The sequence below is a fragment of the Panulirus ornatus genome, chromosome 14 (assembly GCF_036320965.1).
Source record: "Panulirus ornatus isolate Po-2019 chromosome 14, ASM3632096v1, whole genome shotgun sequence".
Lineage (NCBI taxonomy): Eukaryota > Metazoa > Arthropoda > Malacostraca > Decapoda > Palinuridae > Panulirus > Panulirus ornatus.
The window spans coordinates 64,236,899-64,308,987 of record NC_092237.1 but is presented as its reverse complement, the minus strand read 5'-3'; positions in this window follow the sequence as shown (position 1 = coordinate 64,308,987).

Here is a 72,089-nt window from a genome sequence, read left to right as displayed (position 1 = left end):
AATGTAACATCCTATAACATGATATATGAACCTCTGATAATGTACCATCCTATAACATGATATATGACCTTCTGATAGTTGATTATGAAATATATGACAACAAACTCTTGATCCCAGATTACGGGCGAGCAAGTTTTGAAAACATAAGACAAGAAATTTGCAGTATCTTTTAGACAAAACTTTTTGACGTTTACACAGTAGAGGAACTGTGGAATAATTCTAAAAACACATCACTCAAGATCGAAAATAAACATATTCCACGAATGACAAAGAGAACTTATAATATTTCAAAAAGACCATAATTGAATAGGAGAATAGAACGACTAATTGGCCAAAAAAGAAATAAGAAATTCAAATCAATGGGAACCGATGAAAATCACTAAGAATTGGTTGAAATGTAAAGAGAGTGTAAGAAGGTCATAAGACAGAGTAAACGCGACAAAGAAAAAGAATATCCTTCAAAGTTAGAATAAAGCTAAGGAATTCTTCAAATACATATGACAAAGGAAGACAGTAAAAGAAGGAATTGAGCCGTTACACACTACTGACGACTAGATAATTCTTTTAACTCCGTATACACAATTGAAACAACATCTCGAATGCCGCAACCAATGAAAGTGTTTCAAGGATCTGATGAAGAAGAGTTGAAGGTTAGAGAAATAAAGAGCTCTGAAGGACTTAGATACCTGGACCAATTAAATCCTAACAAATCCTACGGCCTAGATAACTTAGCTCCAAGATTTTTAAAGGTTAGGAGACAGTTGATATACCCCATAACAAAAATATTCAACAAATCTCTATCGGATGGCCAGGAACCAAATGACTGGAAACTAGCAAAAGTTACTCCCATGTATATAAAGGAGACAAAAAGTGTGCCTTGAACTACTGCCCAATTAGCTTTACGTCAGTGTTAGGTAAAATGATGGAAAAAATAAAACGAGATAAAATTGTCACGTTTCTAAAAGAACAAAAAATCATATCGTACAACCAACGCGGTTTCCGCTGTAAAAGATCCTGCCTGACGAATTTGCTGGAATTTTTTTCATGTTATTTATCAGATTTTCAAAAGACTTTCGATAAAGTATCTCACAAGAGACGTTTACACAAAAATCAAAGCACACGGAATCGGCGAAGAATTCTGTACATGGATCAGAGACTGGCTTACCAGAAGAAAACCATGTGTAGTATCAGACGGTGAAGCTTCAGATTGAGTCGGTCCCAGGCCCAATTCTTTTCATAATATACATCAGTGACCTAGACCTCGGTCTCATATCTAAAATCTCCAAATTTGCTGACGATACTAAACTAGGAGGTAGAGCTATAAACAGACGAGACTGCGAAATTATCCAAAGGGATCTTAACTTACTAACAGAGTGGTCACACAGATAGCAAATGAAGTTCAATGTAGACAAGTGTAACGGTTATGCATTTTGGAGACAAAAATATACGTTGCGACTACAAACTACTCGGAAACTCTCCAACTAAAATGAATGAAGAAATGGAATTTGGAGTTGTCATTAACAACAATTTCAAATACACTGAACAATTTCATGCAACAAGTAAAAAAGGTAACCAAATGTTAAGTTTCATAGCCAGGAACATAGATTTTAAGACACCAGAACAATTCTTACACTCTCTACTTCTCTAGTAAGACCACACCTTGAATATGCAGTTCAGTTTTGGTTCCCAAACTAGAAAAACGAGGAAAAATTAGAACACGTACAAAGCGCGAGACAAAATTGATCCTATCCTTTGGAAATCCGGCATACGAAGAGAGGCTAAAACGACTGAATCTCTTCTCCTTAAAAAATGTAGACTTCGCGGCGACTTAATCCAAGTGTTCAAAATTCTGAACAAATTCGATAAAGTAAACCACGAGCATCTTTTCGAAATACAAGGAAATACGGTTACCAGGAAAAATGGAATAAATCTCAAAGCCAAAAGATGTAGTACGGACGTGGGAAAAGAACCTCTTTTCCTATAGGTGTGTTAGGCACTGGAATTAGTTTCCTTCAGACGGTGTGAATGCTAAAACTATGAATACCTTCAAAAGTCGTTTAGACAAATATTTTATAAATTCAGGTATTTTCTTTTTTTTTTTATACCTCGTCGCTGTCTCCCGCGGTTGCGAGGTAGCGCAAGGAAACAGACGAAAGAAATGGCCCAACCCCCCCCATACACATGTACATACACACGTCCACACACGCAAATATACATACCTACACAGCTTTCCATGGTTTACCCCGGACGCTTCACATGCCTTGATTCAATCCACTGACAGCACGTCAACCCCTGTATACCACATCGCTCCAATTCACTCTATTCCTTGCCCTCCTTTCACCCTCCTGCATGTTCAGGCCCCGATCACACAAAATCCTTTTCACTCCATCTTTCCACCTCCAATTTGGTCTCCCTCTTCTCCTCGTTCCCTCCACCTCCGACACATATATCCTCTTGGTCAATCTTTCCTCACTCATTCTCTCCATGTGCCCAAACCATTTCAAAACACCCTCTTCTGCTCTCTCAACCACGCTCTTTTTATTTCCACACATCTCTCTTACCCTTACGTTACTTACTCGATCAAACCACCTCACACCACACATTGTCCTCAAACATCTCATTTCCAGCACATCCATCCTCCTGCGCACAACTCTATCCATAGCCCACGCCTCGCAACCATACAACATTGTTGGAACCACTATTCCTTCAAACATACCCATTTTTGCTTTCCGAGATAATGTTCTCGACTTCCACACATTTTTCAAGGCTCCCAAAATTTTCGCCCCCTCTCCCATCCTATGATTCACTTCCGCTTCCATGGTTCCATCCGCTGACAGATCCACTCCCAGATATCTAAAACACTTCACTTCCTCCAGTTTTTCTCCATTCAAACTCACCTCCCAATTGACTTGACCCTCAACCCTACTGTACCTAATAACCTTGCTCTTATTCACATTTACTCTTAACTTTCTTCTTCCACACACTTTACCAAACTCCGTCACCAGCTTCTGCAGTTTCTCACATGAATCCGCCACCAGCGCTGTATCATCAGCGAACAACAACTGACTCACTTCCCAAGCTCTCTCATCCCCAACAGACTTCATACTTGCCCCTCTTTCCAAGACTCTTGCATTTACCTCCCTAGCAACCCCATCCATAAACAAATTAAACAACCATGGAGACATCACACACCCCTGCCGCAAACCTACATTCACTGAGAACCAATCACTTTCCTCTCTTCCTACACGTACACATGCCTTACATCCTCGATAAAAACTTTTCACTGCTTCTAACAACTTGCCTCCCACACCATATATTCTTAATACCTTCCACAGAGCATCTCTATCAACTCTATCATATGCCTTCTCCAGATCCATAAATGCTACATACAAATCCATTTGCTTTTCTAAGTATTTCTCACATACATTCTTCAAAGCAAACACCTGATCCACACATCCTCTACCACTTCTGAAACCACACTGCTCTTCCCCAATCTGATGCTCTGTACCTGCCTTCACCCTCTCAATCAATACCCTCCCATATAATTTACCAGGAATACTCAACAAACTTATACCTCTGTAATTTGAGCACTCACTCTTATCCCCTTTGCCTTTGTACAATGGCACTATGCACGCATTCCGCCAATCCTCAGGCACCTCACCATGAGTCATACATACATTAAATAACCTTACCAACCAGTCAACAATACAGTCACCCCCTTTTTTAATAAATTCCACTGCAATACCATCCAAACCTGCTGCCTTGCCGGCTTTCATCTTCCGCAAAGCTTTTACTACCTCTTCTCTGTTTACCAAATCATTTTCCCTAACCCTCTCACTTTGCACACCACCTCGACCCAAACACCCTATATCTGCCACTCTGTCATCAGACACATTCAACAAACCTTCAAAATACTCATTCCATCTCCTTCTCACATCACCACTACTTGTTATCACCTCCCATTTACGCTCTTCAGGTATACTTTGAGAAAAACGTCAGAAATATATGTATAAACGACAGCAGTAACAGGGACACTAGAAGGCAAATATGCAGCAGCGAGGAGTCGGTAACAGCTTTAAAAAGTACGGGGAGGAATTAAATTTTTCTTGTCAAGTTAAATTTTACTTTTTCAGACAACCAAGTCGTGGGCCAATCAGGCCTCCTGTTGTCTGTCTTTCTTGTGTGAACTCATATTAAACTCTGTACCGTCCTGTTCTTACGGTGCTTTAACATGATGTATGACGGCAGTCGTCCCTATGACACCTTACTACCAGCTTCCATGAATTTTTAACCCTGTGCTGGTAAAACGGAAAAGCTCATTACGTTACAGCTCTTTATCCAACTGTACCATGATCCCTGGCGATGTTCTGTATTGTTCTTGGCCAAGATGCAAGGCCGAGTGACATCGTTCCACCCTGGATCGAGATGTAGTGACACTAGTTCACTCTGTAACATGATGTATATGTTTGTGGAATTAGTGTACCCTGTACTATGTTCTGAGACACGTGACACTGGTCCATTCTGTGATATTACGCATATCCCTGTGAGCTGAAGCTGAGGTGTGGCATGATTGTGGCATGCGACACTCCATAGAACTGTCCCATGAAATATTCCTTTGTGGCAATTTACCATCCTGCACAATTCTGTCTGAGCCAACGGCGTTGATCGTTCTCTAATGATAGTTTTATGCTCTATACAAAGTAATACTGTATTGTCCGTTTATTAATATATGCTATGATGTGTGACCGCTCTCTCCGGCAACATGACACGACTCTGTAGTGTTGTCCTACCCTGTCTTGTACATACGGTATAGTGGTGCTCTTCCGTCGTCCACAGTGCCCTCATGATGGCTGCCCTTATCGTAGTGTAATGTCTTGTCAAACGAAACTCCACAATCTAACAGCATAACGCAGCACCCTGTGATACAGTGCTCTCCTGAGCCATGTATTACAACACATGACCTTGTGGCACTATATTGTCATGTTCATGGTAAATAGCTTTGTATAGCCAGATCTGGTTTGTATCAAAATCCATAACTCTGTGATATGGTGCTCAATTTTACTATCACACGTAATACTGCGACACAATGAGGTACATATCATAAGAAATAACGTTACTGCAGTGTATCATCTTATACCATAACCCGCTGATGAATCAGTGAACCACAGCTTAAAGCAGCGACAAGCAGAGCACAAAATATAGCACAACAAAGAATGCCTTCTGTGTTTCGCAACTACATGCTCGGAATAGAAAGCGCACTAACTTACGACGAGATTTTGCCAAATGACAAGGCTACCACCTAGTGCTCGCCGCTGAATGATATAAGAGTTACGACGGACGAGTCGCGTGAGTTAAGTCTTGTCAAGTTGTATGTATGAAATGGAGAGGCTGTGTGTTTGTTTAATGAAAGCCATCACCCCACGTGTGGGTAAGGCAGAGAGGAAAGATAGCAACTCGTGCCAAAGGAGTGACACTTGACAGCCAATGACGTGCTAGCTCACTGTACAGCCATCACTAACCCTCCAGATAACCAGACGTGTAGTACAGGTAATATACCTTCCAGATCGGCAAGACAGAATGCTTTAATGTTTTCGTTTTATGTAGTATTGATTAGGTCAAACCAGCATGATCTCCACCTCAGCATGGGGGCAAAACTTTCCCTTAGTGAGCAGTTTTTTTTTCAAGATGATAACCTTCTGCGATGGCAAAAACGCCAGTTTTGTGCAAAAATCTCTTGCACAAAATGAAATCTGATCTGCACGGGCGAAGCTGGGATGATCTATTAAGCCATCTGAGACAATCTTACCGGACTAAAAATGCAGATCTGTTTACTCTGGTACAAACGGAACAAGCCGTAAGGCGCGACGACCTTTGGCACAGGATGGAACACGTCGTGAGGGGTGAAGACCCTTGGTATAAACGTAACACGTTGTGTGGGATGCCGTCCTTTGGAACAGATGGAACGCGTCGTAAGACGCGACAACCCATGGTACAGATGGGATGCGTTCAGTGACTACCTTTAGTGTAGACGGAAGACGTCGTGAGGGATATCGACTTTTGTTACAGACGGAGCGCTTCGTGAGGGGTGACGACCCTTGGTACAGATGGAGAACGTCGTAAGGGATGACGACTGCCCACAGACGGTCGGCCTCTCATACACAATGAGGACCGACCAAGCAAGTCTTTCTTGGCAAGGAATTTCCCAAAGAATTCTGATGTAAATTTTCCAAAGTAAAGTACTTGTCCGACTACAAGCACAGAACTTTTGAACTTTGATATCTCTTTCAAAGTTTAGAGACCTTAACAGACACTAAAACATGACAGATCTGGTCATCATTGGGCTACTAAACGTACCAGAAGAGAAAGTTTTCAAGTGAATGGACTTAAGAGAGAGAAGCCTCACGTCCCAGGCTACAGAGAATATGAGATCACATGTTTCCTTGGAAATGTTCTGATGAAGGACGTGATGGTTCCCTAGGCATGATGAATGGCTTCACATCCTGTGAAGTATTCCACTTTAGCATGAACTGATGACGGAAGTGATGGTTCTTGTGCTCTGATGAGTGGCCTCATATGAGATATCCCACATGGAGCACAGGTTAGTGCTCACCTCACAGCCGACCAAATATTTCAATAACACCGTCTCATATTAAAAACCAGCCTCACCAGCTTAGCCAGCGCTTAGTTCACATGGGTGATCAATCATGATTATATAGGAGTATTGACTGAAATAATGTCTCACAAATTCTAAAGAATTTAAGCAGATGTAACCAAAACAAATTTAATCATTCACAATTTCCTCATTGTAGTTCAGATGAAGTTATCTTTGGTGAATTAGTTAATGCAATTATCAACAGGATATACTAATGCAGGATCCTGTTCTCCACAGGAAAACAAATTTTACCTCGTGGCAAGGCAAGGCAAGCGAAGCCCCGGATTTTATTACGAAAACTCTGTAACCAGGGATTATAGTGATATTCTGCAGCGCCACAACCTCTCTCTCTCTCTCTCTCTCTCTCTCTCTCTCTCTCTCTCTCTCTCTCTCTCTCTCTCTCTCTCTCTCTCTCTCTCTCTCTCTCTCTCTCTCTATCAACTCGCTTAACATGGACTTATGCAGCATCTCGGGATGGAGAAACAGCAACCTGGTTGAATTTCGATATATCTACCGATAACCTTTCTAAAATACCAGTCTTTTATTGCAGATGAACTTCAGAACACTACAGTTCACCAACTTGCTTCAGTAACAAACGATCTGGGCTGAAACCATATTTTCCACTTGATCCAGAAATCCCACAAAATATACATAAAAGATATACTTTCCAAAAGCTGGGGTGATATACAGGTGCTGTACTTTTATTTTTTGCAAGTAATTCTTCTCTTCCTACAAGGGTTTCATTCACTCTCATTATCCCAAACGTTTGCTGCGATATTGCCATCCGCTATCTGTTGCAAAGGCAGTATTTTGGCCTCTGCGTCCGCGAGCTCTCTGCTTGTGTCTCAGCCACTAAAGAATATCTCGTGGCCACATGTTAGTGGATGTTGTTTCCTAAAGTTTCTGTGTGGGAACCAGACAACAAAGGTTGACTATTAAGATACCTCCTTCTTTCCTCAAATATTAACGTTCTGGAATTTCCTTACTACTTTCTCTATCCCTACTCCCATAACCTTCCTATCTTTAAGACCCGGGTCTACAAACGCTTGAGGAGCTCAAATTAATTTCTTAATTCTTTTTCTCATCCTCTTTGATTTTCCTTTCATCCGTGATGTCCACAACTTGGTGTATGCTTACCCATACCATGTCAGTTACTGTATTCATAAAAGGGGAAAGAGGCCGGAAACGCACACATATATCCTGACAGATAGACAGACAGACAGACAACGCATCGACACTACCTATTTCGGCTATAATCCTGCCAACAATGCCTCACACACACAGGCGGTAAATCCCTCTGACAAATTAATCCCTGATTATGGTGATTGCATTCTAGATAATCCTAAGTTGCTCACCAGTAGGCGGGGTCAGGGTGTTGAAGCATTTGTATGTTGTAGCTTTTAGTAACGATTGTGACAGCCAATAAATGTGAAAACTAGTAATGATTGTGACAGTCAGCACTCAACACGAGCGAGTATCGATTGTGACAACTGATGAAGACATTCGGTAAAGACACTGACAGTTTACTGTTGCAGTCAGACACGACAGTGATTTTGGTAACGATCTTGATAGACAGTCAAAATATCAACGTTGATTTCGACGTTCAATCATGACTGGAACAGCCGATTATTGCCACGATATTCAGTGACGACGACTGTGACAGCAGCGACAATCAGTAACGTCACTTATAGTTAGTTAACCACCGTCTGTTACCATCGACTGTAACATCTATAACATCAAATAAAATTGTCGTAACCGTCAGTAACTGGTATATCACTGAGTTATGACCACAACAGGAGAAAACTTGCATTCATACTGTCTCCCGTAGTAGAGGGTGCCGTCGAGAGTATATATATATATATATATATATATATATATATATATATATATATATATATATATATATATATATCCCTGGGTATAGGGGATTAAGAATACTTCCCACGTATTCCCTGCGTGTCGTAGAAGGCGACTAAAAGGGGAGGGAGCGGGGGGCTGGAAATCCTCCCCTCTCGTTTTTTTTTTTTTTAATTTTCCAAAAGAATGAACAGAGGGGGCCAGGTGAGGATATTCCAAAAAAGGCCCAGTCCTCTGTTCTTAACGCTACCTCGCTAACGCGGGAAATGGCAAATAGTTTAAAAGAAAAAGAAATATATATATATATATATATATATATATATATATATATATATATTTAGAAAGTTAATACAAGGAGGGGAGGATTTCTGGCCCCCCGCTCCCGTCCCCTCTAGTCGCTTTCTACGACACGCGAGGAATACGTGGGAAGTATTCTTTCACCCCTATCCCCAGGGATAATATACATATATATATACACACACACACACACACACACACACATACACACACATACGCACATACACACACACACACACACATACATATATATACATATGAAAAATGTAAGAAACAATTTAGAAAACAAACTTTTAGCTTGAAAAGAATGAAAAAATGAACGTCACATAATGGTTCAACCTCTGGCTATGGAAAAGGAAATGTACAATTTATTCACACAAACGTCAATAGCAGTTCTCATCAATTTCACCACTGAATCAATAAGCTTCAATGTCTAAGCTACATTTTTCTCCAACTTCACTATTTTCTTGTCAAAACACCATGCATGAAAACTATCACTCCAGTAACACAACTATAAACATTTACTTCCCCTTTAAAAAGTTCTGGGGAAGTCTGTCTCGATACACTCCGGCGAGGCGACGCGACGCTGACACAATGGGAAACAGAAGAAGGAGTCACGCGGGGAGTGTTCATCCTCCTCGAAGGCTCAGAGTGGGGTGCCTAAATGTGTGTGGATGTAACCAAGATGTGAAAAAAGGAGAGATAGGTAGTATGTTTGAGGAAAGGAACCTGGATGTTTTGGCTCTGAGTGAAACGAAGCTCAAGGGTAAAGGGGAAGAGTGGTTTGGAAATGTCTGGGGAGTGAAGTCAGGGGTTAGTGAGAGGACAAGAGCAAGGGAAGGAGTAGCAATACTCCTGAAACAGGAGTTGTGGGAGTATGTGATAGAATGTAAGAAAGTAAATTCTCGATTAATATGGGTAAAATTGAAAGTTGATGGAGAGAGGTGGGTGATTATTGGTGCATATGCACCTGGGCATGAGAAGAAAGATCATGAGAGGCAAGTGTTTTGGGAGCAGCTAAATAAGTGTGTTAGCGATTTTGATGCACGAGACCGGGTTATAGTGATGGGTGATTTGAATGCAAAGGTGAGTAATGTGGCAGTTGAGGGAATAATTGGTATGCATGGGGTGTTCAGTGTTGTAAATGGAAATGGTGAAGTGCTTGTAGATTTATGTGCTGAAAAAGGACTGATGATTGGGAATACCTGGTTTAAAAAGCGAGATATACATAAGTATACTTATGTAAGTAGGAGAGATGGCCAGAGAGCGTTATTGGATTACGTGTTAATTGACAGGCGTGCGAAAGAGAGACTTTTGGATGTCAATGTGCTGAGAGGTGCAACTGGAGGGATGTCTGATCATTATCTTGTGGAGGCTAAGGTGAAGATTAGTATGGGTTTTCAGAAAAGAAGAGTGAATGTTGGGGTGAAGAAGGTGGTGAGAGTAAGTGAGCTTGGGAAGGAGACATGTGTGAGGAAGTATCAGGAGAGACTGTGTACAGAATGGAAAAAGGTGAGAACAATGGAAGTAAGGGGAGTGGGGGAGGAATGGGATGTATTTAGGGAATCAGTGAAGGATTGCGCAAAAGATGCTTGTGGCATGAGAAGAGTGGGAGGTGGGCTGTTTAGAAAGGGTAGTGAGTGGTGGGATGAAGAAGTAAGAGTATTAGTGAAAGAGAAGAGAGAGGCATTTGGACGATTTTTGCAGGGAAAAATGCAATTGAGTGGGAGAAGTATAAAAGAAAGAGACAAGAGGTCAAGAGAAAGGTGCAAGAGGTGAAAAAAAGGGCAAATGAGAGTTGGGGTGAGAGACTATCAGTAAATTTTAGGGAAAATAAAAAGATGTTCTGGAAGGAGGTAAATAGGGTGCGTAAGACAAGGGAGCAAATGGGAACTTCAGTGAAGGGCGTAAATGGGGAGGTGATAACAAGTAGTGGTGATGTGAGAAGGAGATGGAATGAGTATTTTGAAGGTTTGTTGAATGTGTCTGATGACAGAGTGGCAGATATAGGGTGTTTGGGTCGAGGTGGTGTGCAAAGTGAGAGGGTTAGGGAAAATGATTTGGTAAACAGAGAAGAGGTAGTAAAAGCTTTGCGGAAGATGAAAGCCGGCAAGGCAGCAGGTTTGGATGGTATTGCAGTGGAATTTATAAAAAAAAGGGGGTGATTGTATTGTTGACTGGTTGGTAAGGTTATTTAATGTATGTATGACTCATGGTGAGGTGCCTGAGGATTGGCGGAATGCGTGCATAGTGCCATTGTACAAAGGCAAAGGGGATAAGAGTGAGTGCTCAAATTACAGAGGTATAAGTTTGTTGAGTATTCCTGGTAAATTATATGGGAGGGTATTGATTGAGAGGGTGTTTTAGTGTTTTAGATATCTGGGAGTGGATCTGGCAGCGGATGGAACCATGCAAGCGGAAGTGGATCATAGGGTGGAGGAGGGGGCGAAAATTCTGGGAGCCTTGAAGAATGTGTGGAAGTCGAGAACATTATCTCGGAAAGCAAAAATGGGTATGTTTGAAGGAATAGTGCTTCCAACAATGTTGTATGGTTGCGAGGCGTGGGCTATGGATAGAGTTGTGCGCAGGAGGATGGATGTGCTGGAAATGAGATGTTTGAGGACAATGTGTGGTGTGAGGTGGTTTGATCGAGTAAGTAACGTAAGGGTAAGAGAGATGTGTGGAAATAAAAAGAGCGTGGTTGAGAGAGCAGAAGAGGGTGTTTTGAAATGGTTTGGGCACATGGAGAGAATGAGTGAGGAAAGATTGACCAAGAGCATATATGTGTCGGAGGTGGAGGGAACGAGGAGAAGAGGGAGACCAAATTGGAGGTGGAAGGATGGAGTGAAAAAGATTTTGTGTGATCGGGGCCTGAACATGCAGGAGGGTGAAAGGAGGGCAAGGAATAGAGTGAATTGGAGCGATGTGGTATACCGGGGTTGACGTGCTGTCAGTGGATTGAATCAAGGCATGTGAAGCGTCTGGGGTAAACCATGGAAAGGTGTGTAGGTATGTATATTTGCGTGTGTGGACGTATGTATATACACGTGTATGGGGGTGGGTTGGGCCATTTCTTTCGTCTGTTTCCTTGCGCTACCTCGCAAACGCGAGAGACAGCGACAAAGCAATATATATATATATATATATATATATATATATATATATATATATATATATATATATATATATATATCAGATTGGGGAACAGCAGTGTGGTTTCAGAAGTGGTAGAGGATGTGTGGATCAGGTGTTTGCTTTGAAGAATGTATGTGAGAAATACTTAGAAAAGCAAATGGATTTGTATGTAGCATTTATGGATCTGGAGAAGGCATATGATAGAGTTGATAGAGATGCTCTGTGGAAGGTATTAAGAATATATGGTGTGGGAGGCAAGTTGTTAGAAGCAGTGAAAAGTTTTTATCGAGGATGTAAGGCATGTGTACGTGTAGGAAGAGAGGAAAGTGATTGGTTCTCAGTGAATGTAGGTTTGCGGCAGGGGTGTGTGATGTCTCCATGGTTGTTTAATTTGTTTATGGATGGGGTTGTTAGGGAGGTGAATGCAAGAGTTTTGGAAAGAGGGGCAAGTATGAAGTCTGTTGGGGATGAGAGAGCTTGGGAAGTGAGTCAGTTGTTGTTCGCTGATGATACAACGCTGGTGGCTGATTCATGTGAGAAACTGCAGAAGCTTGTGACTGAGTTTGGTAAAGTGTGTGAAAGAAGAAAGTTAAGAGTAAATGTGAATAAGAGGTACAGTATGGTTGAGGGTCAAGTCAATTGGGAGGTAAGTTTGAATGGAGAAAAACTGGAGGAAGTAAAGTGTTTTAGATATCTGGGAGTGGATCTGGCAGCGGATGGAACCATGGAAGCGGAAGTGAATCATAGGGTGGGGTAGGGGGCGAAAATCGTGGGAGCCTTGAAGAATGTGTGGAAGTCGAGAACATTATCTCGGAAAGCAAAAATGGGTATGTTTGAAGGAATAGTGGTTCCAACAATGTTGTATGGTTGCGAGGCGTGGGCTATGGGTAGAGTTGTGCGCAGGAGGGTGGATGTGCTGGAAATGAGATGTTTGAGGACAATGTGGGGAGTGAGGTGGTTTGATCGAGTAAGTAACGTAAGGGTAAGAGAGATGTGTGGAAATAAAAAGAGCGTGGTTGACAGAGCAGAAGAGGGTGTTTTGAAATGGTTTGGGCACATGGAGAGAATGAGTGAGGAAAGATTGACCAAGAGGATATATGTGCCGGAGGTGGAGGGAACGAGGAGAAGTGGGAGACCAAATTGGAGGTGGAAAGATGGAGTGAAAAAGATATTGTGTGATCGGGGCCTGAACATGCAGGAGGGTGAAAGGAGGGGAAGGAATAGAGTGAATTGGATCGATGTGGTATACCGGGGTTGGCGTGCTGTCAGTGGATTGAATCAGGGCATGTGAAGCGTCTGGGGTGAACCATGGAAAGCTGTGTAGGTATGTATATTTGCGTGTGTGGACGTGTATGTATATGCATGTGTTTGGGGTTGGGTTGGGCCATTTCTTTCGTCTCTTTCCTTGCGCTACCTCCTAAACGCGGGAGACAGCGACAAAGCAAAAAAAGAAAAAAAAAGATATATACATATATATATATATATATATATATATATATATATATATATATATATATATATATATATATATATATATATATATGTGTGTGTGTGTGTGTGTGTGTGTGTGTGTGTGTGTGTGTGGGTGGGTGTAAGTACGATAGGATAAATGCATATTGAGAAAACTACTCACATACCTCTATAAACCTTCACTATATGCCTTTATCTTTGTTTTGCTTTTCCACATATTCTACCACATTCATCTTCTACTCCCCAGGCCGCCAAATGAAAAAAATGAGGAAAAGCTGCAGGTGGGTGTGTGTTTGAGGCCGTTCCCTACCTAACCTCAGGCCAATATTTACTTTATAATCAGACGTTCCTGACGTACCCAGCTTCTCATCTTTCATACGTTCCTGTGTACTCCGCCTCTCACTTCTCGTTTGCTTCTCCCTTTCCCTATCTCACCCTAGTAAGTCTCATCTTTGATCTTCCTTGCCAACTCTCTGTTTCATAACTCAACTTTTCGTCGCATCCCTGAGGCGTTTCGCCCTTTAATGTTTCATATTCAATGCTTTACACACCTTGTCTGTCTTGACCTATTGTATTTCACTGCTTCTCTGACGCACACTCATAAACGCTTCTCTTTTTTACCCTTTCATTTACATCATATTCTTAGAATTCACTGTCATCTGTCTCACTTTTAGATATTTCATCCTCACAAGTCACACCTTACATTTCATCCTCACAAGTCACACCTTATAGTTCATCCTCACAAGTCACACCTTATATTTCATCCTCACAAGTCACACCTTATATTTCATCCTCACAAGTCACACCTTATACTTCATCCTCACAAGTCACACCTTATATTTCATCCTCACAAGTCACACCTTATATTTCATCCTCACGAGTCACACCTTAAATTTCATCCTCACAAGTCACACCTTATATTTCATCCTCACAAGTCACACCTTATATTTCATCCTCACAAGTCACACCTTATATTTCATCCTCACGAGTCACACCTTATATTTCATCCCCACAAGTCACACCTTATATTTCATCCTCACAAGTCACACCTTATATTTCATCCTCACGAGTCACACCTTATATTTCATCCTCACAAGTCACACCTTATATTTCATCCTCACAAGTCACACCTTATATTTCATCCTCACAAGTCACACCTTATATTTCATCCTCACAAGTCACACCTTATATTTCATCCTCACGAGTCACACCTTATATTTCATCCTCACAAGTCACACCTTATATTTCATCCTCACAAGTCACACCTTATATTTCATCCTCACAAGTCACACCTTAAATTTCATCCTCACGAGTCACACCTTATATTTCATCCTCACAAGTCACACCTTACATTTCATCCTGACAAGTCACACCTTATATTTCATCCTCACAAGTCACACCTTACATTTCATCCTGACAAGTCACACCTTATATTTCATCCTCACGAGTCACACCTTATATTTCATCCTCACAAGTCACACCTTATATTTCATCCTCATAAACCATACCCTATATTTCATTCTCGCAAGGCAAGCAAGTATGAATATATATATGTGTATATATTAGATGTATGTGTATGTATATGTATGTATATGTGAGTGCATGGGCATATATATATATATATATATATATATATATATATATATATATATATATATATATATATATATATATATATATATATATATATATATATATATATACATATATATATATATATTCCTTGGGGATAGGGGAGAAAGAATACTTCCCACGTATTCCCTGCGTGTCGTAGAAGGCGACTAAAAGGGAAGGGAGCGGGAGGCTGGAAATCCTCCCCTCTCGTTTTTTTTTTTTTTTTTTTCCAAAAGAAGGAACAGAGAAGAGGGCCAGGTGAGGATATTCCCTCAAAGACCCAGTCCTCTGTTCTTAACGCTACCTCGCTATCGCGGGAAATGGCGAATAGTATGAAAGAAAAAGATATATATATATATATATATATATATATATATATATATATATATATATATATATATATATATATATATATATATTTTTTTTTAAACTATTCGCCATTTCCCGCGTTAGCGAGGTAGCGTTAAGAACAGAAGACTGGGCCTTTCTTGGAATATCCTCACCTGGCCCCCTCTGTTCTTTCTTTTGGAAAATTAAAAAAAAACGAGAGGGGAGGATTTCCAGCCCCCTGCTCCCTCCCCTTTAGTCGCCTTTTACGACACGCAGGGAGTACGTGGGAAGTATTCTTAATCCCCTATCCCCAGAGATACCCTATATATATATATATATATATATATATATATATATATATATATATATATTTTTTTTTTTTTTTTTTTGCTTTGTCGCTGTCTCCCGCGTTTGCGAGGTAGCGCAAGGAAACAGACGAAAGAAATGGCCCAACCCACCCCCATACACATGTATATACATACGTCCACACACGCAAATATACATACCTACACAGCTTTCCATGGTCTACCCCAGACGCTTCACATATCTTGATTCAATCCAGTGACAGCACGTCAACCCCGGTATACCACATCGCTCCAATTCACTCTATTCCTTGCCCTCCTTTCACCCTCCTGCATGTTCAGGCCCCGATCACACAAAATCTTTTTCACTCCATCTTTCCACCTCCAATTTGGTCTCCCTCTTCTCCTCGTTCCCTCCACCTCCGACACATATATCCTCTTGGTCAATCTTTCCTCACACATCTCCATGTGACCAAACCATATCAAAACACCCTCTTCTGCTCTCTCAACCACGCTCTTTTTATTTCCACACATCTCTCTTACCCTTACGTTACTTACTCGATCAAACCACCTCACACTACACATTGTCCTCAAACATCTCATTTCCAGCACATCCATCCTCCTGCGCACAACTCTATCCATAGTCCACGCCTCGCAACCATACAACATTGTTGGAACCACTATTCCTTCAAACATACCCATTTTTGCTTTCCGAGATAATGTTCTCGACTTCCACACATTCTTCAAGGCTCCCAGAATTTTCGCCCCCTCCCCCACCCTATGATCCACTTCCGCTTCCATGTTTCCATCCGCTGCCAGATCCACTCCCAGATATCTAAAACACTTCACTTCCTCCAGTTTTTCTCCATTCAAACTCACCTCCCAATATATATATATATATATATATATATATTTTTTTTTATTATACTTTGTCGCTGTCTCCCGCGTTTGCGAGGTAGCGCAAGGAAACAGACGAAAGAAATGGCCCAACCCCCCCCCCCATACACATGTATATACATACGTCCACACACGCAAATATACATACCTACACAGCTTTTCATGGTTTACCCCAGACGCTTCACATGCCTTGATTCAATCCACTGACAGGGCGTCAACCCCGGTATACCACATCGTTCCAATTCACTCTATTCCTTGCCCTCCTTTCACCCTCCTGCATGTTCAGGCCCCGATCACACAAAATCTTTTTCACTCCATCTTTCCACCTCCAATTTGGTCTCCCTCTTCTCCTTGTTCCCTCCACCTCCGACACATATATTCTCTTGGTCAATCTTTCCTCACTCATTCTCTCCATGTGCCCAAACCACTTCAAAACACCCTCTTCTGCTCTCTCAACCACGCTCTTTTTATTCCCACACATCTCTCTTACCCTTACGTTACTCACTCGATCAAACCATCTCACACCACACATTGTCCTCAAACATCTCATTTCCAGCACATCCATCCTCCTGCGCACAACTCTATCCATAGCCCACGCCTCGCAACCATACAACATTGTTGGAACAACTATTCCTTCAAACATACCCATTTTTGCTTTCCGAGATAATGTTCTCGACTTCCACACATTCTTCAAGGCCCCCAGAATTTTCGTCCCCTCCCCCACCCTATGATCCACTTCCGCTTCCATGGTTCCATCCGCTGCCAGATCCACTCCCAGATATCTAAAACACTTCACTTCCTCCAGTTTTTCTCCATTCAAACTCACCTCCCAATTGACTTGACCCTCAACCCTACTGTACCTAATAACCTTGCTCTTATTCACATTTACTCTTAACTTTCTTCTTCCACACACTTTACCAAACTCAGTCACCAGCTTCTGCAGTTTCTCACATGAATCAGCCACCAGCGCTGTATCATCAGCGAACAAGGTGCCTGAGGATTGGCGGAATGCGTGCATAGTGCCATTGTACAAAGGCAAAAGGGATAAGAGTGAGTGCTCAAATTACAGAGGTATAAGTTTGTTGAGTATTCCTGGTAAATTATATGGGAGGGTATTGATTGAGAGGGTGAAGGCATGTACAGAGCATCAGATTGGGGAAGAGCAGTGTGGTTTCAGAAGTGGTAGAGGATGTGTGGATCAGGTGTTTGCTTTAAAGAATGTATGTGAGAAATACTTAGAAAAGCAAATGGATTTGTATGTAGCATTTATGGATCTGGAGAAGGCATATGATAGAGTTGATAGAGATGCTCTGTGGAAGGTATTAAGAATATATGGTGTGGGAGGAAAGTTGTTAGAAGCAGTGAAAAGTTTTTATCGAGGATATATATATATATATATATATATATATATATATATATATATATATATATATATATATATATATATATATATATATATATATATATATATATATATATATATATATATATATAAATACATATAAATATATATATATATATATATATATATATATATATATATATATATATATATATATATATATATATATATATATATATATATATATATTTATATATATATCCTAAGATATACGCAGCAATAGTTCATCCAGTATTACTGCATGTGAGTTAGTAACAGATCCATAAAAGCGACACCAGCGTTCGCTTGGCCCGCTCTCTCCCCAGCACACACATACCAACGCCCCTCATGTTTCATCATCAACACAGCTCTAGAGACATTCGTCATCCTGCTCCGTCATGGTCAGCACTATGTGCAGTATGTTCTGGGCTCACGGTAAAACACGATTGTATACAAATGGGCAATCATGAATCTCTCTCTCTCTCTCTCTCTCTCTCTCTCTCTCTCTCTCTCTCTCTCTCTCTCTCTCTCTCTCTCTCTCTCTCTCTCTCTCTCTCTCTCTCTCTCTCTCTCTCTCTCTCTCTCTCTCTCTCTCTCTCTCTCTCTCTCTCTCTCTCATTAGCCATTTCTTCCTAGCTCAAACCTCCTCCGCTCACCAGTAAGATCGCACTTCACTACGAAAATTCGCATGATCCCATGCGAGAGAGGCCCCTGTCAAACTGGATTTAGCGAAGCGTTAAAAATTCTGCTAACATTCGTTGTGGCAGTAAGACTAACCAGCAGTCCAGCAAATGAAGGTTGTACTAGGGGGCAGCATGGACACTGGTTGTGTGTGGCTGGTGTTGGTGCTCAATCTTGCTGGTACTAAGTAGCAGACAGCTTCTCGAGGCAGCACACACCATCCCAGATTATCTACTTTTAAAATGAGTCAAAGTAACATACTACATTCGTTTGTATAGTCCTCTATACGTAATGTTCACATGTCTGGTCAAACGCTGGAGGCTGCTCTTAAAATTGCATATCATTTGGTGACATATACGTATGTGATCTGCACTGACTATCCTTCTCAATCAAAAGCGCCTATAAAGTAGATTCTAATCGCAAGAAAAACTACCTCAGAAAAGAGCTACTTAAAAAGAGCGTATTTCTCGGGCCCGACGCTACTGTAAAATGTATGAACCTTCCTCCTCTTGGCTTGACAGCACAGAAAAATTAAACACAGTAAGTGGGATATTTCCCCGCCACCATAAAGTTAGGGCGAACAGATGCAATTTGCCTAAAAGCTCGCTTCTTAGTCGGATGCCAACCAATACTTTATGGAAGAAATTAATAAAACACCCCTAATGTATTTTCTCTGTATCTGCAAAACTCTTTGTTTACGTATTCTCTGGTCTCTTAGTTTCCCATTTGCGTTCCAGAGGATGGTCCAGATGAGGCTTCACCTCCTGCCATCGTCATGCATAGCCTCCTTAAGAGCTCACTGGGGAAAATACATCGAAGCATCTTGAATAAAACTGAGCTCTTCCATTTTGCAGTTGATACTACTCCATTTTCCTTGATAAGATCATTCAGTCATCAAGTTTCAAGTAAAGACTTACTTCTTACAAACACATTTACAGTATGATGAGAAAAGAATCTTAGTACAGTAACAGAAATGTAGATAAGGGTATGGAACCTTAAACTAGGACGAAATAGGAGAAGAGAACCTTTCACGACAGTAGAGGGGAAAAGAACCTGTTATGGCAGCATAGTCTTTCCAGTCCAACAGAATTCATCATTCATATTTAAAGAAAAAATAATAACACAGGAATGATTTACAAGCACCCTAAAGTCCAAACTTTACAGGGCCATGCATGACCAAGCTAGAGTGTCTGCCCCTCCTTTGCATGTCAGATGATTATCTTACGAAGAAAGTATTTGTTACTGATGTACTGTGAATTGGAAAGATGTGGTATACAGGGATCGACGCATCATCAGTGGACTGAACTAGGTCATAGGAAGTGGTCGGGGTGAACCATTGAAATATCTGTGGGGCCTGGATATGAATAAAGCGCAGTGGTTTCGGTATACTGCATATGACAGCTAGAGAATGGAAATGAGTGAATGTAGCCTTTCTTTTTCTACTCTCGGTGTTTTCCTGCTAACGCAGCAGGCGATGGTCAAGCATGAAAAAAAAAAAAAAAAAAAAAATATATATATATATATATATATATATATATATATATATATATTTTTTTTTTTATTATACTTCGTCGCTGTCTCCCGCGTTTGCGAGGTAGCGCAAGGAAACAGACGAAAGAAATGGCCCAAACCCCCCCCCATACACATGTATATACATACGTCCACACACGCAAATATACATACCTACACAGCTTTCCATGGCTTACCCCAGACGCTTCACATGCCTTGATTCAATCCACTGACAGCACGTCAACCCCGGTATACCACATCGCTCCAATTCACTCTATTCCTTGCCCTCCTTTCACCCTCCTGCATGTTCAGGCCCCGATCACACAAAATCTTTTTCACTCCATCTTTACACCTCCAATTTGGTCTCCCTCTTCTCCTTGTTCCCTCCACCTCCGACACATATATCCTCTTGGTCAATCTTTCCTCACTCATCCTCTCCATGTGCCCAAACCACTTCAAAACACCCTCTTCTGCTCTCTCAACCACGCTCTTTTTATTTCCACACATCTCTCTTACCCTTACGTTACTCACTCGATCAAACCACCTCACACCACACATTGTCCTCAAACATCTCATTTCCAGCACATCCATCCTCCTGCGCACAACTCTATCCATAGCCCACGCCTCGCAACCATACAACATTGTTGGAACCACTATTCCTTCAAACATACCCATTTTTGCTTTCCGAGATAATGTTCTCGACTTCCACACATTCTTCAAGGCCCCCAGAATTTTCGACCCCTCCCCAACCCTATGATCCACTTCCGCTTCCATGGTTTCATCCGCTGCCAGATCCACTCCCAGATATCTAAAACACTTCACTTCCTCCAGTTTTTCTCCATTCAAACTCACCTCCCAATTGACTTGACCCTCAACCCTACTGTACCTAATAACCTTGCTCTTATTCACATTTACTCTTAACTTTCTTCTTCCACACACTTTACCAAACTCAGTCACCAGCTTCTGCAGTTTCTCACATGAATCAGCCACCAGCGCTGTATCATCAGCGAACAACAACTGACTCACTTCCCAAGCTCTCTCATCCCCAACAGACTTCATACTTGCCCCTCTTTCCAAAACTCTTGCATTTACCTCCCTAACAACCCCATCCATAAACAAATTAAACAACCATGGAGACATCACACACCCCTGCCGCAAACCTACATTCACTGAGAACCAATCACTTTCCTCTCTTCCTACACGTACACATGCCTTACATCCTCGATAAAAACTTTTCACTGCTTCTAACAACTTTCCTCCCACACCATATATTCTTAATACCTTCCACAGAGCATCTCTATCAACTCTATCATATGCCTTCTCCAGATCCATAAATGCTACATACAAATCCATTTGCTTTTCTAAGTATTTCTCACATACATTCTTCAAAGCAAACACCTGATCCACACATCCTCTACCACTTCTGAAACCACACTGCTCTTCCCCAATCTCATGCTCTGTACATGCCGTCACCCTCTCAATCAATACCCTCCCATATAATTTACCAGGAATACTCAACAAACTTATACCTCTGTAATTTGAGCACTCACTCTTATATATATACATACATATATATATATATATATATATATATATATATATATATATATATATATATATATATATATATATATATATATATATATTTTTTTTTTTTTTTTTGCTTTGTCGCTGTCTCCCGCGATTGCGAGGTAGCGCAAGGAAACAGACGAAAGAAATGGCCCAAGCCACCCCCATACACATGCCTTGATTCAATCCACTGACAGCACGTCAACCCGGTATACCACATCGCTCCAATTCACTCTATTCTTTGCCCTCCTTTCACCCTCCTGCATGTTCAGGCCCCGATAACACAAAATCTTTTTCACTCCATCTTTCCACCTCCAATTTGGTCTCCCTCTTCTCCTCGTTCCTTCCACCTCCGACACATATATCCTCTTGGTCAATCTTTCCTCACTCATTCTCTCCATGTGACCAAACCATTTCAAAACACCCTCTTCTGCTCTCTCAACCACGCTCTTTTTATTTCCACACATCTCTCTTACCCTTATGTTACTTACTCGATCAAACAACCTCACACTACACATTGTCCTCAAACATCTCATTTCCAGCACATCCATCCTCCTGCGCACAACTCTATCCATAGTCCACGCCTCGCAACCATACAACATTGTTGGAACCACTATTCGTTCAAACATACCCATATTTGCTTTCCAAGATAATGTTCTCGACTTCCACACATTCTTCAAGGCTCCCAGGATTTTCGCCCCCTCCCCCACCCTATGATCCACTTCCACTTCCATGGTTCCATCCGCTGCCAGATCCACTCACAGATATCTAAAACACTTTACTTCCTCCAGTTTTTCTCCATTCAAACTTACCTCCCAATTGACTTGACCCTCAACCCTACTGTACCGAATAACCTTGCTCTTATTCACATTTACTCTTAACTTTCTTCTTTCACACACTTTACCAAACTCAGTCACCAGCTTCTGCAGTTTCTCACATGAATCAGCCACCAGGGCTGTATCATCAGCGAACAACAACTGACTCACTTCCCAAGCTCTCTCATCCACAACAGACTTCATACTTGCCCCTCTTTCCAAACCTCTTGCATTCACCTCCCTAACAACCCCATCCATAAACAAACTAAACAACCATGGAGACATCACCCACCCCTGCCGCAAACCTACATTCACTGAGAACCAATCACTTTCCTCTCTTCCTACACGTACACATGCCTTACAACCTCGATAAAAACTTTTCACTGCTTCTAACAACTTGCCTCCCACACCATATATTCTTAATACCTTCCACAGAGTATCTCTATCAACTCTATCATATGCCTTCTCCAGATCCATAAATGCTACATACAAAACCATTTGCTTTTCTAAGTATTTCTCACATACATTCTTCAAAGCAAACACCTGATCCACACATCCTCTACCACTTCTGAAACCACACTGCTCTTCCCCAATCTGATGCTCTGTACATGCCTTCACCCTCTCAATCAATACCCTTCCATATAATTTACCAGGAATACTCAACAAACTTATACCTCTGAAATTTGAGCACTCACTCTTATCCACTTTGCCTTTGTACAATGGCACTTTGCACGCATTCCGCCAATCCTCAGGCACCTCACCATGAAACGTACATATATTAGATAACCTTACCAACCAGTCAATAATACAGTCACCCCCTTTTTTAGTAAATTCCTCTGCAATACCATCCAAACCTGCTGCCTTGCCGGCTTTCATCTTCCGCAAAGCTTTTACTACCTCTTCTCTGTTTACCAAATCATTTTCCCTAACCCTCTCGCTTTGCACACCACCTCGACCAAAACACCCTATATCTGCCACTCTATCATCAAACACATTCAACAAACCTTCAACATACTCACTCCATCGCCTTCTCACATCACCACTACTTGTTATCACCTCCCCATTTGCTCCCTTTTCTGAAAACCCATACAAATCTCCACCTTAGCCTCCACAAGATAATGATCAGACATCCCTCCAGTTGCACCTCTCAGCACATTAACATCCAAAAGTCTCTCTTTCGCACGTCTGTCAAATAACACGTAATCCAATAACGCTCTCTGGCCATCTCTCCTAGTTACATACGTATACTTATGTATATATCGCTTTTTAAACCAGGTATTCCCAATCACCAGTCCTTTTTCAGCACATAAATCTACAAGCTCTTCACCATTTCCATTTACAACACTGAACACCCCATGTATACCAATTATTCCCTCAACTGCCACATTACTCACCTTTGCATTCAAATCACCCATCACTATAACCCGGTCTCGTGCATCAAAACAACTAACACACTCATTCAGCTGCTCCCAAAACACTTGCCTCTCATGATCTTTCTTCTCATGCCCAGGTGCATAAGCACCAATAATCACCCACCTCTCTCCATCAACTTTCAGTTTTACCCATATTAATCGAGAATTTACTTTCTTACATTCTATCACATACTCCCACAACTCCTGTTTCTGGAGTAGTGCTACTCCTTCCCTTGCTCTTGTCCTCTCACTAACCCCTGACTTTACTCCCAAGACATTCCCAAACCCCTCTTCCCCTTTACCCTTGAGCTTCGTTTCACTCAGAGCCAAAACATCCAGGTTCCTCTCCTCAAACATACTACCTATCTCTCCTTTTTTCACATCTTGGTTACGTCCACACACATTTAGACACCCCAGTCTGAGCCTTCGAGGAGGATGAGCACTCCCCGAGTGACTCCTTCTTCTGTTTCCCATTTCAGAAGGTTAAAAGAAATACAAGGAGGGGAGAATTTCTGGCCCCCCGCTCCCGTCCCCTCTAGTCGTCTTCTACGACACGCAAGGAATGCGTGGGAAGTATTCTTTCACCCCTATCCCCAGGGATAATACATATATATATATATATACATATACATATACATACATATGAAAAATGTAAGAAATAATTTAGAAACTGAAAACTTCTAGCTTATATATATATATATATATATATATATATATATATATATATATATATATATATATATATATATATATATATATATATATATATATATATATATATATATATATATATATATATATATATATATTATCCCTGGGAATTGGGGAGAAAGAATACTTCCCACGTATTCCCTGCGTGTCTTAGAAGGCGACTAAAAGGGGAGGGAGCGGGGGGCTGAAAATCCTCCCCTCTTGTTTTTAATCTTCCAAAAGAAGGAACAGAGAAGGGGGCCAAGTGAAGATATTCCATCAAAAGCTCAGTCCTCTGTTCTTAATGCTACCTCGCTGATGCGGGAAATGGCGAATAGTTTGAAAGAAAAGAAAATATATATATTTATTATACTTGATCGCCGTTTCCAGCGTCAGCGAGGTAGAGCCAGAAAACAGACGAGGAATGGCCTATCCACTCATATAAACACACATATACACAAACGCCCATACACACACATATGCATACATATACATATACATATCAACATAAACACATATGAATACATATAGAAACACATACATATACATGTATACGCATGTATATATTCATATTTGCTTGCCTTCATCCATTATCGGCGCCATCCCGCCCCACAGGAAACATCATCGCTTTCCCCCCGCTTCAGCGAGGTAGCGCCAGGAAAACAAACAAAAAAGGCCACAATCGTTCACACCCAGTCTCTAGCTGTCATGTGTAATGCAACAAAGCCTATATCGCAGTCCTGAGTACTTTAGTTTGATCTGTTTATGTTGGTTGGTCGGTTTATGTCCTTTTGTTCTCTCTCTCTCTCTCTCTCTCTCTCTCTCTCTCTCTCTCTCTCTCTCTCTCTCTCTCTCTCTCTCTCTCTCTCTCTCTCTCTCTCTCTCTCTCTCTCTCTCTCTCTCTCTCTCTCTCTCTCTCTCTCTCTCTTCTGTTGCAGAGAGTTTTCTATAAGAGGGTCGTAGAACTAGCTAAAAGTCCCATATCAGTTAGAGGAAAATATGTGGAAATTATGACGATACAAAAAGAAAAAGCGATTGATGATTTGAAAAGCGAATGAAAGAGAAATAAAATGGAAAGAATAAGGTCAGAAAAGAGGAACTAGAAGAAAAATTTTGGATAGTGGACTGAGAGATAATGGAAATGTAAAGAAGGGAACTGAAAATGAATGAAGAAAAAATTAACAGTAGCATGACAAAGAAATAGAAATGTTTTATTATATAAAAATGAGGTACAGAACTTAACAATTGAGACTGGACAAAATTGAAGTTCAAGAAAAATACGAAAGCGGCCCCAAGAAGATATGCTTGCTGATAACAGAGATAGAGGATTGAGAGCACAGTTGAGAATATTTAGTTCATGAGATATCTATTGAATATGATGAAAATAGCAACAGCAATTAAAGTAGATAAATGATAAATAACATTAACAGTAGACGAATTTAGGGACTAGTTCGAATAATAGCTCTTTCTTGAAAGGACGAAAAAGAAGTCAAAAGCAGTGCTAAAGATTTTCTTACTGAGACAGATCCTGCATGACAGAAGTATTGCTGAAGTAAACAAAACAGAAATGTTTCTCCAGTACGCAAAGGAAGAGCTAACATTATGTCAAAACAATAAAGATTGTACTTCTAACGTCTCATAATGAATTCGTTCGAAAGTGTGATCGTCAAAAGTATGATGAAACACTTGTCGAGATAGCTTTATCAACGAAGGTCAGCATGGACTTGTACCAGCCAAAGAGTACACAAATAAAGGCGCTACCACACAACAAGAATTATAAATGTAACAGGTTTTAGGGAGCAACAAGGGATGTTGTGTTCCTCTATATTGCGAAAAGTAGATAACAAAATTCTCCTGAACAAATTAACGAAATAGATCTTGGAAAGATTAGATAGAAAAATAGATCAAGTTCTTTCTAACAGAAAAAAAGATAGTATAAGTAAACAGAACTATGGATGAGAAAGAGGACTCTATGTCAGGGGTTGAAAATTAACCAAGAGAAAGCATACTAAAATATTTTGCAAATAACACTTACTAGAATTAGATGGTTTGAACAGAAGAAAAGAGACCATATTGTAGAATATCTCACTGTAACGGAGCAATGGCGTAGCCGTGTATTTGTCTGTGCGACTGAAATTGATATCCTTAATGGCGTTTCGGACAAACCTTAACCTTGTTCTGAATGTCGGGCATGACTAAAGAGCACAATCTGAACACTTTTCCCGTGCAGTACTTCCCCCAAACAATACATTTTTAGTTTATATGAAATAGACTAAGTCCGGCGCACGTCATTATGTACGGTCTGAGATCTGCCAAGCAACCACGAGCACAGTGGCCATGCTAGCCATCACTGAGTGGAGGTTAGTGGAGGGGAGAGCCTGGCAGAAGATGAGGGTATCGGAGGGGAGGGTCATACTTAGGAAAGAGGCTCAAGGGAGAGGAGGGCAGCACAAGGAGGGGGGTTCGGAGAAGGGGAGGGTTGTGCAGGTGGTTTGCATCGGGGAAGTGAGGGCGGTGGTGGATTGGATTTTGCAGGGGGTGGGGGTTCGATTGAGGGAAGGGCAGTGTAAGGGTGGAATTTGGGTGTAGGGAGGACCATGCAAGTGTTGGTGGTCGAGGCTGGGGAGGGCCGTGCTATGATTGAGATCTGGGGTTGGGAAAAGGGAGGACTGAGCAGGGGAGTGTAGGACCGTGCAGTAGGTGGGTATCGAGGCATAGGATGGATGGCAGTGCAAGGGATAAGAATTGGGAGGGGAAGAGCTCTGCAGGGGGTGAGGATCATGTAACGGCTGAAATGTTTGTCTGAACTGCATCCGGCCACTAAAGCACCCAAAATGATCAAAGCTTCGAAGCTTGAAATTATCAAAGGTTGGAAGCTAGGTTCAAATTCAGTTGAAGAAGCTAGTAAGTGCACAGACTAGTAGCAGCAATTTAATGGAAGAAAAATGTAACAACTAAGGTATAACAAATAGTACAACATTTCCAACTTCTAGGAGGCCGAGAGAAAAAAAAGGCCTTGGTTACAAAAAGAAGATAAAAGACAGGAATAATAACAAATATATGGCTGGAATTTGTACATCACAAGAAAGAAATAAATTTGACAGTTGAAGTAATGAGCGGAGTAAGAATGAGAAAATTCATTACAAGAGATAGAAAACTAAAGATAGAAATGATTAATATACTTGAAAAAATAAGGTTGAATACTCCTGAGTTGTATGGTCACCAGCAAAACAAAGAAATGTTGAAAAATTGTGATAATTCAGAAACTCTTCTTAGGTAAAACTGAGGGAAGGAAGCTCACAGACTATCATTAATGGTAAGACAGCTGGATCTATATAACCACGAGAAGACGACAAAGATATGTGTTGAAGCATGCATGAAAACAACTATAAAGAATGAAGATAAAGACGAAATAAAAGCTTCAGAACAAGAAACAAAATAATCAGATTCGAGTGCCGAGCAGAAGAAAGGTTATTATATGTTCCTTTAGGCAAAATAAGAAAAAGGTGGCTGAGTACAGATATGTTCTAAAGAAAATTACAATTGGTTGAAAACATCAAAACGAGCCCAAAATGCCAATGTGTAGGGCAGCAGATAATAACAGAAATATCAAACAAGTGGTATAATGCAGTGAACGCAACGTGCTTCCCTGCCTTGAGTCAGAATCTCATTGTAGGTAATTGTAGGTAGATACTTTTTCTGTCTTACCACCTCACTTCTTTTTCCTCTCCAGTGTTCTCTGAGTAACGCACTCGCTACATTCATGGGCTATCATGACTGCCAGTGTGATACAGCTTCAGCGCAAGCAATCATCGTGGTTTCAAGACTCCTGAAGTAGAAGCTGCACCTCTGCCGAACGGCTCAGGGTTACTGTTCTGTACCAAGAGGAGTGGTTACTGTATTCTGGCCAAGCCGTGCCAACACTGGACGACCTTCACCAAGTTGCTACCCTTGGAGACAGACCGTCCCCGGCGAGGCGGTGCGGTGGTAGGCTTCACCAAGATGCTGTGACAGAGGCGGGATCTGGTGGGAAAATACTGCAGAATTCCTGATGAGGAACATCTGAATAGATAACAACGTTACTTCCAACGCCTGAGCATTTACATAATAAACATAACAGTAAATTTTAGTCTGACATACAAGCTAAAGCTGGATTTTATCTACAACAGCAAATAATCGGAAAGATAAGGATTGCAGCACGTGTAAAAACTAAAATTGATGAAAGATACATAAATAGAAATAGTTAGGTAAATACGTTGAGTAATTTGTAATTAAAAGAATAAGAAAGGTTTCTGAGAGTTTTCCTTCCTTACCTTTGCATTCTGAACTTCTGATGCTGGAAGGAAGAATATCTTCTCTTCAGTCATTTAAGGTCCATGTTGCTCACGGCAAGCCACACTAAGGACTTCCGTGTGGGTGGATATAGCCGCCTGAGCCGCGCGCGTCGTGGTCAAAGTGGAGGTGGGCGAGAACTATCGGCATCTAAATCAGCCAATTTCCTGATGTACTTGTTATGTGTCTCTGTCAGTTGTGAGGTGAAAACAAGACCACTTTACTGGCTCAAGCTGATCCTTCCATATATATACACCCACCTCTCTGCTTGTCACTACCTCAAAGGTGAAATTAATTCTCTCTCTCTCTCTCTCTCTCTCTCTCTCTCTCTCTCTCTCTCTCTCTCTCTCTCTCTCTCTCTCTCTCTCTCTCTCTCTCTCTCTCTCTCTCTCTCTCTCTCTCTCTCTCTCTCTCTCTCTCTCTCTCTCTCTCTCTCTCTCTCTCTCTCTCTATCTATCTATCTATCTCTCACCGTTCATGTCCATCACCGCGTTTGGACATGCATGACATGACTATCAAGAGTACCATTGAGAAACAAAAAACCAAGAAAGCTTCACTCATGTTCAGCAGAATTTCACTAATGTAACATTGTAGAACAATTGTGGCCACCATCACACAACTGAAAAACTGAACACCATCATTACTTTAATATTCAGCGTAGTGTTAACGGGAACACCAGTGATGAGCAGAAGAGCTTTAACACTATAACACTGAAAAGTTACATATTGCCAAGACCATTCTGTTAGTGACCGACTACAGAACAAATGACGGCAAGCATACCTCTACAAAATATGAAACTATCACTTACATGGCACGATTGAGGAAAATAGGTCACAAACATGTAATAAAACAAGAAGCATAGAGTTACTGTATAGACACAACAAGTCAATACCTAACACTGAAGAACTTCAAGGTACATATCTGGACAGAAGCAGATAAGCAGATGGAAACTAAAGAAAGTTGAAGTCAGATTACTTAGTACAAGTTGACCACTGGATCGAATAATCGCGCTTGACGCGACTTCATCTCGTTACTGAACTTCCGTCTTGAAGTATGGGTGTAAGTGGATCGTTTTCAACCAGGTCACCTATTTATGCCAGCTAACTTTAATTAAGAAGCTTGGTCCAAATGGGGCTATTCATTTATAAAAGATCAGGTAGATCATTAAACGCGATCCACGTCACCTGTTGATACCTGTTGAATGGACTTTAAAGACGGAGGTTCATAGTAGGTCATTACTGAAGGTCTGTGGCCCCTGGGGTGTATACGAGTCAGGTGGCGGTAATGAGGGTAAGGTGCTCCACTTACCCTCAGCACTGCTATTCGTCTCTCTCTCTCTCTCTCTCTCTCTCTCTCTCTCTCTCTCTCTCTCTCTCTCTCTCTCTCTCTCTCTCTCTCTCTCTCTCTCTCTCTCTCTCTCTCTCTCTCTCTCTCTCTCTCTCTCTCTCTCTCTCTCTCTCTCTCTCTCTCTCTCTCTCTCAGCATTCCTTAACGAGCATACTTAACGTATACCATTAGCTGCGTGTGTTAACTTATATTCCTACTCTTGAGAGAGTGCAGTCATATTAGTAAGCTGCCACACCTGTCCTTGATGGGGAAAACAGAATATTTCATACTACAGACATTGTCAGCGTTCTCAACTGTATGTCATATGGGGACCATTGCTTTGCTGTGTGGTCCAGAGTTACTCACCATGAGTCACAAAAGTCTGTTATAATCATTCCATTGCAGGTGTTAAGCCCAAAGCTTTTCTTTCTCTTATCACTTGAGAGGAATATATTTCTTCCTTGGATGACACCCAGGCTTCTTTTTCAGTTAAAGATAAAGCAGCTCACGAGATAATTGGCAACTCAAAAGCACTGTGACGCCTCTTATAGAACTATCAAACGTTAGATAAAATGTTGTTACATTCAAAAATGATTCCTTATTTCAGTTGGTGACATGTGCCAAATAATGGATACTCGCGTGTGGCAACATCCCCATAAATCTACTCGTATTCCTGTAGATATAAAACGCGTATATCATTACAAATATGGTTACATTTAGATCAGAAGATACACAAGCTTGATAACTGCCTCCTCTCTGCAGGTGATAATTGGTACCTGAGATCTATGTCGGTCTATTATGATTCATCTTTTCCTCCCTCTCCTGGACAACCTCTCCTCCACTATTGATGTTATCATGCAAGATACACTGGCTCATTACTTACTGATATCATTATGATGGTCATTCGCTATCTTTGACCAAGTCTGTCTGTCCGTTATACTTAGTTCAATATTCATGTTGCTGAGTCTCAAAGCGAGTCTACAGCGTTACATTTAAACTTGCCATTTTAGACAGAGGGTTTTCTGAAACTTTTTACGCTCTACACTTTATTTTTTTCTTATTCTACCTTTGAATCTCTTATGTTATTTCCCTGTCCTCTCCAACACTGATAAACATATCCTAGTGTCCATCGCAGGATGGTTCTAACATAGCGAGATCATGTGGGTAACTCGAAGACTTCAAATTGATCCTTTAGCTTATTCTCTCAGTCTTTCTACCTTCTCTGCCCTTTCTTAAAAAGATTTTACAATACATATCCTTCCACTGCATGTGAAAATTTCAAAGGTTTTCAGAGATGTATCCAGTTGGACTTGGGCCCATTTCTATCGCATTGTTCTGCCTTGCAGTGAAAAACCCTCATGCAGCAGCCGCTCCCGAACTGTTAAAGATATGTAAGCGGCCCTTGCTCCAACGGTCTTGGGAAAATGCTTTCTGTTTACTGGTCTATTTTGAATTAAACTTTTTTCTTCTCTTTTGCTTATTTTTGAATGATTTCTTGTCCAGTAAGAGATTTCTCAACCTTAGCATGCTTTACTGTACTCTGTTTTCCCTTACTTCCATGTTCCATCTACATTGGCAGCATAGTATTTCAGTGTCTTTGTACGGGATGAAATTGAGCAAGCAGAAACTAAACGGCCTGAAGTATAGTATAACACATTAGTTTTATAGAATATCTATTTGGAAATAATTCTGGAAGCAAACCTAAAACGAGATTGAAACAAGAAATTCTATTGAGGGGCCTGTGTTGGCCTGCGACCCAATTTGCCCTTTCTTGCTGTTTTCTGGAAAATCTTGTTATTTGTATTCATAAACTACAAAAAATTATTCACAAACAAGCAGATTTCAGAAAACTTTTTTCTTAACGTTGAAGGCTCTAGTCACGGACAAAAGTCCATATCAAGGCCGGGCCTTAATTGAAATATAGAGAGGTTTATGAAAGGAAAAGAGAAAGACAAGGAAAAATATCTACGAATTTCGCAGGAAGTGAAAAACCTGTTTTTATAGATATGACAGGTCTTAGTTACTGGGAAAGACATGAGAGGGTAGAGAGTTCCGAAGCTTCGAGGTGTAGGGAAATCAGAGTCATCAAAATGACCCACCCATGAGTTGCCAATGGCCGCATTGTAATCATGTGACAGAGCAGCTTGATGAATATTGGGTGGCCTAGCTAGTGGTGGAGGCACAATCCTTCAATTCTGCTCCTTCATTTCATTCTCGATCTGCATCCTGCTGCAACACAGCCTCCTCAGTAAACTCAGACTTAGACAGGATGTCTCATTGGAGTAGACGAAATCTGATTAAGTTGAATGCCTTCAAGACCCAGTTTCTACCCATCTTTCTATCGAAAATTCCTCACAACTTTCCTCTCTCTCCTTTAACGGCTCTGTAATTCCACCTCTTTACTCAACGAACATAATTGGTGTTACCGTAAAATCCACCTTCTCTTGGAAGCCTCACATTACAATAGTAGCAAAGTCTGCCTCTAAGAAACTAGGAGTCCTGTTTAGATGTTTCTAAAAAAGATTGATCAGTCTTTGTAATGGAGTACTGCTCTCACATCTAGGTTGATTCTAGCTCTTCATCCTTACTTGACAGGGTTGAGTCGAAAGAGGTCCTAATTATTAACTCTCCCAGGCTGTCTCCGAGACTTGATCCGCTTGCATCGGAATGTTGGTTCACTTTCCCTCTTCTAGAAAGATCACTTTGGTTTTTTGCCCTCGAGAGCAGGTTTCTTATGTTCCCCTACCACAAGCTAGACCACGCAATACTCTGCAAACTGCTGCGTCACAAGATTACTTTGTGGCCATTGCAACTCAAGGGTGGGTCGTTTAGATAAATGTTTATTTCCACACACCTCGAAGCTTTGGAACTCTACCTTCTCATGTCTTTTCTAATAACTACGACCTGTCATATTTCAAATGACAGTTTTTATTTCTTCACTTCCTCCAAAGATTGTAAATATTTTCCCTTGTCTTTTCTCCCCATTACATAATGCTCTCTATATTTCAATCTAGGCCCAACCTTGATGTGGACTCTTTTCTGTAACTGGAACCTCCAACGTAAATATAATGTTGAGATCAGAAGGTTCCAGAGAATCGCTGCACTGAGTATTGTTCCCTTGTTCTCGGTTAACAGCTGATACATAGGAGGATATGTGTGCAATTATATTATTATTCCTAATTGCTTAAACAGTGATAAGACAAACGATAACACAAGGAATTAAGCCAACAGTATTTCACATGCAAAGTAGGTTCATTGCACGCAAGGGTACCAAGAAACTCATTCGCTCAGTATGCGCAGACCACTTCTCAGGGTACGTTCTGGCCCATCTACACGTAAATTGGTTGTGAACATCTTGCTCTGAGCATACTTGCTGCAGGGTGTTGGATTTAGGACGGAAAACTAGATGCCTTAGTACATCAAGGTATGTTAATCATCCGAGACTCCCAGATATCCGTTAAAGTTTGGCTCTACGCCAGTGTTGACGTCTTTGTGGTCAGTGCCTGATGTTGTCTATCTTCAACTAACCCACTTTCTTTAGTGATCTTGAATGCTACAAACACCCAGCTCATCCTCTTTGGTGACCAGTTTTACAGGTCGCAGATCCTCCAATGCTAGTGTTCCTTCACATGATCGACAACAGCTTTTAAAGGGACCAGCTGGCTCTCACATGTCAAGGGAATTTTCAGTATTTTCCAATATATATATATATATATATATATATATATATATATATATATATATATATATATATATATATATATATATATATATATATATATATATATATATATCATAAACTTATTATGTGGACAAGAAGGGGAATTGTTCACAAATTTGATCAACAATTTAGCTATCCAATTTGAATAGACCTTCACTAATAATAAGGTTATAATCATTGTGTATTTGATAATAGAAGATTCAATGATACTTCTCGTGGTACTGGAGTTAGAGATAATATCCGAGATTGCATTACTCTGGTCAATACAATGATTATAGTTTTTAACGTGATTAAACAAGTCATTTGATTCTTGTTGCTTAAATCTAACAGAAATATCCTTACCAGCCTGCCAAATTAAATATATATATATATATTATATATATTATAATATATATATATATATATATATATATATATATATATATATATATATTATATATATATATATATAATATATATATATATATATATATATATATATATATATATATATATATATATATATATATATATATATATATATATATATATATATATATATATATATATATATATATATATATATATATATATATATATATATATATATATATATATATATATATATATATATATATATATATATATATATATATATATATATATATATATATATATATATATATATATATATATATATATATATATATATATATATATATATATATATATATATATATGTTTATGGATGGGGTTGTTAGGGAGGTGAATGCAAGAGTTTTGGAAAGAGGGGCAAGTATGAAGTCTGTTGGGGATGAGAGAGCTTGGGAAGTGAGTCAGTTGTTGTTCGCTGATGATACAGCGCTGGTGGCTGATTCATGTGAGAAACTGCAGAAGCTGGTGACTGAGTTTGGTAAAGTGTGTGAAAGAAGAAAGTTAAGAGTAAATGTGAATAAGAGCAAGGTTATTAGGTACAGTAGGGTTGAGGGTCAATTCAATTGGGAGGTGAGTTTGAATGGAGAAAAACTGGAGGAAGTGAAGTGTTTTAGATATCTGGGAGTGGATCTGGCAGCGGATGGAACCATGCAAGCGGAAGTGGATCATAGGGAGGGGGAGGGGGCGAAAATTCTGGGAGCCTTGAAGAATGTGTGGAAGTCGAGAACATTATCTCGGAAAGCAAAAATGGGTATGTTTGAAGGAATAGTGGTTCCAACAATGTTGTATGGTTGCGAGGCGTGGACTATGGATAGAGTTGTGCGCAGGAGGATGGATGTGCTGGAAATGAGATGTTTGAGGACAATGTGTGGTGTGAGGTGGTTTGATCGAGTAAGTAACGTAGGGGTAAGAGAGATGTGTGGAAATAAAAAGAGCGTGGTTGAGAGAGCAGAAGAGGGTGTTTTGAAATGGTTTGGGCACATGGAGAGAATGAGTGAGGAAAGATTGACCAAGAGGATACATGTGTCGGAGGTGGAGGGAACGAGGAGAAGAGGGAGACCAAATTGGAGGTGGAAAGATGGAGTGAAAAAGATTTTGTGTGATCGGGGCCTGAACATGCAGGAGGGTGAAAGGAGGGCAAGGAATAGAGTGAATTGGAGTCATGTGGTATACCGGGGTTGACGTGCTGTCGGTGGATTGAATCAGGGCATGTGAAGCGTCTGGGGTAAACCATGGAAAGCTGTGTAGGTATGTATATTTGCGTGTGTGGACGTGTGTATGTACATGTGTATGGGGGGGGGGGTGGGGCCATTTCTTTCGTCTGTTTCCTTGCGCTACCTCGCAAACGCGGGAGACAGCGACAAAGTATAAAAAAAAAAAAGAAAAAAAAAATATATATATATATATATATATATATATATATATATATATATATATATATATATATATATATATATATATATATATATATATATATATACTGTATGTAGTGTCAGGCTCTTCCCTTAATGACTTTATGAATTAGCATATCGCTTTTATGAATATATTACTGTATGTTTTCAATGAATAAAGAACCACGCTTACCAATTTTTGTAGTGATATAGAAAATTCTTATGATGTGTTCTCTTCAATAACATTTACTATTTATAAGCATGATCTTCTTTATTGGGTTTATTAAAGAAATTTCGCGCAATATCTGAAAGTCTTTGATAAACAGGTAATTGTAAAGAGCAAGATAAACAGCACATCATATGGATCATCAGCTATTCATATTCCTTATTATCACCAGGAACATTGTCATAAGTAACACACATCACTACTATTGTCATTGTTAACCTATACGTACAGGCGTCACACAGGTGCCACTTGATGATATTTCTGGGTTTTGAAAACGGTTTTATATTTATATATCTAGCGATCGTGGCACCAACAAACCTATATGTAATCAATAGATGGACAACCAAGTGGATATTGTTTGATCGAAAAGGCTCTTATGATTTAAATATGAGACTCTGAGGGGTGTGAAGATATAAGTAGCTGGCCTGGGGCTCATGTCCTCTCCTTGTAGCAACTAGTGGACCCTACTAACAAACGTGCTGACTGTTTGTCACACTAACAGCTGCTCTGTAGGGGTTTGAGGTTGACGGTCACTTGGCATGCTATTCTCCCATCCTCCTTCCACCCATCCCCCTTATTTATCTCGTTTCACAGCCGGCGCTCTGTAGCATAACACTTCCCCCACCACACTGCAGCAAGTGCAACCTCCCTCATGGTCATAAATTCCAGCAGCGGCAGGTGAGGCGGGAAATGGTGTGGTCAGATACGAGAGAAAAACCTCTTGCCTGGTTGTACAGCGCTGCTGTACTGTTGCTGGGTGCTGTACGGGCGAAATTTACTCCCACACTAACGTGCGGAAAACATTCCGGTGCAGCAGATAACGGTCAGCATTGGGGAGAAAGTAACCTCACCAATTAATGCCTTCAATATCTCTTATACATATATATATATATATATATATATATATATATATATATATATATATATATATATATATATATATATATATATATATATATATATATATATATATATATATATATATATATATATATATATATATATATATATATATATATATATATATATATATAAATATATATATATATATATATATATATATATATATATATATATATATATATATATATATATATATATATATATATATATATATATATATATATATATTTTTTTTTTTTTTTTGCTTTGTCGCTGTCTCCCGCGTTTGCGAGGTAGCGCAAGGAAACAGACGAAAGAAATGGCCCAACCCACCCCCATACACATGTATATACATACGTCCACACACGCAAATATACATACCTACACAGCTTTCCATGGTTTACCCAAGACGCTTCACATGCCTTGATTCAATCCACTGACAGCACGTCAACCCCGGTATACCACATCGCTCCAATTCACTCTATTCCTTGCCCTCCTTTCACCCTCCTGCATGTTCAGGCCCCGATCACACAAAATCTTTTTCACTCCATCTTTCCACCTCAAATTTGGTCTCCCTCTTCTCCTCGTTCCCTCCACCTCCGACACATATATCATCTTGGTCAATCTTTCATCACTCATTCTCTCCATGTGACCAAACCATTTCAAAACACCCTCTTCTGCTCTCTCAACCACGCTCTTTTTATTTCCACACATCTCTCTTACCCTTACTTTACTTACTCGATCAAACCACCTCACACCACACATTGTCCTCAAACATCTCATTTCCAGCACATCCATCCTCCTGCGCACAACTCTATCCATAGTCCACGCCTCGCAACCATACAACATTGTTGGAACCACTATTCCTTCAAACATACCCATTTTTGCTTTCCGAGATAACGTTCTCGACTTCCACACATTCTTCAAGGCTCCCAGAATTTTCGCCCCCTCCCCCACCCTATGATCCACTTCCGCTTCCATGGTTCCATCCGCTGCCAGATCCACTCCCAGATATCTAAAACACTTCACTTCCTCCAGTTTTTCTCCATTCAAACTCACCTCCCAATTGACTTGACCCTCAACCCTACTGTACCTAATAACCTTGCTCTTATTCACATTTACTCTTAACTTTCTTCTTTCACACACTTTACCAAACTCAGTCACCAGCTTCTGCAGTTTCTCACATGAATCAGCCACCAGCGCTGTATCATCAGCGAACAACAACTTACTCACTTCCCAAGCTCTCTCATCCCCAACAGACTTCATACTTGCCCCTCTTTCCAAAACTCTTGCATTCACCTCCCTAACAACCCCATCCATGAACAAATTAAACAACCATGGAGACATCACACACCCCTGCCGCAAACCTACATTCACTGAGAACCAATCACTTTCCTCTCTTCCTACACGTACACATGCCTTACATCCTCGATAAAAACTTTTCACTGCTTCTAACAACTTGCCTCCCACACCATATATTCTTAATACCTTCCACAGAGCATCTCTATCAACTCTATCATATGCCTTCTCCAGATCCATAAATGCTACATACAAATCCATTTGCTTTTCTAAGTATTTCTCACATACATTCTTCAAAGCAAACACCTGATCCACACATCCTCTACCACTTCTGAAACCACACTGCTCTTCCCCAATCTGATGCTCTGTACATGCCTTCACCCTCTCAATCAATACCCTCCCATATAATTTGCCAGGAATACTCAACAAACTTATACCTCTGTAATTTGAGCACTCACTCTTATCCCCTTTGCCTTTGTACAATGGCACTATGCACGCATTCCGCCAATCCTCAGGCACCTCACCATGAGTCATACATGGATGTTAATGTGCTGAGAGGTGCAGCTGGAAGGATGTCTGATCATCATCTTGTGGAGGCTAAGGTGAAGATTTGTATGGGTTTTCAGAAAAGAAGAGTGAATGTTGGGGTGAAGAGGGTGGTGAGAGTAAGTGAGCTTGGGAAGGAGACTTGTGTGAGGAAGTACCAGGAGAGACTGAGTACAGAATGGAAAAAGGTGAGAACAATGGAAGTAAGGGGAGTGTGGGAGGAATGGGATGTATTTAGGGAATCAGTGAAGGATTGCGCAAAAGATGCTTGTGGCATGAGAAGAGTGGGAGGTGGGTTGATTAGAAAGGGTAGTGAGTGGTGGGATGAAGAAGTAAGAGTATTAGTGAAAGAGAAGAGAGAGGCATTTAGACGATTTTTGCAGGGAAAAAATGCAATTGAGTGGGAGGCGTATAAAAGAAAGAGACAGGAGGTCAAGAGAAAGGTGCAAGAGGTGAAAAAAAGGGCAAATGAGAGTTGGGGTGAGAGAGTATCATTAAATTTTAGGAAGAATAAAAAGATGTTCTGGAAGGAGGTAAATAAAGTGCGTAAGACAAGGGAGCAAATGGGAACTTCAGTGAAGGGCGCAAATGGGGAGGTGATAACAAGTAGTGGTGATGTGAGAAGGAGATGGAGTGAGTATTTTGAAGGTTTGTTGAATGTGTTTGATGATAGAGTGGCGGATATAGGGTGTTTTGGTCGAGGTGGTGTGCAAAGTGCGAGGGTTAGGGAAAATGATTTGGTAAACAGAGAAGAGGTAGTAAAAGCTTTGCGGAAGATGAAAGCCGGCAAGGCAGCGGGTTTGGATGGTATTGCAGTGGAATTTATTAAAAAAGGGGGTGACTGTATTGTTGACTGGTTGGTAAGGTTATTTTAATACATATATATGTATATATATATATATATATATATATATATATATATATATATATATATATATATATATATATATATATATATATATATATATATATATATATATATATATATATATATATATTATCCCTGGGGATAGGGGAGAAAGAATACTTCCCACGTATTCCCTGCGTGTCGTAGAAGGCGACTAAAAGGGAAGGTAGCGGGGGGCTGGAAATCCTCCCCTCTCGTTTTCTTTTAATTTTCCAAAAGAAGGAACAGAGAAGGGGGCCAGGTGAGGATATTCCCTCAAAGGCCCAGTTCTCTGTTCTTAACGCTACCTTGCTAACGCGGAAAATGGCGAATAGTTTGAAAGAAAGAAAGAATATATATATGTATATATATATATATATATATATATATATATATATATATATATATATATATATATATATATATATATTTTTTTAAACTATTCGCCATTTCCCGCGTTAGCGAGGTAGCGTTAGGAACAGAGGACTGGGCCTTTTTTGGAATATCCTCACCTGGCCCCCTCTGTTCCTTCTTTTAGAAAATTAAAAAAAAAACGAGAGAGGAGAGTTTCCAGCCCCCCGCTCCCTCCCCTTTTAGTCGCCTTCTACGACACGCAGGGAATACGTGGGAAGTATTCTTAATCCCCTATCCCTAGGGATAATATATATATTCCTATGAGTCCACGGGGAAAATGAAACACGAAAAGTTCCCAAGTGCACTTTCGTGTAATAATCACATCATCAGGGGAGATACAAGAGAGACATATAACAGTCAGTTGATATACATCGAAGAGACGAAGCTAGGACGCCATTTGGTAAACATGTGATTGTCCAAAACATACAACGAGCGTTCATAAACTTATCATTTTACAAATCTTATCAACAATAAAGATCTAGGGCACTTGAACTAAGATCCAATGGAATATATCTTCTCAAACTCATCATCAATATACTCTGAACTGCAAATACGTAATGCCCTAAGGAACATAGATTGAAATGATGATAATTTAACTCTGTCATGTTGAGATAAGTAATAATGGATATATGAACATACATTGGTAGGTTTTCTGTATGTGCTAAACTTAAATTTGTTTCCTTGCCTATGGATCATGCTATCTAAAAATGGTAACATACTATTATTTTCATTTTCTGCAGTAAATTTGATGGAAGGTACTAGATTGTTAAGTAAGGGTAGAAATATTTGTAAATTTTCATTTGTTGGCCAAACACAAAGAACAACATCTACATACTTAAACCAAATTGCATTAGAAGGTAAGATATCCTCTATCAATTTTGTTTCAAAAAATTCCATATAAAGATTACTTAGTACAGGTGAAAGAGGGTTACCCATTGCCATACCAAATTTTTGAGCATGATAATCTCCATTGAATTGAAATACACAGTCTTTTACACACAATTTTATCAGTTCAGTGAAAACAGACTTTGAAATAGGTAAATGAATATCATCGAAAACATCAAATAGATATTCTAAAAGGTCATCAACTGGAACTTTTGTGAAAAGTGAGGAAACATCAAAGCTAACAAGTTTGAAATCAAAATTAACATTTTGTTAAGCTTGTTAACTAAATATATATATATATATATATATATATATATATATATATATATATATATATATATATATATATATATATATATATATATATATATATATATATATATTGTTGACTGGTTGGTAAGGTTATTTAATGTATGTATGACTCATGGTGAGGTGCCTGAGGATTGGCGGAATGCGTGCATAGTGCCATTGTACAAAGGCAAAGGGGATAAGAGTGAGTGCTCAAATTACAGAGGTATAAGTTTGTTGAGTATTCCTGGTAAATTATATGGGAGGGTATTGATTGAGAGGGTGAAGGCATGTACAGAGCATCAGATTGGGGAAGAGCAGTGTGGTTTCAGAAGTGGTAGAGGATGTGTGGATCAGGTGTTTGCTTTGAAGAATGTATGTGAGAAATACTTAGAAAAGCAAATGAATTTGTATGTAGCATTTATGGATCTGGAGAAGGCATATGATAGAGTTGATAGAGATGCTCTGTGGAAGGTATTAAGAATATATGGTGTGGGAGGAAAGTTGTTAGAAGCAGTGAAAAGTTTTTATCGAGGATGTAAGGCATGTGTACGTGTAGGAAGAGAGGAAAGTGATTGGTTCTCAGTGAATGTAGGTTTGCGGCAGGGGTGTGTGATGTCTCCATGGTTGTTTAATTTGTTTATGGATGGGGTTGTTAGGGAGGTAAATGCAAGAGTTTTGGAAAGAGGGGCAAGTATGAAGTCTGTTGGGGATGAGAGAGCTTGGGAAGTGAGTCAGTTGTTGTTCGCTGATGATACAGCGCTGGTGGCTGATTCATGTGAGAAACTGCAGAAGCTGGTGACTGAGTTTGGTAAAGTGTGTGGAAGAAGAAAGTTAAGATTGAATGTGAATAAGAGCAAGGTTATTAGGTACAGTAGTGTTGAGGGTCAAGTCAATTGGGAGGTGAGTTTGAATGGAGAAAAACTGGAGGAAGTGAAGTGTTTTAGATATCTGGGAGTGGATCTGGCAGCGGATGGAACCATGGAAGCGGAAGTGGATCATAGGGTGGGGGAGGGGGCGAAAATTCTGGGAGCCTTGAAGAATGTGTGGAAGTCGAGAACATTATCTCGGAAAGCAAAAATGGGTATGTTTGAAGGAATAGTGGTTCCAACAATGTTGTATGGTTGCGAGGCGTGGGCTATGGATAGAGTTGTGCGCAGGAGGATGGATGTGCTGGAAATGAGATGTTTGAGGACAATGTGTGGTGTGAGGTGGTTTGATCGAGTGAGTAATGTAAGGGTAAGAGAGATGTGTGGAAATAAAAAGAGCGTGGTTGAGAGAGCAGAAGAGGGTGTTTTGAAGTGGTTTGGGCACATGGAGAGAATGAGTGAGGAGAGATTGACCAAGAGGATATATGTGTCGGAGGTGGAGGGAACGAGGAGAAGAGGGAGACCAAATTGGAGGTGGAAAGATGGAGTGAAAAAGATTTTGTGTGATCGGGGCCTGAACATGCAGGAGGGTGAAAGGAGGGCAAGAAATAGAGTGAATTGGAGTCATGTGGTATACAGGGGTTGACGTGCTGTCAGTGGATTGAAGCAAGGCATGTGAAGCGTCTGGGGTAAACCATGGAAAGCTGTGTAGGTATGTATATATATATATTAATATTTTTTCATTTTGCTTTGACGCTGTCTCCCGCGCCTGCGAGGTAACGCAAGGAAACAGACAAAAGAAATGGCCCAACCCACCCCCACACACATGCACACGCACACACTTCCACACATGCAAACATACACACCCACACATTCCAACGTACACACATATATACACACACAGACACACACATATACACACATGCACACAATTCACACTGTCTGCCCCTACTAACCCCCATCGCCACCCCGCCACACATGGAATAACTTCCCCCTCCCCCCTCATGTTAGCGAGGCAGCGCAAGGAAAAGACAACAAAGGCCCCATTCGCTCACACTCAGTCTACAGCTGTTATGCAATAATGCCCGAAACCACATCTCCCTTTCCACATCAAGGCCCAACACAACTTTCCATGGTTTACCCTAGACGCTTCACATGACCTGATTCAATCCATTGACATCACGTCGACCCCGGTATACCATATCGATCCAATTCACTCTATTCCTTGCCCTCCTTTCACCCTCCTGCATGTTCAGGCCCCGATCACTCAAAATCTTTTTCACTCCTTCTTTCCACCCAAAATTTGGTCTCCCACTTTTCCTCGTTCCCTCCACCTCCGACACATATATCATCTTGGTCAATCTTTCCTCACTCATTCTCTCCATGTGCCCAAACCATTTCAAAACACCCTCTTCTGCTCTCTCAACCAAGCTCTTTTTATTTCCACTCATTTCTCTTACCCTTACATTACTTACTCGATCAAACCACCTCACACCACTTATTGTCCTCAAACATCTCATTTCCAGCACATCCACCCTCCTGCGCACAACTCTATCCATAGCCCACGCCTCGCAACCATACAACATTGTTGGAACCACTATTCCTTCAAACATACTCATTTTTGCTTTCCGATATAATGTTCTCGACTTCCACACATTCTTCAAGGCTCCCAGGATTTTCGCCCCCTCCCCCACCCTATGATTTACTTCCGCTTCCATGGTTCCATCCGCTGCCAGATCCACTCCCAGATATCTAAAACACTTTACTTCCTCCAGTTTTTCTCCATTCAAACTTACTTCCCAATTGACTTGACCTTCAACCCTACTGTGCCTAATAACCTTGCTCTTATTCACATTTACTCTTAACTTTCTTCTTTCACACACTTTACCAAACTCAGTCACCAGCTTCTGCAGTTTCTCACATGAATCAGCCACCAGCGCTGTATCATCAAGCGAACAACAGCTGACTCACTTCCCAAGCTCTCTCATCCACAACAGACTGTATACTTGCCCCTCTTTCCAAAACTCTTGCATTCACCTCCCTAACAACCCCCATCCATAAACTAATTAAACAACCATGGAGACATCACACACCCCTGCCGCAAACCTACATTCACTGAGAACCAATCACTTTCCTCTCTTTCTACACGTACACATGCCTTACATCCTCGATAAAAACTTTTCACTGCTTCTAACAACTTGCCTCCCACACCATATATTTTTAGTACCTTCCACAGAGCATCTCTATCAACTCTATCATAAGCCTCCTCTAGATCCATAAATGCTACATACAAATCCATTTGCTTTTCTAAGTATTTCTCACATACATTCTTCAAAGCAAACACCTGATCCACGAATCCTCTACCACTTCTGAAACCACACTGCTCTTCCCCAATATGTATATATATATATATATATGACTATGAGTCCACGGGGAAAATGAAACACGAAAAGTTCCCAAGTGCACTTTTGTGTAATAATCACATCATCAGGGGCGACACAAGAGAGAAATATAACAGTCAGTTGATATACATCGAAGAGACGAAGCTAGGACGCCATCTGGTAAACATGTGATTGTCCAAAACATCTTGATCACGCGCAAAATCTTGATCCTTTCCAATATATATATATATATATATATATATATATATATATATATATATATATATATATATATATATATATATATATATATATATATATATACATATATATATATATATATATATATATATATATATATATATATATATATATATATATATATATATATATATATATATATATATATATATATATATATATATATATATATATATATATATATATGTATATATATATATTTTTTTTTCTGCTTTGTCGCTGTCTCCCGCGTTTGCGAAGTAGCGCAAGGAAACAGACGAAAGAAATGGCCCAACCCACCCCCATACACATGTATATACATACGTCCACACACGCAAATATACATACCTACACAGCTTTCCATGGTTTACCCCAGACGCTTCACATGCCTTGATTCAATCCACTGACAGCACGTCAACCCCGGTATACCACATCGCTCCAATTCACTCTATTCCTTGCCCTCCTTTCACCCTCCTGCATGTTCAGGCCCCGATCACACAAAATCTTTTTCACTCCATCTTTCCACCTCCAATTTAATCTCCCTCTTCTCCTCGTTCCCTCCACCTCCGACACATATATCCTCTTGGTCAATCTTTCCTCACTCATTCTCTCCATGTGCCCAAACCATTACAAAACACCCTCTTCTGCTCTCTCAACCACGCTCTTTTTATTTCCACACATCTCTCTTACCCTTACGTTACTTACTCGATCAAACCACCTCACACCACACATTGTCCTCAAACATCTCATTTCCAGCACATCCATCCTCCTGCGCACAACTCTATCCATAGCCCACGCCTCGCAACCATACAACATTGTTGGAACCACTATTCCTTCAAACATACCCATTTTTGCTTTCCGAGATAATGTTCTCGACTTCCACACATTCTTCAAGGCTCCCAGAATTTTCGCCCCCTCCCCCACCCTATGATCCACTTCCGCTTCCATGGTTCCATCCGCTGCCAGATCCACTCCCAGATATCTAAAACACTTCACTTCCTCCAGTTTTTCTCCATTCAAACTCACCTCCCAATTGACTTGACCCTCAACCCTACTGTACCTAATAACCTTGCTCTTATTCACATTCAATCTTAACTTTCTTCTTCCACACACTTTACCAAACTCAGTCACCAGCTTCTGCAGTTTCTCACATGAATCAGCCACCAGCGCTGTATCATCAGCGAACAACAACTGACTCACTTCCCAATCTCTCTCATCCCCAACAGACTTCATACTTGCCCCTCTTTCCAAAACTCTTGCATTCACCTCCCTAACAACCCCATCCATAAACAAATTAAACAACCATGGAGACATCACACACCCCTGCCGCAAACCTACATTCACTGAGAACCAATCACTTTCCTCTCTTCCTACACGTACACATGCCTTACATCCTCGATAAAAACTTTTCACTGCTTCTAACAACTTGCCTCCCACACCATATATTCTTAATACCTTCCACAGAGCATCTCTATCAACTCTATCATATGCCTTCTCCAGATCCATAAATGCTACATACAAATCCATTTGCTTTTCTAAGTATTTCTCACATACATTCTTCAAAGCAAACACCTGATCCACACATCCTCTACCACTTCTGAAACCACACTGCTCTTCCCCAATCTGATGCTCTGTACATGCCTTCACCCTCTCAATCAATACCCTCCCATATAATTTACCAGGAATACTCAACAAACTTATACCTCTGTAATTTGAGCACTCACTCTTATCCCCTTTGCCTTTGTACAATGGCACTATGCACGCATTCCGCCAATCCTCAGGTACCTCACCATGAGTCATACATACATTAAATAACCTTACCAACCAATCAACAATACAGTCACCCCCTTTTTTAATAAATTCCACTGCAATACCATCCAAACCTGCTGCCTTGCCGGCTTTCATCTTCCGCAAAGCTTTTACTACCTCTTCTCTGTTTACCAAATATATATATTTGGGAAGAGGGGCAAGTATGAAGTCTGTTGGGGATGAGAGAGCTTGGGAAGTGAGTCAGTTGTTGTTCGCTGATGATACAGCGCTGGTGGCTGATTCATGTGAGAAACTGCAGAAGCTGGTGACTGAGTTTGGTAAAGTGTGTGAAAGAAGAAAGTTAAGAGTAAATGTGAATAAGAGCAAGGTTATTAGGTACAGTAGGGTTGAGGGTCAAGTCAATTGGGAGGTGAGTTTGAATGGAGAAAAACTGGAGGAAGTGAAGTGTTTTAGATATCTGGGAGTGGATCTGGCAGCGGATGGAACCATGGAAGCGGAAGTGGATCATAGGGTGGGGGAGGGGGCGAAAATTCTGGGAGCCTTGAAGAATGTGTTGAAGTCGAGAACATTATCTCGGAAAGCAAAAATGGGTATGTTTGAAGGAATAGTGGTTCCAACAATGTTGGATGGTTGCGAGGCGTGGGCTATGGATAGAGTTGTGCGCAGGAGGATGGATGTGCTGGAAATGAGATGTTTGAGGACAATGTGTGGTGTGAGGTGGTTTGATCGAGTAAGTAACGTAAAGGTAAGAGAGATGTGTGGAAATAAAAAGAGCGTGGTTGAGAGAGCAGAAGAGGGTGTTTTCAAATGGTTTGGGCACATGGAGAGAATGAGTGAGGAAAGATTGACCAAGAGCATATATGTGTCGGAGGTGGAGGGAACGAGGAGAAGAGGGAGACCAAATTGGAGGTGGAAAGATGGAGTGAAAAAGATTTTGTGTGATCGGGGCCTGAACATGCAGGAGGGTGAAAGGAGGGCAAGGAATAGAGTGAATTGGAGCGATGTGGTATACCGGGGTTGACGTTTATCAGTGGATTGAATCGGGGCATGTGAAGCGTCTGGGGAAAACCATGGAAAGCTGTGTAGGTATGTATATTTTGCGTGTGTGGACGTATGTATATACATGTGTATGGGGGTGGGTTGGGCCATTTCTTTCGTCTGTTTCCTTGCGCTACCTCGCAAACGCGGGAAACAGCGACAAAGCAAAAAAAAAAAAAAATATATATATATATATATATATATATATATATATATATATATATATATATATATATATATATATATATATATATATATATATATATATATATATATATTATCCCTGGGGATAGGGGAGAAAGAATACTTCCCACGTATTCCCTGCGTGTCGTAGAAGGCGACTAAAAGGGAAGGGAGCGGGGGGCTGGAAATCCTCCCCTCTCGTTTTTTTTTTTTTTTTTTTTTTCCAAAAGAAGGAACAGAGAAGAGGTCCAGGTGAGGATATTCCCTCAAAGGCCCAGTCCTCTGTTCTTAACGCTACCTCGCTATCGCGGGAAATAGCGAATAGTATGAAAAAAAAAAAAAAAAAAAATATATATATATATATATATATATATATATATATATATATATATATATATATATATATATATATATATATATATATATATAAGGCAGAAAAAGGGGAAAAATTTATATGTGTATATATATATATGTATATATATATATATATACCTCGCAAACGCGGGAGACAGCGACAAAGTATGATAATATGTATATATATATATATATATATATATATATATATATGTATATATGTATACCTTGGATCCCTGGGGATAGGGGATTAAGAATACTTCCCACGTATTCCCTGCGTGTCGTAGAGGGCGACTAAAAGGGGAGGGAGCGGGGGGCTGGAAATCCTCCCCTCTCGGTTTTTTTTTTCAATTTTCCAAAAGAAGGAACAGAGAATTGGGCCAGGTGAGGGTATTCCCTCAAAGGCCCAGTCCTTTGTTCTTAACGCTACCTCGCTAATGCGGGAAATGGCGAATAGTTTGAAAAAAAAAAAAAATATATATATATATATATACACACAGTGACATAAGTTTAAGCCCTGCCGTCTTACCTGTTTGCACTTTGCTAGTAGTGTCCAAACAGACAAGATGTTCACTGCATAAGCGGGTCTCCTCAGTCTCGTTCTCTTTGTAAGCAAGATGAACTGTCCTCCCACCATAAAGAAATATGTGTTCGTTTGCATAAACAACGTAAATAAAGAGACGCAAGGCCTGCTCTTGTATGAGTCGTAGGATTTATCTTTTCTATGGTAAATAAATGTACGTTGTCGTCTGAATAGGTAAAGAGTGAAACAACGTCGTTATGTAGACACTAGCAACTATACTGTCTTTCCGTATTTAAACTACTTTCTGTAATATAAGTGACGAACAGTGGATTCCTAAAGATGCCATGACCATATACATCTGGAGAGCGATTTGGAGCCAACAGCCATCCATACCTCATGAACGAACATTAATGTCAAAAGTAATGTTGTAGAAATTTAAAAGAAGCATTAAAAGAAACGAATTTCTATAATAACTCGGAACAAACCACAGTAAAGAAGAGTACAATAAACCCTCTATTGATAGGGTGAGACCATTCATCGCAGGATGAGGCTAGAGGGGAGTGAGAAAGGAGTGGCTGAAGTGGAGGGGAGGAGAGTGAATCGACAAAAAAAGAACAAAAGATTTGCGTAAATTATGAAAAAGTAATCAATAATGGTTTCTTAATTTCCCCTTCCCCAGGACTGAGGGCGGAGGGAGGCATTGACGGGAAGAAATAAGTGTTAGAGAGATGGGCTTGAAGGTGTTTGGCATTCAAAGAAAGGATTGCAGAGCTGGTTGTTGAAAAGTCGCAGGTGATGAAAAAGTCTGATTCCAAGAAATAAGAGAGGTAGGGAGGATAAAGTTGAGGGGTATTAAGTGAAATAGACATGTGATCTGAGAATAATTGTAGAGAATGCTCAGGAAATGGGAGATATGAAGAAGGGAGATAGATGATTAGGAAGGTTGAGGAGAGAGAGAGAGAGAGAGAGAGAGAGAGAGAGAGAGAGAGAGAGAGAGAGAGAGAGAGAGAGAGAGAGAGAGAGAGAGAGAGAGAGAGAGAGAGAGAGAGAGAGAGAGATTGTGATGGAAAAAACTGATGAGGAAAAACATTTAATGTAGATAGGATGGATGAAGGAAAGTGGAAGTGGAAAGTGGAGGTGATGAAGACTGGGATCACCATGACAGGATGTGTGGTGGCCAGACATACGGATCACGGGCGGCCACACTATGCACTCCTCGAACTTGGCTCATACCAGCTTGAGTGTGGCTGTGCTCCTGCTAAGGGTAACGGCTGGGAGTGATGGCGCTGAGAACAACAGCTGGGAGTGTTGAGAATGAACACCATACTTGGATATGCTGAGAAACAATACTTGGCTGTGATGATGCTTAGAAATAAAAGTTGGGCATCCTGATACTGAGATGCATTAATTAGGCATGCTGGTGCTGAGAAACGACAACCAGGCATTCTAGGGCTGAGAAACAATAGCTACAGTTATGTCGAGGCTGAATTACATTGTGCAACTGACAACTAAAGAATGCATTTATGCAAATGATGCCGTTGTTAGCTGTTCCTGACGCTTCCAACAACAACATCTGGCGTTGTGTAGGCGTGGAGGTGCCAGTGAGCAACAGCTGGCGTGCAGGTGTATTCATGGCAGTACCGATTAGTTTAGCTGGTGTGCAGGTGTGTGGGAAAGGTGGTACCTATGAACAACAGGTGGTGTGCAGGTGTGTGGGTAGATATGACGCGTACCAAAGATCAATATGAAAACAAAGCATCAAGAGAGATGAACTTACAAGTAAGAAGGAACACATTTTTACTCAGGTGGCGCAACAACACGGTCATGACAGTCCTTGAACTCCGGTAGACAGACCTCCTACCTCAGCCTCCGGGGCTCAGGTCTCTGGATTTCAGATAGACGAACTGGTTTACTACACTCTGTGGTGCTCAGAAAGACAGATAATCCCGGTCTTAGTTATCTTCTCGCTACAAACTGAATCTGTCTACCGTGAATATTGAAGCTCCATTTCCGCTGTAATTTCTTGTTCAAAGATGTTAAGATAGATCATCACAGTTATACAGTGTGTGGCTTTAGTTGCAGATTTATTGTCGTGTATTCTTTATAATACGATGAAATGTTCGAACAAAATAGTTTCAAGCCTGCATTTCAGTTATTTCTAAGTAGCATTTGACACTTGTTAAATTGTTTACTGTTTTGCCACTTTGATAATTTTGCTGTGACAGTTGCCAGCTATGTGTTGTGGCAGGCTTGTCATTCAGGGATTTTTGTCAGCGTTAAAATATTTCCGGAATGGTAGGGTGGCCATGATTTTGATTGTCCACGATTTTTCGCACGAACAGCGATGGTGTTTTGTCAACCTGTAGTGTGTCTATATAGGTCACCAAACAGCAAATGTGAGGTCTGATGTATATATACATGGGTACCAAACAGCAAAAGTGGAGTCCAAAATTCGTCTACATAAGTCAACAGGCTACAGGTAAGGAGCCAGGTATGTCTACATGGATCAGAAAACATTATTCACAGAGATCAAAGCATTCAACAGTTTCCGGTTGTCTTTATAACATATTTACAACATATTATCTTCAACGCTGCCAGATGTCGATATATTACATATTCATTCCGATGATGCGCTATACCTCCTCCACGTTCCCCTGAGTATACCTGTCGTGTGCCAGGACCTGCTGGGTAATACCTCACATAGGAGGCTCGTTTCCTAGCATGCGTCAAAAATGGCTGGAATTTTCTGGGTGTTCCACAATCAGTTTGAGGCCCCTGAATCGTCAAAAGATAATCCAAGAATGCTTCAATGCATCGGAACTGGCCCAGGGTACCCTTGGAAGCATTTTGCAAGGTCTAGGACCCCAGCACTTGATGTTTGGGGTGTAGGACCCCTGTGGACACAGTAATGTCACAAGAACCAGCTGAAAGAGCACTCCGCGGCCGTAAAACACCTAGATTGATGCTGTTATGTGCCTTATAAATCCTTCCGTCGCTGAGGTCTAAGAAAAGTGAGTGGGAATAAGGTGAGGAAGAGTGTAGGGAGGCGGTAAACATGATGAGGGAGGATGGCGATGTTGTGTGAATGTTGGAATGCCGGAGTGGAGAATCTGGGGAAAATGCATATTCTAAAGAAGCATGAAGAGAGATGATGAATACAAAGGGCGAGTTAGATGATATGTATATATGGTGAAAGAATGTGGGGAAAATACTTGCTGAAGGAGTGTGGGGGGAGTCATTTGGTGAGCGAGTATGGAGGGATGTTATGTATGTTACACAGGGGTTGAATATTTGGGCAAATGTTTATGGTGAAGAGGTATATACGACGATGTATATACTAAGACAATATAAGATCAGGTGTATATGGTAGTGGCGTGTTGATATTAGAGTGTGGGAAGCACTTCGTGAAGGCATGTTAGTGTGAGGTATGATTACATTAATGACTCGTTCTTTGAGAACTGTCTTGTTAGTGTGAGGTTTGTTGTTGCCACAAGTGAGTGTGTAGAAGTAGTGTGAGGTTTGTTGTTGGTAGGAGTGAATATACAGAGGCATTGTGAGGAATGCTGATTAGCAAGAGTGAGTATGTTGAGGCAGATTAACGGGCTTTATAGTATGCCTGTAAGACGTATGATATGAGTAGATTAGATATATATAGTTTTCTTTTCAATTCTCTTTCTTCTACACAGATTCTAAAAAGCATGTTATTATCAGCTGAAGCTGAAGAGACAGCATGAAGTGATACGATTGTCATCTCCTACATACACCTGTGAACGCTGGACTAATTGAGTCTGTCACAACTCTACAGGATCACAGTAGAAATGAAGAGTTCAGCCAGATAGGTAATATTCTTTTAGATTTAGTCAAATAATCATGAATAAGTTTGTAGGTGATTCACTTTAAACAACAACAAGAACGTGTTCGAGGAGGTTTATGAGGGCAGTGAAGGGAGCGTTGACTCGGGGGTTCAACAGAGAGGATTTATGGTGAGGCCAAACAGGGGGAGGAGCTGAGTTAGGATTTACAAAGGATAGACAGGAGGGGAGCCTGAGGGGGATTGCAAAGGGTGATTTAATTTATTTTGCAAAATTCTCGATACTTATTAGCTCACATAAATATCAGGCATTCGCCAAAATTAATTCATGGTCATTAATTGGATCATTAATTTCAAAGGTCATTAGGGCAGTCCATTATCTTAATATGAATACACAGATGGGAATCGAAAATGCATGAAATTCAAGTATACACAAAAAGATACATAAAAGCAAATCACAAGCGCACATTTACACACACACACACACACACACGCACACACACACACACACACACACACACACACACACACACACACACACACACACACACACACACACACACACACACACACACACACACACACACACATAATGGAAAGACTAGTTTAATGAAAGATGTCAAAAAGAAAAGGATCTTCGAGATATGCAGTGAGGAAGATTTAGGCGACACTCTGGCCAGCCAGAATTTTGCAAGGTATAAGATGGCAAGGAACAGTTACACCGGGATAAAAAAAGGAGGAACAAAGAGTCTTTAAAAAGAATAGTGTTGACAAGGCAGGCAAGAATCCTCTTACCATTCATTCTCTCCGTGTGTCAAACCCATTTCTGCACATCCTGTTCATTTCAACTGTACTCTTCATACTAGCTATCCTTTGTCTTACCCTCTCATTTCTTACTCGATCAACCTCGTTAGAGGATTTTGGTCCTTAAATATTTCATTTCCTACACATCCACCTCTTCCATACCTTTTTTTATAAATGGTCCACATCTCTCGTCTAAAACAACACAGTCTGAACTAGTGCTTTATGAAACATAACCATCTTTGCCTAACAAACAATGAACACAAAAGGAGCCAAGTAAGGATTTTCCCCCTCAAGCTCAGTTGTCTGTTATTCACGCTGCCTCACACACGCGGAATATATATATATATATATATATATATATATATATATATATATATATATATATATATATATATATATATATATATATATATATTTTTTTTTTTTTTTTTTTTTTTTTTTTATACCTCGTCGCTGTCTCCCGCGGTTGCGAGGTAGCGCAAGGAAACAGACGAAAGAAATGGCCCAACCCCCCCCCATACACATGTACATACACACGTCCACACACGCAAATATACATACCTACACAGCTTTCCCTGGTTTACCCCGGACGCTTCACATGCCTTGATTCAATCCACCGACAGCACGTCAACCCCTGTATACCACATCGCTCCAATTCACTCTATTCCTTGCCCTCCTTTCACCCTCCTGCATGTTCAGGCCCCGATCACACAAAATCCTTTTCACTCCATCTTTCCACCTCCAATTTCGTCTCCCTCTTCTCCTCGTTCCCTCCACCTCCGACACATATATCCTCTTGGTCAATCTTTCCTCACTCATTCTCTCCATGTGCCCAAACCATTTCAAAACACCCTCTTCTGCTCTCTCAACCACGCTCTTTTTATTTCCACACATCTCTCTTACCCTTACGTTACTTACTCGATCAAACCACCTCACACCACACATTGTCCTCAAACATCTCATTTCCAGCACATCCATCCTCCTGCGCACAACTCTATCCATAGCCCACGCCTCGCAACCATACAACATTGTTGGAACCACTATTCCTTCAAACATACCCATTTTTGCTTTCCGAGATAATGTTCTCGACTTCCACACATTTTTCAAGGCTCCCAAAATTTTCGCCCCCTCCCCCACCCTATGATCCACTTCCGCTTCCATGGTTCCATCCGCTGACAGATCCACTCCCAGATATCTAAAACACTTCACTTCCTCCAGTTTTTCTCCATTCAAACTCACTTCCCAATTGACTTGACCCTCAACCCTACTGTACCTAATAACCTTGCTCTTATTCACATTTACTCTTAACTTTCTTCTTCCACACACTTTATAAAACTCCGTCACCAGCTTCTGCAGTTTCTCCCATGAAATATGAATATATATATATATATATATATAATATATATATATATATATATATATATATATATATATATATATATATATATATATATATATATATATATATATATATATATATATATATATATATATATATATATATATATATAAATACATTTTTTTTTTTAAACTATTCGCCATTTCCCGCATTAGCGAGGTAGCGTTAAGAACAGAGGACAGGGCCATTGAGGGAATATCCTCACCTGGCCCCCTTCTCTGTTCCTTTTTTTGGAAAAGGGGATAGGGGAGAAAGAACACTTCCCACGTATTCCCTGCGTGTCGTAGAAGGCGACTAAAAGGGGAGGGAGCGGGGGGCTGGAAATCCTCCCCTCTCAATTTTTTTTAATTTTCCAAAAGAAGGAACAGAAGGAAATATATATATATATATATATATATATATATATATATATATATATATATATATATATATATATATATATATATATATATTTATTTATTTATTTATTTATTTTGCTTTGCTGCTGTCTCCCGCGTTAGCGAGGTAGCGCAAGGAAACAGACGAAAGAATGGCCCAACCCACCCACATACACATGTATATACATACATGTCCACACACGCAAATATACATAACTATACATCTCAATGTATACATATATATACACACACAGACATATACATATATACACATGTACATAATTCATACTGTCTGCCTTTATTCATTCCCATCGCCACCCCGCCACGCATGAAATAATAACCCCCTCGCTCCTCATGTGTGTGAGGTAGCGCTAGGAAAAGACAACAAAGGCCCCATTCGTTCACACTCAGTCTCTAGCTGTCATGTAATAATGCACTGAAACCACTGTTCCCTTTCCACATCCAGGCCCCACAGAACTTTCCATGGTTTACCCCAAACGCTTCACATGCCCTGGTTCAATCCATTGACAGCACGTCGACCCCGGTATACCACATCGTTCCAGTTCACGCTATTCCTTGCACGCCTTTCACCCTCCTGCATGTTCAGGCCCCGATCACTCAAAATTTATATATACATATATATATATATAGAGAGAGAGAGAGAGAGAGAGAGAGAGAGAGAGAGAGAGAGAGAGAGAGAGAGAGAGAGAGAGAGAGAGAGAGAGAGAGAGAGAGAGAGAGAGAGAGAATGAGTGAGGAAATCTTTTTCACTCCATCTTTCCACCTCCAAGTTGGTCTCCCACTTCTCCTCGTTCCCTCCACCTCCGACACATATATCCTCTTGGACAATCTTTCCTCACTCATTCTTTCCATGTGCCCAAACCATTTCAAAACACCCTCTTCTGCTCTTTCAACCACGCTCTTTTTATTTCCACACATCTCTCTTACCCTTACATTACTTACTCGATCAAACCGCCTCACACCACATATTGTCCTCAAACATCTCATTTCCAGCACATCCACCCTCCTGCGCACAACTCTATCCATAGCCCACGCCTCGCAACCATACAACATTGTTGGAACCACTATTCCTTCAAACATACCCATTTTTGCTTTCCGAGATAATGTTCTCGACTTCCACACATTCTTCAAGGCTCCCAGGATTTTCGCCCCCTCCCCCACCCTATGATTCATATTTTTTTTTTTTTTCTTTTGCTTTGTCGCTGTCTCCCGCGTTTGCGAGGTAGCGCAAGGAAACAGACGAAAGAAATGGCCCAACCTCCTTTCACCCTCCTGCATGTTCAGGCCCCGATCACACAAAATCTTTTTCACTCCATCTTTCCACCTCCAATTTGGTCTCCCTCTTCTCCTCGTTCCCTCCACCTCCGACACATATATCCTCTTGGTCAATCTTTCCTCACTCATTCTCTCCATGTGCCCAAACCATTTCAAAACACCCTCTTCTGCTCTCTCAACCACGCTCTTTTTATTTCCACACATCTCTCTTACCCTTACGTTACTTACTCGATCAAACCACCTCACACTACACATTGTCCTCAAACATCTCATTTCCAGCACATCCATCCTCCTGCGCACAACTCTATCCATAGTCCACGCCTCGCAACCATACAACATTGTTGGAACCACTATTCCTTCAAACATACCCATTTTTGCTTTCCGAGATAATGTTCTCGACTTCCACACATTCTTCAAGGCTCCCAGAATTTTCGCCCCCTCCCCCACCCTATGATCCACTTCCGCTTCCATGGTTCCATCCGCTGCCAGATCCACTCCCAGATATCTAAAACACTTTACTTCCTCCAGTTTTTCTCCATTCAAACTCACCTCCCAATTGACTTGACCCTCAACCCTACTGTACCTAATAACCTTGCACTTATTCACATTTACTCTTAACTTTCTTCTTTCACACACTTTACCAAACTCAGTCACCAGCTTCTGCAGTTTCTCACATGAATCAGCCACCAGCGCTGTATCATCAGCGAACAACAACTGACTCACTTCCCAAGCTCTCTCATCCACAACAGACTTCATACTTGCCACTCTTTCCAAAACTCTTGCATTCACCTCCCTAGCAACCCCATCCATAAACAAATTAAACAACCATGGAGACATCACACACCCCTGCCGCAAACCTACATTCACTGAGAACCAATCACTTTCCTCTCTTCCTACACGTACACATGCCTTACATCCTCGATAAAAACTTTTCACTGCTTCTAACAACTTGCCTCCCACACCATATATTCTTAACACCTTCCACAGAGCATCTCTATCAACTCTATCATATGCCTTCTCTAGATCCATAAATGCTACATACAAATCCATTTGCTTTTCTAAGTATTTCTCACATACATTCTTCAAGGCAAACACCTGATCCACACATCCTCTACCACTTCTGAAACCACACTGCTCTTCCCCAATCTGATGCTCTGTACATGCCTTCACCCTCTCAATCAATACCCTCCCATATAATTTACCAGGAATACTCAACAAACTTTTACCTCTGTAATTTGAGCACTCACTCTTATCCCCTTTGACTTTGTACAATGGCACTATGCACGCATTCCGCCAATCCTCAGGCACCTCACCGTGAGTCATATATACATTAAATAACCTCACCAACCAGTCAACAATACAGTCACCCCCTTTTTTAATAAATTCCACTGCAATACCATCCAAACCTGATGCCTTGCCGGCTTTCATCTTCCGCAAAGCTTTTACTACCTCTTCTCTGTTTACCAAATCATTTTCCCTAACCCTCTCACTTTGCACACCACCTCGACCAAAACACCCTATATCTGCCACTCTATCATCAAATACATTCAACAAACCTTCAAAATACTCACTCCATCTCCTTCTCACATCACCACTACTTGTTATCACCTCCCCATTTGCGCCCTTCACTGAAGTTCCCATTTGCTCCCTTGTCTTACGCACTTTATTTACCTCCTTCCAGAACATCTTTTTATTCTCCCTAAAATTTAATGATACTCTCTCACCCCAACTCTCATTTGCCCTTTTTTTCACCTCTTGCACCTTTCTCTTGACCTCCTGTCTCTTTCTTTTATACGTCTCTCAATCAACTGCATTTTTTCCCTGCAAAAATCGTCCAAATGCCTCTCTCTTCTCTTTCACTAATACTCTTACTTCTTCATCCCACCACTCACTACCCTTTCTAATCAAACCACCTCCCACTCTTCTCATGCCACAAGCATCTTTTGCGCAATCCATCACTGATTCCCTAAATACATCCCATTCCTCCCCCACTCCCCTTACTTCCATTGTTCTCACCTTTTTCCATTCTGTACTCAGTCTCTCCTGGTACTTCCTCACACAAGTCTCCTTCCCAAGCTCACTTACTCTCACCACCCTCTTCACCCCAACATTCACTCTTTTTTTCTGAAAACCCATACAAATCTTCACCTTAGCCTCTACAAGATAATGATCAGACATCCCTCCAGTTGCACCTCTCAGCATATTAACATCCAAAAGTCTCTCTTTCGCGCGTCTGTCAATTAACACGTAATCCAATAACGCTCTCTGGCCATCTCTCCTACTTACATAAGTATACTTATGTATATCTCGCTTTTTAAACCAGGTATTCCCAATCATCAGTCCTTTTTCAGCACATAAATCTACAAGCTCTTCACCATTTCCATTTACAACACTGAACACCCCATGCATACCAATTATTCCCTCAACTGCCACATTACTCACCTTTGCATTCAGATCACCCATCACTATAACCCGGTCTCGTGCATAAAAACCACTAACACACTCATTCAGCTGCTCCCAAAACACTTGCCTCTCATGGTCTTTCTTCTCATGCCCAGGTGCATATGCACCAATAATCACCCATCTCTCTCCATCAACTTTCAGTTTTACCCATATTAATCGAGAATTTACTTTCTTACATTCTATCACGTACTCCCACAACTCCTGTTTCAGGAGTACTGCTACTCCTTCCCTTGCTCTTGTCCTCTCACTAAACCCTGACTTTACTCCCAAGACATTCCCAAACCACTCTTCCCCTTCATCCTTGAGCTTCGTTTCACTCAGAGCCAAAACATCCAGGTTCCTCTCCTCAAACATACTACCTATCTCTCCTTTTTTCACATCTTGGTTACATCCACACACATTTAGGCACCCCAATCTGAGCCTTCGAGGAGTATGAGCACTCCCCGCGTGACTCCTTCTTCTGTTTCCCATTTTAGAAAGTTAAAAAAAATACAAGGAGGGGAGGATTTCTGGCCCCCCGCTCCAGTCCCCTCTATATATAAATGTGAATAAGAGCAAGGTTATTAGGTACAGTAGGGTTGAGGGTCAAGTCAATTGGGAGGTGAGTTTGAATGGAGAAAAACTGGAGGAAGTGAAGTGTTTTAGATATCTGGGAGTGGATCTGGCAGCGGATGGAAACATGGAAGCGGAAGTGGATCATAGGGTGGGGGAGGGGGCGAAAATTCTGGGAGAATTGGAGAATGTGTGGAAGTCGAGAACATTATCTCGGAAAGCAAAAATGGGTATGTTTGAAGGAATAGTGGTTCCAACAATGTTGTATGGTTGCGAGGCGTGGACTATGGATAGAGTTGTGCGCAGGAGGATGGATGTGCTGGAAATGAGATGTTTGAGGACAATGTGTGGTGTGAGGTGGTTTGATCGAGTAAGTAACGTAAGGGTAAGAGAGATGTGTGGAAATAAAAAGAGCGTGGTTGAGAGAGCAGAAGAGGGTGTTTTGAAATGGTTTGGTCACATGGAGAGAATGAGTGAGGAAAGATTGACCAAGAGGATATATGTGTTGGAGGTGGAGGGAACGAGGAGAAGTGGGAGACCAAATTGGAGGTGGAAAGATGGAATGAAAAATTTTTTGAGTGATCGGGGCCTGAACATGCAGAAGGGTGAAAGGCGGGCAAGGAATAGAGTGAATTAGATTGATGTGGTATACCGGGGTCGACGTGCTGTCAATGGGTTGAATCAGGGCATGTGAAGCGTCTGGGGTAAACCATGGAAAGTTCTGTGGGGCCTGGATGTGGAAAGGGAGCTGTGGTTTCGGGCATTATTGCATGACAGCTAGAGACTGAATGTGAACGAATGGGGCCTTTGTTGTCTTTTCCTAGCGCTACCTCGCACACATGAGGGGGGAGGGGGATGTTATTCCATGTGTGGCGAGGTGGCGATGGGAATGAATAAAGGCAGACAGTGTGAATTGTGAGCATGTGTGTATATGTATGTGTCTGAGATATATGGGTATGTATATTTGCGTGTGTGGACGTGTATGTATATACATGTGTATGGGGGTGGGTTGGGCCATTTCTTTCGTCTGTTTCCTTGCGCTACCTCGCAAACGCGGGAGACAGCTTTGCTTTGCTTTGCTTTGTCGCTGTCTCCCGCGTTTGCGAGGTAGGGCAAGGAAACAGACGAAAGAAATGGCCCAACCCACCCCCATACACATGTATATACATACACGTCCACACACGCAAATATACATACCCATATATCTCAGACACATACATATACACACATGCTCACAATTCACACTGTCTGCCTTTATTCATTCCCATCGCCACCTCGCCACACATGGAATAACATCCCCCTCCCCCCTCATGTGTGCGAGGTAGCGCTAGGAAAAGACAACAAAGGCCCCATTCGTTCACATTCAGTCTCTAGCTGTCATGCAATAATGCCCGAAACCACAGCTCCCTTTCCACATCCAGGCCCCACAGAACTTTCCATGGTTTACCCCAGACGCTTCACATGCCCTGATTCAACCCATTGACAGCACGTCGACCCCGGTATACCACATCAATCTAATTCACTCTATTCCTTGCCCGCCTTTCACCCTTCTGCATGTTCAGGCCCCGATCACTCAAAAAATTTTTCATTCCATCTTTCCACCTCCAATTTGGTCTCCCACTTCTCCTCGTTCCCTCCACCTCCAACACATATATCCTCTTGGTCAATCTTTCCTCACTCATTCTCTCCATGTGCCCAATGTGGACAATGTGGACTATCACATGTTTACCAAATGGCGTCCTAGCTTCGTCTCTTCGATGTATATCAACTGACTGTTATATTTCTCTCTTGTGTCTCCCCTGATGATGTGATCATTACACGAAAGTGCACTTTGGGAACTTTTCGTGTTTCATCTTCCCCGTGGACTCATAGGAATATATATATATATATATATATATATATATATATATATATATATATATATATATATATATATATATATATATATATATATATATATATAGGTGAAATCGCACTTCAGTAGGAGTTCAGACAATTTTATTTAACGTAACTTTTCTATACATGTGGCATGACATGTTTCGTGGAGACAATCCACCTCATCAGGCACCAGTACTTAACAAAGTTATTTAAATTCCGACATCAGTAAGACTAAGAAGAAACCTGAAGGGATTAGAACTCAACGAGAGAGGAAACATCCCCACCAGAATGATAGAGACGGAAGACTAGAGAACTAAATGGGGGGAGGGCAATGGGAAGAGAAAATGAATAAACTTCTGGCGACACACACACACACATACACACATACACACAAACACACACACACAGACACACATACACCCACACATACATACACACACACATACACACACATACACACAAACACACACACATACACACACACACATACACACACACATACGCACACACATACACACACACACACACACACACACACACACACACACACACACACACACATATACACACATACACACACACACACACACACACACACACACACACACACACACACACACACACACACACACACATATATACACACACACACACACACACACACACACACACACACACACACATACATACGCACACACACATACACACACACACACACACACACACACACACACACATACACACACAATGAGTAAAATAGAAACAGCAACACAGAGAGAGACATGCATACGTAGAGATATATATATAAAGACACAGAAAGAGGCAAATATAAGAGATGAGAAACAGGGAGACGAAGGAAAAGACAAAGAGACGTAGAAAAACAGAAAAATAGTAAAGGCAGTGAAGGAAAAAGAAAGCGTGTGTGATTTTAACGTGTAAAAATGCAACTCGTCGCTCTTTCATGTAAATTACTTGTTTTTATTTGGACGATGTAATATGAAACTGGGTCGCCGCCATGTACGGTCCAGCAGGGCTACTCTCGGTCCCGCGCCAAGCATTCCAAACTACCTTTTCTACACCGACCCTTCTACTCCAGCACACTAACACCGCCCACATAGAACCTGAGCACCAGTGTTTCCCCATCACTACTTTCTTATCATCACTGCTAAACTACTATATTCATACCAACACTACCATACTCTCCTTTTGTTGCTACACTGATCTACACCTAAGTACACCAGACTCTGCAAGGTGAAAGATTACAAAAAAAGAAATCCAGTATTTTTGCCACAAACATCATTCTTGACGTGTCTCTGCTGAACAGAACCATCACAGGCCTGTTGTTCACGCAGCCAGGTGCAGCACAAGAATGATATTGAAAGTGAGTTCCTGAAAACAAAGAGCTTTTTCGCTGTATTGTCAGCTGGTGAGACTCATTATCCGCCCGACAACAGCTACTACGAAATTATCGAAACCATAAGTTTACACAAGCTGAATGATATTCATAACAGGAAAGAAAAATCAGACCAAAGTGGGTGAGAAAGTCATGGAATGGTTAGTATCCTTTAAGTGGCACTACTGACCTAGCCTCTGTCATGCTGGTATAGAGAGCAGGAGTTGGCTCATGAATTAAATAGACGGTCGGCTGGCAGGTCGTGACGTCACTAGCCGGCCAGCCACACCTGAAGGCGGAGATGACAAGTCCTGTATTGATCTATATCGTAGCAGGAAACATATGGGACTTGTGCATTATGTTCAGTTCTTGAGGGTGTCATTATGTAAGCATGATAATACCATCATACACACACACACACACGCACACACACACACACACACACACACACACACACACACACACACACACACACACACACACACACACACACACACACACACACACACACACCTGTACCGCATGGGAGGCTCATTAAGATGTATTACCGGGCAGGAATAAAGGAAAACTCCTTCTATGGATCGAAGACTGACGGTGGGAGGGAAGAGAAGATGCTTGGTGCAGCATTTTGGAGGAGCCTTTTTCAGATGGGTTGAGATGACCAGCAGAGTGCCTAAGGGTTCGGTTCTAGGCCCATCACTCTCCTTGATCTATGTATATGACTTACTTAAAGGTATGACCTCCTATTTGAATATGTTTGCAGGAGACGCAAAGATGATAAGTGAAGTGAAAAGCGAGGAGGATTGAGACAAAGTGAAGGAATGCCTCAACATGATTATCATCTAGCAGGATAGAAACTTTAGGATTCTGTGTGTGAGAAGGACTTAATACCTGATATCGTCCCTGACCTGTTGCTAGAGTCCCATATTAGGACAACAGTCAGGAAGACAATCTGTTTGCTGGCAAACATCAGAGTAGCCTTCAAGTATTTGGATAAGGAAATATTTTGCAAACGTTCATATCATACGTGAGGCTAACACTAGAATTTTCTTCTCAGGTTTGGTCACCTCACCTAAAGAAGCACAAAGAATTAACAGAGAAGATACAGAGGAGGGCAACAAAGATGGTACCAGAATCAAGAAAGTTACAAGAATGGGGACTAGATTTGCCTACCTTGGATGTAAGAAGAGTGAGGGGTGACCTGATCATAACCTTAAAGTTTTTAGAACAGATCGATGACGTACATAGTCAACAGTTCTTCGAGTGATTTACAGATTGAGCAGTCAGAAGACATAACATGAAACTAAAAAATTTTTTGAATTGTAAAAAATACTTTTACAGTATATGAGTGGTGATCAGTGAAACAGACTGAGAACATGATTAATACTAAAAGATGTAAAGAAATACTTTCATAGAATAAGATTTTGGGATGATAGAACAGAATGACTATGATAGAAAATGTTCAAGAGGTAAGACCCCTCGAGCGCAAAATCCCCTTGTGCGTTTGCTTTTTGAAAGAGTTTGTTACTTAGTCATCATTTGGGTTAATATCTTTACCCGTCTATTACGTTGCCATTAGGATTGATTCTCAGTTTACTTCAGACGTAAATAAACCGAGTGAAGATTGCAGTTTTGGACAATGCTTTTCTTCAAAGGATGAAGAATTTGGTTAGTTTCTGTATATGATATACAAGACTCAACCCATGCAACGTAGCTAGTGCACGGCAGCAAGACTGACACCCAGCCCATGTTAACCAGACTGAAACTCAGCCCATAATGACAAGGCTTTGAAATTTAATCCACGGTAGTAAAACTATGAGACTCAACCTGCGGTGGTCAAACTGTGAAATTCACCCCTTCGTGGCCAGACTGTGAAACTCAGTCCACGGTAGCCAGACCATAGGAGCCAGCACACTGGTCTTAGTTCATAGCAGTCAGTCCAGGCGAGCGTTTCTGCAACAATATTCGGCAGGAAACACAATATTGTCATAGACCTTGAGTGCCTCTGGCCTAAGTGAGATAGGGAGTTTCAATCCAGTGATTAAACTTTATCAATTAATTAAATACAAACACATGTTTCAAGTTTATGTGAATCAAATATTTGGATTCCCTGGATCTAACAAGGAAGTGAACTGAATGAACCAGCACCACAAGAACACACATATGAATCAACTATCATTTTCGTGACTGGATAGAAATGAGTGGAACAGCTCACTCAAACTTCCTCTTATTCCTTCAATAAATTTTCTAAGCTGTCCATTTTTCTAACTTTTTCTTGATTCAAATTCTGGTGAAGGTGAGGGAGTGTGGAGTGTACCAGCATACACCAGTCGACAGAAAAACACAACACAGCTGGTCTTGACTCGAGAACCTTACATGTCTCTACTGTTCTCTCGTGCTTTGTCTTGTTCTCCTACAATTCTCTTACAGTGAAACGTTTAAGATGAATCGGCGTGTGAGATATTATATGTACATGAATGAACATATATATCCATGTCTTTATATGTATCATGGGGGTAGCGTTGCGTACACACACACACATATATATATATATATATTTTTTTTTCTTTTCTTTTTTTTTTTTTTTTGCTTTGTCGCTGTCTCCCGCGTTTGCGAGTTAGCGCAAGGAAACAGACGAAAGAAATGGCCCAACCCACCCCCATACACATGTATATACATACGTCCACACACGCAAATATACATACCTACACAGCTTTCCATGGTTTACCCCAGACGCTTCACATGCCCTGATTCAATCCACTGACAGCACGTCAAACCCGGTATACCACATCGATCCAATTCACTCTATTCCTTGCCCTCCTTTCACCCTCCTGCATGGTCAGGCCCCGATCACACAAAATCTTTTTCACTCCATCTTTCCACCTCCAATTTGGTCTCCCACTTCTCCTCGTTCCCTCCACCTCCGACACATATATCCTCTTGGTCAATCTTTCCTCACTCATTCTCTCCATGTGCCCAAACCATTTCAAAACACCCTCTTCTGCTCTCTCAACCACGCTCTTTTTATTTCCACACATCTCTCTTACCCTTACGTTACTTACTCGATCAAACCACCTCACACCACTTATTGTCCTCAAACATCTCATTTCCAGCACATCCATCCTCCTGCGCACAACTCTATCCATAGCCCACGCCTCGCAACCATACAACATTGTTGGAACTACTATTCCTTCAAACATACCCATTTTTGCTTTTCGAGATAATGTTTCGACTTCCACACATTCTTCAAGGCTCCCAGAATTTTCGCCCCCTCCCCCACCCTATGATCCACTTCCGCTTCCATGGTTCCATCCGCTGCCAGATCCACTCCCAGATATCTAAAACACTTTACTTCCTCCAGTTTTTCTCCATTCAAACTTACCTCCCAATTGACTTGACCCTCAACCCTACTGTACCTAATAACCTTGCTCTTATTCACATTTACTCTTAACTTTCTTCTTTCACACACTTTACCAAACTCAGTCACCAGCTTCTGCAGTTTCTCACCTGAATCAGCCACCAGCGTTGTCTCATCAGCGAACAACAACTGACTCACTTCCCAAGCTCTCTCATCGACAACAGACTGCATACTTGCCCCTCTCTTCAAAACTCTTGCATTCACCTCCCTAACAACCCCATCCATAAACAAATTAAACAACCATGGAGACATCACACACCCCTGCCACAAACCTACATTCACTGAGAACCAATCACTTTCCTCTCTTCCTACACGTACACATGCCTTACATCCGCGATAAAAACTTTTCACTGCTTCTAACAACTTCCCTCCCACACCATATATTCTTAATACCTTCCACAGAGCATCTCTATCAACTCTATCATATGCCTTCTCCAGATCCATAAATGCTACATGCAAATCCATTTGCTTTTCTAAGTATTTCTCACATACATTCTTCAAAGCAAACACCTGATCCATACATCCTCCACCACTTCTGAAACCACACTGCTCTTCCCCAATCTGATGCTCTGCACATACCTTCACCCTCTCAATCAATACCCTCCCATAAAATTTCCCAGGAATACTCAACAAACTTATACCTCTGTAATTTGAGCACTCACTCTTATCCCCTTTGCCTTTGTACAATGGCACTATGCACGCATTCCGCCAATCCTCAGGCACCTCACCATGAATCATACATACATATAATAATCTTACCAACCAGTCAACAATACAGTCACCCCATTTTTAATAAATTCCACTGCAATACCATCCAAACCCGCTGCCTTGCCGGCTTTCATCTTCCGCAAAGCTTTTACTACCTCCTCTCTGTTTACCAAATCATTTTCCCTAACCCTCTCACTTTGCACACCACCTAGACCAAAACACCCTATATATGCCACTCTATCATCAAACACATTCAACAAACCTTCAAAATACTCAGTCCATCTCCTCACATCACCACTACTTGTTATCACCTCCCCATTAGCCCCCTTCACTGAAGTTCCCATTTGCTCCCTTGTCTTACGCACTTTATTTACCACCTTCCAAAACATCTTTTTATTCTCCCTAAAATTTAATGATACTCTCTCACCCCAATTCTCATTTGCCTTCTTTTTCACCTCTTGCACCTTTCTCTTGACCTCCTGTCTCATTCTTTTATACATCTCCCACTCATTTGCATTCTCTCCCTGCAAAAATCGTCCAAATGCTTCTCTCTTCTCTTTCACTAGTAATCTTACTTCTTCATCCCACCACTCACTACCCTTTCTAATCAACCCACCTCCCACGCTTCTCATGCCACAAGCATCTTTTGCGCAAGCCATCACTGATTCCCTAAATACATCCCATTCCTTCCCCACTCCCCTTACCTCCTCTTTTCTCACCTTTTTCCATTCCGTACTCAGTCTCTCCTGGTACTTCCTCACATAAGTCTCCTTCCCAAGCTCACTTACTCTCACCACTCTCTTCACCCCAACATTCTCTCTTCTTTTCTGAAAACCCCCACAAATCTTCTGTGGATGTAACCAAGATGAGAATAAAGGAGAGATAGGTAGTATGTTTGAGGAAAGGAACCTGGATGTTTTGGCTCTGAGTGAAACGAAGCTCAAGGGTAAAGGGGAAGAGTGGTTTGGGAATGTCTTGGGGGTAAAGTCAGGGGTTAGTAAGAGGACAAGAGCAAGGGAAGGAGTAGCACTACTCCTGAAACAGAATTTTGGGAGTATGTGATAGAGTGTAAGAAAGTAAATTCTAGTCTGATATGGGTAAAACTGAAAGTTGATGGAGAGAGATGGGTGATTATTGGTGCACATGCACCTGGGCATGAGAAGAAAGATCATGAGAGGCAAGTGTTTTGGGAGCAGCTGAATGAGTGTGTTAGTGGTTTTGATGCACGAGACCGGGTTATAGTGATGGGTGATTTGAATGCAAAGGTGAGTAATATGGTAGTTGAGGAATAATTGGTATACATGGGGTGTTCAGTGTTGCAAATGGAAATGGTGAAGAGCTTGTAGATTTATGTGCTGAAAAAGGACTGGTGATTGGGAATACCTGGTTTAAAAAGCGAGATATACATAAGTGTACGTATGTAATTAGGAGAGATGGCCAAAGAGCGTTATTGGATTACGTGTTAATTGATAGACGCGCGAAAGAGAGACTTTTGGATGTTAATGTGCTGAGAGGTGCAACTGGAGGGATGTCTGATCATTATCTTGTGGAGGCGAAGGTGAAGACTTGTAGGGGTTTCAGAAAAAAAAAAAAAATGGAGTGAGTATTTTGAAGGTTTGTTGAATGTGTTTGATGATAGAGTGGCAGATATAGGGTGTTTTGGTCGAGGTGGTGTGCAAAGTGAGAGGGTTAGGGAAAATTATTTGGTAAACAGAGAAGAGGTAGTAAAAGCTTTGCGGAAGATGAAAGCCGGCAAGGCAGCAGGTTTGGATGGTATTGCAGTGGAATTTATTAAAAAAGGGGGTGACTGTATTGTTGACTGGTTGGTAAGGTTATCTAATGTATGTATGACTCATAGTGAGGTGCCTGAGGATTAGCGGAATGCGTGCATAGTGCCATTGATCAAAGGCAAAGGGGATAAGAGTGAGTGCTCAAATTACAGAGGTATAAGTTTGTTGAGTTATCCCTAGGGATAGGGGAGAAAGAATACTTCCCACGTATTCCCTGCGTGTCGTAGAAGGCGACTAAAAGGGAAGGGAGCGGGGGGGCTGGAAATCCTCCCCTCTCGTTTTTTTTCAATTTTCCAAAAGAAGGAACAGAGAAGGGGGCCAGGTGAGGATATTCCCTCAAAGGCCCAGTCCTCTGTTCTTAACGCTACCTCGCTATCGCGGGAAATGGCGAATAGTATGAAAAAAAATATTTTTTTTTTTTTTTTTTTTTTTTTTATACTTTGTCGCTGTCTCCCGCGTTTGCGAGGTAGCGCAAGGAAACAGACGAAAGAAATGGCCCAACCCCCCCCCCATACACATGTACATACACACGTCCACACACGCAAATATACATACCTACACAGCTTTCCATGGTTTACCCCAGACGCTTCACATGCCTTGATTCAATCCACTGACAGCACGTCAACCCCTGTATACCACATGACTCCAATTCACTCTATTCCTTGCCCTCCTTTCACCCTCCTGCATGTTCAGGCCCCGATCACACAAAATCTTTTTCACTCCATCTTTCCACCTCCAATTTGGTCTCCCTCTTCTCCTCGTTCCCTCCACCTCCGACACATATATCCTCTTGGTCAATCTCTCCTCACTCATTCTCTCCATGTGCCCAAACCATTTCAAAACACCCTCTTCTGCTCTCTCAACCACGCTCTTTTTATTTCCACACATCTCTCTTACCCTTACGTTACTTACTCGATCAAACCACCTCACACCACACATTGTCCTCAAACATCTCATTTCCAGCACATCCATCCTCCTGCGCACATCTCTATCCATAGCCCACGCCTCACAACCATACAACATTGTTGGAACCACTATTCCCTCAAACATACCCATTTTCGCTTTCCGAGATAATGTTCTCGACTTCCACACATTTTTCAAGGCTCCCAAAATTTTCGCCCCCTCCTCCACCCTATGATCCACTTCCGCTTCCATGGTTCCATCCGCTGACAGATCCACTCCCAGATATCTAAAACACTTCACTTCCTCCAGTTTTTCTCCATTCAAACTCACCTCCCAATTGACTTGACCCTCACCCCTACTGTACCTAATAACCTTGCTCTTATTCACATTTACTCTCAACAATTTTGCGCGTGATCAAAATATTTCTATGAGTCCACGGGGAAAATGAAACACGAAAAGTTCCCAAGTGCACTTTCGTGTAATAATCACATCATCATGTATATCAACTGACTTATATTTCTCTCTTGTGTCTCCCCTGATGTTGTGATCATTACACGAAAATGCACTTGGGAACTTTTCGTGTTTCATTTTCCCCGTGGACTCATAGAAATATATATATATATATATATATATATATATATATATATATATATATATATATATATATATATATATATATATATATTATACTTTGTCGCTGTCTCCCGCGTCAGCATATACGTACATATACATACACGTCCACACATGCACATGTACATACCTATACATCTCAATGTATACATATATATACACACACAGACATATACATATCTACACATGTATATGTATTCAGACTGTCTGCCCTTATTCATTCCTGTCGCCACCCCGCCACACATGAAATGACAACCCCCTCCCCCCGCACGTGTGCGAGGTAGCGCTAGGAAAAGACAACAAAGGCCACATTCGCGCACACTCAGTCTCTTGTTGTCATGTATAATGCACCGAAACCACAGCTCTCTTTCCACATCCAGGCCCCACAAAACTTTCCATGGTTTTACCGGACGCTTCACATGCCCTGGCTCAATCCATTGACAGCACGTCGACCCCGGTATACCACATCGTTCCAATTCACTCTATTCCTTGCACGCCTTTCACCCTCCTGCATGTTCAGGCCCCGATCACTCAACATCTTTTTCACTCCATCTTTCCACCTCCAATGAGTCTGTTTTGAAATGACGAATATGATCATTGCATGATCTGTCGTTAAAAGTCCACATTTTGTAGGGGTCAACATACACTCCTCCTGCTGAATCATATGCGTCTAGAAGTCTGTCCCTCTCGTCCCATCCCTCTTTCCTCACTACTCTTGCCTGGCCCTCATTATGATCCCTCCCCACACTATAACCCGTCTCCCCCTGTTGCCATATCTGCCAGAGACTCAGTAGGGAATTCCTGCATTAAATCATCCAGGAAATTAAGTTAAGCAGTTGCGTCTCCCCCTGGCACAGCCATCACCTCCCCTCAGCTCCCATCCTTCATTGCTCTTCCACTCCCCTCCCTGCTCTTGTCCCTCGTCATCTTCCTTGTCCTTAACTCAATGAAATTTTTCCTTTGTACTGTCATATTGCCGTGCACATCTTCCATATACAATAAGTTACTGCCTTTCTCCTCGTTGCATATGTTTTCTCTCATGCACGGGGGTGTACTGTTTAACTTCTAAGCACAGCAGTATCAACAGTGTTCTCTCTCGCACTCCTCCTTGTACTCTCCTCACATGTTCAGTCACATATATCTTCATTCTAACTTCAACTTTCCTTCTCTTTTTCTCGCCTATTTTCACCCCATATTCCTCTAAACATTAAGCTAGACCACTTGATATTTTCCGCTATGACCCGGACCCCCCCTCTCGAGCCTCCAATCTTCCTTCATCTCCCCTCGGGTGGATGGGTCTCTCTCCCCTCACTGACAGCAACACGTCACTACACGGGCTACTGCTCCCTCCCTCTGGCAGGTCACCAGCTTCCCTCGCCATTCATTCTCCGGACCCCTGCTTGCACCACCAGTGGGGTTCCTCGTTTGCACTGCCAGCGGAAGCCCTTGCTTGTACTACCAGAGGAAGTCAGTGTGTACTACCAGCATAGGACTTAGTGTGTATTATCATCAGATACCCTCATCTGGACTAATATCAGAAGCCCTTATCTATACTACCATTAAGTGAAAAACCATTAGGGACAGCTGTCAATACCATCATCATCTGTAATATAGTCAGGGGCCTTTCTCTGTAGTACCATTGGGAGCCTTCGAACTACCGCTATCGGAAGCCTTTATGTGTAACTGTAGGGGATACCATTGTATATATTACAAGCAGGGGCCTTTCTGTTTGCTACCAGCGGAGTCCTTGCTTGCACTATCATCTGGGGTCCTCATGTGAACCACTAGTGGAATTTCCCAACTTTATCAATAGAGTTGTCTCTCGTGTGTACCATCAGTAGGATCTCTGCGTATAACACTAGTGGGAGCGAATATATAACACCAGTGAAAATCTCTTGTGTATCACCACTGAGGAAACTCCTCAGGGTACCGCCAGTGCGAAGTCCTATTGTCTGTCTTGTGAAGCTCTCATGTTTACTGTTAGTGGGAGCTGGAAGGGTCCTTGTCCGTGCCACCAACAAAGGCCTACAGGAGTATCACCGCAGGAATTCTCTGTACATCACCAGTGGGAGATTTTGCTGTGCAACT